Source organism: Vicugna pacos, chromosome 21 (assembly GCF_048564905.1).
Source record: "Vicugna pacos chromosome 21, VicPac4, whole genome shotgun sequence".
Lineage (NCBI taxonomy): Eukaryota > Metazoa > Chordata > Mammalia > Artiodactyla > Camelidae > Vicugna > Vicugna pacos.
The window spans coordinates 21,656,814-21,717,761 of NC_133007.1; the positions used below are offsets into that span (position 1 = coordinate 21,656,814).

General features: G+C 42.9%; 2 protein-coding genes across 2 annotated transcripts in view; both read left to right on the forward strand.

Annotated features, from left to right (window-relative positions):
* The window catches only part of CD48 (CD48 molecule), an 11,659-nt gene extending 6,104 nt beyond the window's left edge, over positions 1 to 5,555 (forward strand). The window contains exons 2-4 of the mRNA XM_015249005.3: positions 1 to 136; positions 3,001 to 3,264; positions 5,220 to 5,555. The exon at positions 1 to 136 is cut by the window's left edge and continues 158 nt beyond it. Coding sequence (XP_015104491.1) covers positions 1 to 136; positions 3,001 to 3,264; positions 5,220 to 5,299 — 480 coding nt within the window. The 3' untranslated portion in view covers positions 5,300 to 5,555. The remainder of the gene's footprint in view (positions 137 to 3,000; positions 3,265 to 5,219) is intronic.
* A 22,714-nt stretch (positions 5,556 to 28,269) lies between these two features.
* Positions 28,270 to 60,702, forward strand: SLAMF1 (signaling lymphocytic activation molecule family member 1). The gene is made up of 7 exons (XM_015249006.3): positions 28,270 to 28,395; positions 36,446 to 36,784; positions 38,707 to 38,991; positions 49,071 to 49,169; positions 53,395 to 53,468; positions 58,484 to 58,606; positions 60,051 to 60,702. Exons 1-7 carry the CDS (start codon positions 28,320 to 28,322, stop codon positions 60,099 to 60,101), a joined length of 1,047 nt encoding a protein of 348 aa, XP_015104492.2. The 5' UTR covers positions 28,270 to 28,319; the 3' UTR covers positions 60,102 to 60,702.
* The last annotated feature ends 246 nt before the right edge of the window (positions 60,703 to 60,948 follow it).

The following is a 60,948-nucleotide window of genomic DNA, read 5'->3' on the forward strand; positions in this document are numbered from 1 at the left end:
AGGGCCACCCTTGATATTCAAACTGGTGCACTGAATATCTACAAGGTCCAGAAAGATGACAGCAGCACCTACCTCCTGAAGATACTGTACAACGCTGGGAATGAGAATGAGTGGATGGTCACACTGATGGTGTATGGTGAGTTAGGGGAGCCAAAGGTCCAGCCCCCACTCCAGGGCTCTGGATGGACCACGGGGAGGCTTTCCGGGAATCATGAGGACTCTCCCTGGGAAGAGGACAGAGAAACCTCAAGATAGGCTTAATTCATATCTCCACTTGAGAATGAGCCTGGGCCAGCAGACCCCAAAGTTATATACTTTATATACATTTAAAACCTCTTCTGACATTAGTGAATCTAAAATTTGAAGAGAAAGAAAACAATAGAGATTATTTCCTCTCTAGTCTTCATGCTGTCCTATGATCAACCCAAATCAGTTCTGAGCTCATCTGAATAACATATCTGAACAAAGATGTCATCAAATGTAAAGGAAGAGATAGAAGAGATAAAGGATTGGGCGAATTCAGTGGTTCAGGAGGGTTTTTTACCTTTCAGAATGGGTGGGACAAAAACTTCCACTCATAGTGCTCGCCTAACCGGTATGTATGAAATACAGACCAGAACATTACACTTGGAGTCAGACAGATTTGATTCAAGTTCAAAACCTGAATCAGTCACTTACTAACTGTATGACCTTAGAGAAAGATCTTAACACCTCTGCCCATATGAGGTAAAGTTCTGTTGACAGCAGGTAATAGAAAACACTTTGTTATACCTTTAACCAAAAAAGGAGAATTTGTTTTTTAGAAACTAGGACTAGTTAAAGCAATTTAAGGAGTTCAAAAGAGTCAAGAAGGGCTGAAAGGGAGGAAGAATGAGAACCAGGGCCAGTCCAGAGTCGCCAGCCTCTGGAATCTGTGGATTATGCCAGTGGATTCCTGCCACTTACATGATCTATCTCTCAAAGCCTATCTCCTGGTTGAAATTCTCCAGGGAGAGAAACTGATTAACCCAACTTGGTTCAGGTATGTGATTTAAACTGTTACGGCCTAAAGATTCAGGTTATAAAGCAGAAATATGGTTCTTGGAGAGGCCTCCCTGGGGCTGAGGTGGGCAATTATTAGAGAAGAGGGGCTTGGCAAACATCCAGGAGAGCTGTGCAGCTCAGAGCCTTGGGTTCCTCATCATATCATGAGGATAATTATATCCTTTTCGGATGTCATGAGAATCAAAGTAGACGATGAAAGTGAAAACACTTTTAAAATGCTTAAACAGTGCAAATGAAGAATATTGTAATATATTCACATCCCACCAGCCAGACGATCCCTGGAGTCTAAGTGGCTAGAATTCCCTCTCACTCACTTCCTCCATGTCATATGACCTGCAAATTCAGGTAGTCCTGGGAACAGAAAAGATGCAAAGGCTCTTCAGTGGTTTTCAAAAAAAATCCAAAATTTGTATCGTTTACCAATTTTTGTGGTAAATACTCCCACCACAGCCAACTCCAAGCTACTAATGATTTCACAACCAGCTTACAAAATTTCTGAATATTTTAAAATCCACAAACTGGCTTGACTTTGGTACACCTGCCCAAGGATAAGACCCTCAAGATGCAATTAGCAGAAGAATCATCCTTCAATCTGCCCAGCAATTTCTAACAGCTCAAAGGGGCATCTTGGAGTCAGACTACCCAAGCTGGCTCAGTCCACAAAGTGCCCAGTGCTGTGTTTCTCACCTTGAGAAATGCGGAAGGTTTAAGACTTGAGGCTAGACTACAGGAAGTACGAAAAACAGTATGAAATTCTTTCGTGTGACACAAGAGGAGTTCAGCAATCTGAGAAAGTTTTAAGGAGGAGATGGACCCAGAGGTTCAGGAAGCCAGGTGACAGTGTTTCCATTGCCACCCACAGACATAGAACCCAGAGGCCAGCTCTGATCTGGTTAATTCTCTGCCACATTTTAATCCTATGCCATCTAAGCTGTGTTGATTCTGCAGGTGTTTTACCCTTGACCAGAAGGGAAAGACCCCAGGGGATTTCATAAAACAGTCTCAGCCAAGGAAGGGGCAGGTGCTGGGATTACCTCTCATCCCAGCTGGCATTACAGCGACAGCCGTGAAGGTGCTGTGACCTCCAACGAGCACATAATCCTAACACACTGCAAAAAGCACTTCCCCCTGGACAAGGCCATTTTTATCTTACTAACCTTGTGCTAGGTGGTAGAGTCATTTTACCTGCGAGAAGGAAGTTAAAGGCGTTAATTAGTTTGCCCAATGTCACTCCACCAGAGCCCAGTCTAGGCTCAGACTGGTCTCACTGCAAGGCTAGTGTTTGAACACTCTATTCTCATAACTGCTCCTTCCATCCACCCACCTATCCTTTTCATCACATACTTACAGAATACCTGCTCTGTGTCAGGCACTGAAATACCAAAGTTAACAGACACAATGCTGTGCATGCCAACTGGCATGTGCTGGGAGTTCCATGAGGTTCTTCTCTGCAGTTCTGCCAGAGTCCAGGAAATGCCTTTGCCATGTGTAGGGCGGTACCTCTTACCCTAGAACTCTTGCTGAATCTAAGCCCAAGAACTCTTGAAGGATCGTTGGGCCAAGGTGACAACTGTGGGCCATTGCTGGAGAAGGGGCCCTGAGCAACTCAGACAGTTGGGATATCAAGTTTGACTCCAGCTGAGCTCTTTATTAAAACTTTACGTTCTTTCTGGCCCGTGGATGGGCATAACCCAATTTTGTTTCTGGGTGTACGGCTCCCCCTTCTGGATTCAGCTTAGCTTTGCCCCAAGGAGTAGCTATTCTGTCTGAAGCCTCCAGAGGTCAATGCTGCTCACTGGCTCCCCCTGCAGGGAACTCTTCTCCATGACTCTGCTCCTGCTCCCTCCGGGGCCCCTCCCTAGCTCCCTTTGTACTTTGTTGGCTAAACTCTCATAGCATAAATGCCTCATGGATGCATGAATCCGTTGTCTCATCTTATCACATCTTCATCTTCAGATCCTGTACCGAAACCCGTCATAAAAATTGAGAAGGCACAGGAAATGAACAACTGTAACCTGACTCTGTCCTGTGTGATCCAGGACCAGCCTGTAAACTATACCTGGTATCGGGACTCAGGGCCTTTTCCAAAAGAACTCCAGAGGAGTGTGCTTGAAATCACTGTTACGCCACAAAACTACTCCCAGTCTTATACCTGCCAAGTCAGCAATCCTGTGAGCAGTCAAAACAACACGATCTACTTCACCTCACCCTGTAAACCCGGTAAGAAATACTCCCAAGGGAGCTGAGGGAGGCACAGCGTAACTTATGTTTTCTTGATTGAAGAAAGGTGAGGGGATCTTATTCAGCCTCCTGACACCAAGCTTGGTGGAGAATCCCAAGGCGTCTGTGAGACATGTGGGACTTGGGTTCTCCTGACAGCTCTACCACCACCTCTCAGCAGGCTCACCTCTTTGTGGAGTCCGGTGGTGTTATCTGCCAAGAGCGACAGGCACAGGGTCTCTGATGTCCCCTTCTGCCCTGCTCTGACAGTGCTCAGTCCTAGAATCTGAAGCCAGGGTCATTGCAGGGCAATCTGAGGGGCAAAAGGGCACATGGGGGCTCAGTCCAGACGCGGTCGGGCAGGAGCACAGAGAGGTTTCTGGCAGACAGCAAAGGGAAGAGGGACCAAGCGGATGAGCATGGGTGAGAGCAGGGGATGAACGGGCGTTAAGAGTCTGATCCTAAGGTAGAGACCTTCTGTTCTTCCCCAGGTGTATGCTCCTGGGTTTCATGTTTCTGATTTCTCTGTCTCCTGGAAGGGTCCACTCATTACAGCATCACTCCTAGCTCTCTCTCTCTCAGACCTGCCCAGGTCCCATAGTTGGGTAGCTACGATTGTAGGTTTGGGAGTCTGTTATAGCTGGTATTAATCCTGAGATTGTCCCTTACTAGCTAAACAAGTTATTTAGTTTCTTGAAGCCATGTTCTTCGGAACTAACAGACAAAATAATAGTTCTTATCTTGTACGGTTATGAGGATCAGATCAAACAACACAGATGACTATCTAGCACAGTACCCGGTAAGTCTTCAGTCAATGGCGGCTAAATTAGGCCCAACCCCTTCAATTCTAGAGACACTAGAGGTTTTGGGGACATTGTAATAAATTTGGATCACTATCTTCAGCATTCTGGATCCTGTACTGCCATACCCCTTAAATCACAGCCCTCCATGCCCTGGTATGCATATCCTTCCAGAATAACTCATACCCATGGCACCAACATTTACCTGAGATCCTTGTCATGCCCAGTCATCAGGGACCATGACCCCTGGGGACATTGCTCGTTCATGGTCTTCCTCCACCCAGTCTGCTCTTCCCACCTGTGCTGATTTCTTTACCTTTGCTCCCACACATGAGCTATGGGAAATGCAGACTCTTCTGTGTTCTTCCCAACTGTCTCTTCTAGTCTTTCTTGATAAGCTCTCCTTTTCTGACAAAACAGACCCAAATGACACTTGGTGTCTGACCACAAGACCACAAGTTGGCAGAGTAGTTCCAATCAACACCACAGCCTGAGATACAGAAAAAGGAAGAGACACAATCCTGGTCTTCTATAGAATGAAGGAACTGTTCATCCACAGAGAAGATGGAAGCAGTAACACATCTATTTTTTGGAAGGGCTAAACCCATCTTGTCACTTTAGAGTCACCCAAATTCTAGAAAAGCATTTCTAATCCCCTTCCTTAATTTATCGCTCTGCTCTCCTTCCCTCCCCGCGTCTCTCCTTCCCTATCTCTTCACTTTCCTTTCCATCGCTCTTTTCCTTTCCCTTTTTTCTTCTTAGTTGGCACAGGTGGTTAGTATTGGAAGAGAAGTAGTCCTTCCTTCCCTAAGGTTAGTCACACATAGTATTATATGGTCAGCTGTCTGCGCCTAACGCTCTGCCCTACTGCGTTGCTGTCCAGGGCAGGAGAGTGATTCTTTCCCAGGCCCGGTGCCAAGGGTGCCTTCAAGCACAGGACTCAGTGAAGCTAGTGCCACTTAAGGGATTTCTGCACTCTTTATACTTTACATCTGGGGAGGCAGCCTGGGCAGAGGATGTCCCAGGCACACTGGGACCAGATTCACAAAGGAAACACATTTTCTTGCTCTACAAGCTCCGGTGCCAATGTCCAATGTCCCTGCCCCTTCTCAACACATTGATAGACACCTGCTTGATGTTTTCTTGTTCTTTCAGCGCCATCCTCTGGAGCATATTGGACAGAAGCTTGGCTAGTGGTCATTGTAACCACCGTTCTTGGCCTCCTATGGACCTGAGATGAGCTCTTCTAACTCAGGTGTGAAACTTCAAGGATACAGGATGTCACCCTCATCAGGACAGAAGCTCTGGCTCCATGGGATGGGGAAAAGTGCATTGTTCAAGTATCGACAAAGATTAGCAAATCAACTTTTTAAAATCACAGTAATATTTTATTTTATATCCCTTAATTGTCTTCCAACACACCTGTCTAGATACCCCACACACATTCTTCCCAACCAAAAACAAAAAAAGCACAAAATGTATTATGCAGTATTTTTTTGTTTAAATAATTATTTTATATAATCGCCAAAGTGGTTTCCCAAAGTTATCCCAAACCTGTTGGACAAGGCCTGTTCCATTAGCCTGGACAAACTGGAGCACGGAGATACGTAGGGGAAAGCTGGGACCACAGGCTCCGGTGCGTCAGCACGGCAGAGGAGTTCACTTGTGCCGTCTCTGATTCTTTCTCCCGCATCAGCGCCAAACCTCCTAGGGTTCCAGCTGTCAAACTCCTCACCTCTTGAAAGTTCTGGTCTCCCACTTAGTGATTTGCCTCATCTGGCCTCTCTGAGGAACATACTTGCTAGATTTGTGGGAACGTGGGGTCAGGCTTACTCTCCCAGAACTGAGCATGCTGATTTACCACATAAAGAGGGCCCCTCTCCAGCCTTTCATGGGGAGCTCAGTTTCCCTTCCTCTTCTATTCTCCATTGTTGCCGTGAGGGCAGCTCTGCAAGTCCTAGACGTGTCACAGGATCCCAAACAAAACAAAACAAAACAAAACAAAACAAAACAAAACAAAATAAAAACCCCTTCAAATTAACTAATGCTCTCACCAGCTCCTTCCATTATAGGAAGGTAAAGGCCCCAGGCCCCCCGCTGACACAACACCTGGAGCATCTGCTAGATGCTCCCCTCCTTTAAGTCTCTTTAAGGGCCTTGAGCTGAGAAGGTCACTAAAGGATGTTCTCCCCTTTCAGCAAACTGCCCCACCACAGACCACTTCCTTTTTACACCAAACCGGCCTTCCTACCCCCTCTCCTCATCGCCTCCAGGGCAGAGACAGTGCTGTGTGTTCACCAAATCCTTTCATTTTCCTCCTGGACTTTGATGGCTCATTTTATGTGTCAACTTGACTGGGCCACAGGGGTGCCCAGTCATTAGTCAAACCTCATCCTGGGTGTGTCTCTGAGGATATTTCTGGGTGAGATTAACACTGGAATCAGTAGCCTAAGTAAAGCAGATTACCCTCTCCAGTGTGGGTGGGCTTCATCCAATCAACGAAGGATTGAAAAGAACAGAAAGCCCCACCCTCTCACAACTACAGGAAAACTCCTCCCACCTGACTGCCTTCAAGCTGGCACAGTTGGGTTTTCCTGCCTTGGATTTGGACTGGAACTACACCATCAGCTCTGCTGGGTCTCCAGCTTGCTGACTCAGCTCTTGGGACTTGTAAGCCTCCACAAGTGCACGGGCCAATTCCTTATAATAAATGTCTGTGTGTGTGTGTGTGTGTGCTTGTGTATCTCGTGTGAATGTGTGTGTCTGGTATGCTATTGGTTCTATTTCTCTGGAGAACCCTGACTAATACATCAGCCAATAGAAGAACTTTCCCCAGCTTCCTTTTCATCCAACTGGGACACTTTACCTGGTTTTAGCCAATAGAAAGTGGATGGAATTGATGTGGAAATGAGGGACTCAAAAAGTCGAACCGCATAATGCAAGGAGACTTGGATCCAAGATATTGCTTGAAAGGCATCTGTCTGGGTTGCATTGGGCGTGCATGATAAAAAAGATTGGGTCCTGTTTGTTACAACAAGATACCCTCAGCTCCCAAAGACACCCTCCCTCTCCCTCAGCCCAGCCTGCAGTCCTATCCCAAGCTCACCTCTGATCAACTTGTATTCTCCAGTCAGACCATCTAAGTCTCCTTTCTGTCCATAACATCCTTCCTTTATCCCTCACTTTTTTTGGCAGAGGAGGAGGGTTTGTGGGGGGAAACATAGACAAACAAACATGTACACACACACACAATAATGGAATAAAAGAGCATTTCTGGAGGAAGTAATAAGAGGCCAGAAATGTCATTTTATATCACAAATCAGCATATTCCTGGGCTTCTAAGGAATAGGCACACCTCTCTAGGCATCATGCTTCCACTGGTTTTAGTTGCTTGAAAACTTGCAGCAAATCCCACCTTAGACAGTCTGGGCCACTGGCAGCAATGATTCTCTGCTTCTCCCATCCCACAAGGCAATGCCAGATACATAATATGTGGGGCTCAGTGCAAAATGAAAATGTGGACCCTTTGTTCAAAAAGCAGGAAAAAAAGTGCCATTAAATGTACCATAATAAAGCTTTTTCCTTTCTTCTACAGCCTCTCTCTACTTGGGATGGTATTTTTAAATCTGTTAATTAATGTTCTAGCTAAAGGAAAATCAAAATTTTTAATTGTTCTTATGAATTTTACTGGTTATATTGTGTAATGTCAGTTTTGAATGAAATACCAGAACATTTAATTTGTAGGTAGTATCGCTGAAATTACTCAATTCATATTTCAGAGCTCATACGTGCAGAGACATTCTACCAATACTCTTTGGAAGCCAGTGGCTGCCATAACACAATTCTCTTGTACTCATTTTGAGTCCCACTGAACTCCCATCTATCATGGGTCCATGATTCTGTTCACATAAGGCACCATGAATGCTGTAAGTGAATGGGGCCACAAGGATCAGTGATTGACATGCATACTGCTCGTGTGCATGCTCCTTTACCCCAATGAACTTCACTTAAAACACAAGCTGAAAGATAAAATTATTAAGAATTTCAGGATGGTGACAGCAGAGTCTTAAACCCATGCAGCACCCTTCTGAGCATAGGACCCTGTTTGATTGCACGGGTCACGTGCCCATGGAGCTGGGTTTGCCTCAAAGACACTTGAGATCCTACAGCAAGACAATCTACTCTGAAAGCTCTAGGACAGGGATGAATTCTCATGTGTTCCCCAGCCCCTCCTATGTTTCCCTATACATCATACCTTAGTGAACTCAAGCCTTTTGTCTTTGTGCAAAGAAAGTATCCTAGCACGGGCCCCAGATTCTCACCATGAATAGCCTAATGTGAACTAAAGTCTCAGGACAAGTTGTTTCACGTCATCTCTCAGTTCCCTCTGGCAAACTCTGCAGCACTGCCCTCTGCTGACTCCACGGCAGCAAGTTTAAGTTTAAAAAGTCTGGGATTTGATCAGTGTTCCTCAAACTTTCACTTTCACTGTAGCAAATCACCTTGGGGTCTTGTCAAAATGCAAACTCTGAATCAGTAGGGCTGGGGTGGAGATGGAGATTCTGCAGGTCTAACAAGACCCCAGAGGATGCCAGTGCCTCTGTCCACTGACCACTTGCTGAGCAGCAAAGCACAAGATGTCTCTAAGTGTCCTTGTGGTTCTGAACTTTAGCTTCATGGTTCTAGTTCTGTCTGTGGGATTTGCTTCTTTCCTCCACTGCCTGCCTTGCTCTGCTCCTGGATAATCTTCCCTTCTCAAGTTAAAATTTCCATTGGCTCTTTTCAAGTTCCCATGGTCCCCAGGTGCACTGGCTATGCCACCAGGAACCAGCTTGTCCCAACAGACAGCACAAGGTGACATGGAAGGTCTGCAACAGCAAGAGGTCCTGTGAACTGAGAGAATGCAACCTTCACATCTGGCTCTGCACTGGATTGCGCCCTAGGGGTGGGACCGTGCAGGAGCATAAATAAATTAAACCTGGCCCTTTGGATCAATGAATTCATTCCCTGCCCATATTTAGCAAGTGCCTGGCCGTGCTGTGTGCTGAGGCCTGGAGCTGGGAGCTACTTAGTAGAGTAAACATTTACGGAGCCTGTCTATATGCCCAGCTCCATGTGGAGCACTTTTCCTGAACTCTCACCTTTAGGGAACAAGGCTGGGTGCTGGGAGAGGAAATTGTCCCCAAATTTTCATTAGGGGTTTGGATTTAAATGTTTTCCGTGACCACATGTATTTACATAACTCTTGCTGAGACCAAAACATTCTTAGAAGGTTTCATCCTTTATCCTCACTTCCTGTCCAGGAATAACAGGGTCGACCTCTTCCAGTGCCTCTGTGTTATGGTCAGGTGCATTTGTTAAAGCGGAAGCCCCTGCACCTGGAGAGGTGTGCTCTGCCCTCCCCACCAACCTCCTGTTACTCTCCCCTCCCTCCACCTCCCCAGAAGACTGCATGGTAGGGGAGGGGACAAATGTCACTCAGAGCCACCTGCACCAGCTGGAAAGTGGTAACCACGGGCCCTTATCCTCTTTCACCAGCTGCTCTGCCCGTCCCCCCACTCCCAGCTGGGCCCGGTCCCCTCCCCCTCCCCCCAAACTCTTAGTTTCCCTTCTATCTCCTCCACCATCTTCCCTCTTTCCAAACTTCTGTCGCCCTCACTTTCTGTTCCCACTATCTTCTCATCTTTTATTTTTTCATTATTCTATTCCACCTCATCCTACTGATTGTTTCTTTCATCACTCTTGTTTTTCATCCAGCCGTTTCTGCCCCTAATGTTCTGATGAAGGTCTGCACAGCTCCTGATAGGCAGTGCCTTGAAGGGTTTCTTTCCTCCTTTAGTAAAATTGGAAATGTGGTCCCCTTGACAAATGCCTCCAAGGACAGAGACCTCCATGCCTGGGAGCCCAGCTTGGGCAGGGCTCCCTATGGAGCAGACAGTACAACAAACACATTGGCTCATTCTCTCAACAGATATTTGTAATGGGGTTCCTGGTGGGACTTTTCTAAATTCCTCGAATTTAGAGCTAAGAGAAAGAGACCTCACATTCTAAAGAGAGCTACAAATAAGTCAGCGATAGTGCCACGTCCAAGTGGCTGAGACACATTTGCTACCCCAGCGACCGCCCCAGCACTCTTCACCCCACGTCTGTATAAACAGAAGACGAGGGAGTGAGGAGAGAGCCATCAGGACTAAAACTTGTTAGAGTTGGGAGACACTGTGGCTTTTCCCTCCCTTCCTCCTGAATGATGTCCCCTTTCCATAATGCCAAGTGAAGGGGGCTCTGAAAACACCACATGAGATATTTAAGATGTGCAAAGGAAGCGTAGACTCATGTCTTATTCTCTAGTTGGGCAGTGCATCTGTTGATTTTCCCCGAGGTAGAAACATGGCATTGGAGCTAGAAGAAGAAGCAGCCTGTATACTCACTGCTTGACATGTAAGAGTTTCCACAGTGGACTCTGCAGGTGTATCAGGTTTGAGTTGTCTTGCCATTTTGGCCACCAGGTAGGCAGATCCCGGCAGTAAGAGGTTGCCTGGTACATCACCAGTGGGAGCTGAATCAGGAGAGGACAGGAAGAGGCCAAGCCAGAGAACATCTCCCACATCAGCACTCTTCAGTGGAGAGCTCCCCAACCCCACCACGCTGAAGCACTCACACCCATGCAGCCATCAAAGAGCCAGTATTCAGATGTCTGTCAGAAAAGGCAGCTACAGTGGGTTAGTAGTAGCCACAGGCACAGAGATTACCACAGAAGCCAAGGAGCTAAGAAACAGCCTGGCCCTTTCCTTTCTGACTTAAACCACTTGAGAAGCTGGAAATGGGTGAGGTAAAATAGGAGGAGGGTGGGGGAGTTTAAATGATACTCACCTCCCTATTATAGACTTTTGGACCATGAGACTGGCCTGAGCTGGAGTGACAGGAAGAGGCTAAAGGGGAGTTTTACATTGAACTGTACTGTTAAATTACTAGAAGTGATAAAAATGAAACTGAGGGATTTTCCCAAAACATCCTGAAGTGATGGAAGACAGTTTGACACAGCCCTGATGTAAATGGGGGGAAAAGACATTCTTTGATCTTTAACTGTCAACCAACCAAGTTTAGACTATTAAAGTGGTCATATGAATTTATTAAGCAACTGCTATGATTCAAAAACCATTCTAGATATAGCACATAAAAGACAGACAGTGCTTGCCTTCATGTAGATGACATTCTACTCTGAAAGACAGCACTAAGGAAAATTAGTAATTTAATTTCAATTACGACAGTGTTACAGGTGTCAGATATGACAACTGCTAGACAGATGAGCTAGTGAAACCTGAGCAAATGTAAACTAGGAAGACTGGATCTAGTTTTGAGTCTCAAAGAGAACTTCCCCTTGGAAATAGCGGCTCAAAAATGAACAGGTGTTAGATCAGGGGAATGCATGCAGAGGAGCCTTCAAGAAAGAGGAAAGGAGCATGAGGCAGGGATGCTCTGGAAGGAAAAACCAATCTGGTCACTGGAGGGGTTTGAATAAAAAAGTATCTAAAGAAAGCTATTGCTGCGTTTCTAGGTGGAAAATAGCCATTGTGGGAGGTGGCTCTTGAAAAATAAACCAGTTCTCAAAGCATCAAATGTACCTTAGCACAGTAAGTGTGGGGTTTTAATTTCGCAAGAGTCAGGGTGAGATCAATGAGAAAAATCTTATTTTCCTAATAAGACTGTGGCCTTCTTATCCTTCTTATTTCTTAAGAACACCAGTGAGAAAAATCAGCCTCAAAAGTTCAACGGCAAGGAGACTCAATCAGAATGGAATGGACTCACATTTTCTCCCTCATCCTTTAGACTGGAGTTTACCTTTCGCCACTCCAAAAGCAACTTTGATTGAGCAAAGGAGAATTTCAAGCATCATCAAGTCAAAGCCAGGGCGTTTGTATCTGCAAAAGATGACAAAGCGTTGAAAGGGCAGAAACTGTATCTTCTGCATCAACTGATTGTATGCAAAATACCCGAACAAAAAAAAAAAAGTAGGGGAGAATCTTACTAAAGGGTTTTGGAGTAACTCGAAGAATCAAGAGAACAGCTAATTACTGACATCTAGGTAGCAAGATATAATGTGCAAATTTTTAGGGTTCCCCATCAAGATGAATCAGCTTCAATTGTTCGCAGACTTGTGACATTCCGCTTTATATGCAAATTCCTATGACCGCTGTTTCTTCTAAAGTTCCCTGGGCTTTCAAGATCCCATGGACAATTCAGTAAAAACTTCCTATGTATGTCCATAGTAGGCTGTGGTGTTCTTCTTATGAGAAAAACTGAAAAGGCAAGAGTTATTCTGAAAAGGGCCCATAATCCCTCGCCAGTCTCTTGTGAGGGCTCTGGAGACGGAAGGCCTGAGGAGAATCAGCCCCAACCTCTTTTGAATTTTCAAGTAGAATCAGAGATAGTTATTGGTACAGTTGGACAGATTCACAGACAAGCATCTATAGAGACACTGCCCTAACTTTCACCTCCCACCTCCTCTTGCACCAGCACCAAAGATAAAGAACTGAATTCAGAAAATCGTAATTCAGGAAAAATTTGCCACTCCTGAGATTCAGACTGAGAGAAGACCAGTGTGTCTGGGAAAGCTAGGGAAAGCAGGGCAGGAGACAAGCCTGGTTGGGGAGCAGGGACCATATCAGAGTCCTGAGACTTTTATCCTTAGGACATTGGCAAGCCATTGATGGGCTTTGAGCAGGGAAGTTGCATGACCAGATTTATGTTTTGAAAAAATGCTTTTACTGGTGTATGGGAACTCTGAAGGATGTTACTGGTATTGATGGAAGTGGTTCTATGTGAGATTTTTGCAGGATGAGGAGGCAAGCTAGAAAATTATGAAATTTGAAATATTTCACTGAAATGAGTATATGTATATGTGTGCATGACTGGGACATTATGCTGTACACCAGAAATCGACACATTGTAAATGACTGTACTTCAATAAAAAAAAAGGAAGAAATATTTCATTGAAAAATTCCAGATATTAACTTGATTTTATTTTATGATTTTTTTCTAGATATGAGGAAATTATGTAATGCAATACCAAGTCTTCATATGTAGATCCATGGGCTTCAGAAATGATCCTGGTAAATATATACATTTATAAAAATTTTATTGTGTATTAATATAATGATAATAGAATAATTATAAATATATTTATATATTAAATAATTGTATATTTCTATGTAAAGGGGAGAGAAAATAAGATCAAAGTGTTGTGACTCAAATGGATAAAACTAGGGAAGGAGTTGAAAACTAACCTTAAAAGTCAGTATTTTCTCCCAGTCATCTGTTCTCATTATCTTTCTTTATTGGAATATTACATATGTTCTGAAAAATGTGTGGTAAATTTCTACAAAGTAAACATGCCTGTGTAATTAGCACTCAGATCAAGAAATGTATGATTACCTTTCAATAAACATGAGAAATAAATTCTCTGGTGACAACTGTTCTCAGAGAAAAGATGAGCACATAATCCTGGTAGACGTCCTTCCTCTTCTCCTTGACTGCCAAGCATATGTTCATGCAAGCACGTAGGCATTCACCTTCCCACACGTCTGATGACAAAGATGTCCTCTCTTCCATGATTCTCTGTGTGGCAGAGATTCCTAATTGCTTGTTAAATAAATATTTATCTTCCTTTTTTTCTCAAACAAACCAACCCAGATATTTAGTGGGACATGTTGCCATTCATCTAAAGGTTGCATTTGCCAACTCCTTTACCTGTGGTTTTAGCCACTGCTATCTAAGCAGAAATTCTGTGGGACTTCTGGGAATGAATGGGAAGGTATTTTTCCATTTTTCCCTTCATTCTGTTACCTGGGACAAAAATGGATGGATGGAACTTCAATAGCCATTTTGGACTCGGAGGACAAAGGCCGCAACCTAAGGATGACAGAAACATGATATCCTAGAGATATCCCAGATATTCTAGAGATACATGAAAAATCACCATACCAAACTAAACTGCCTACGCCTCCTTTTAGTTTGAGAAAATGATAAACATATATCTTGTTTAAGGGACTCTTTTTCAGGTTTCTTGAGTGCGCATCTAATCCTAATCCTAACTGATTTATCTCAACAGATCTGTAGCCTCAAGTGGACTTACCTACTTCCCAAGAGAAACCAATTAAAGTTATAGCCAACTCTTGCACATAGAAGTCATGCCATGGATACAGTCTTCTCTGAGTTCAGTTGTCCAAATGATGGTTTTTCTTCTTTTAGTTCTCTGTGTTATAGACCAATCTCATTTGTAAATAGAAATTCTAAATAAAATATTAACAAATAAAATTTATTAACCTAATAAGATATACCATAGGTTTATCACAGGAATGCAAAAATGGTTTAACTATCTATTCAGGTAGTTAATCACATTGACTAATTAAAGGGGGAAAAGTATATAAGTACTTCAATAAATTAAGAAAAATTGTAAAAAAAAAAATTTATGACAAAGAATCAACTTAGTAGATGAGAATTCCCTTAACCTGATAAAGAGAATTTCATACCCTCCCTCCAAATAGTAGATGTTAGTAAAAACTGCCAAGTAGGGACCTCCAAAAATTCTCTCATCTATAAAAGCAATGAGAAAACTGGGGTGGGAGGGGATCATCAGAATCAACGTTTTCAGAATTCTAGAAATTAACCCAAACCTTACAATTCAGGGAATGTTTATTCAAGAAAAATGGCTGGATCCTAGTAAGAACAGTGACTTCTGCAGCATTTTAACTTACCCTGTTTCCATTCCATTCTCTCTAGCCTCTCTTTCAGCTTTAAAACCAAAAGCCCACAATTATGGTGAAACTAACAGCCTGGGGGCCACTAGAAGGGCAGAAAGGCTTAGAACTCCTTCAAAACCTCATTCTCAGAGAACTGTCATTATTTAATCTGTCTGGTGTTTCCTTAAAAGATCCCGCTTGCAAGGATGTCTTTATTGGACCTGATTGAGAAATCACACAATGTGAAGGTCTTTTCTCTGGGGGTTTTTGTCAAAAACAATTAGAGGCAATTAATTAACTTTGCAGCTCCCTGAAGTGGTGGATAACAGTTCTTTTCTTATTTTTCCGTCAAATCAGTTGAGAAGAGAGTTGTCATGAATGACAGATGGGTGAGGACTACAGTTTGGCTGTGGCTCTGTAGGGTCTGTCTCATAAACATCTTTCCATTTCAGCTTCCAGACAACAGGAGCAGCTCCTTTCTCTGTTGTGCTATTCTCTGGCAGAGGGCAGAAAAACAGAACAGAAGGGCCTTTTTTGTAACAGAAGTGTGATTGTGACATCTCCATGATTACAGTCTTCAAGGATAGTCTGTCTAGAGTGCCTCAAGGTTACTATTAATCCCTACACGACTTGGCTTCTGTGGATTTCTCCTATCTAATTTCTAGCCTGGCCCCTCCCTTGCACCAGTACTGCAATCTTCCTGAACTACTTGCAGTTCCCCAAACTCACCCAATGCCTTTGCTCAAGCTTTTGCATTTCCTAGAATCTCCCTTCCCTCCCCCTCTTTTGCTTAACAAACTCCTACTTATTTGTCAAGATTCAAACTAATTGTTGCTTCTCCAAAGCCCCCAAACCACTTTAGGGATAAGTCTTTGTCTCTCCCCATACATCACCTCTTTCTATCTCTTATGTGATGGAGATGATTATTACAGAGAAGACTTGGATATCATCTTCAGGGAAGCCCAGAAAATTTGCATTTCCCCATATTTTCTTCAACCTTGGAAGACCAAGAGAGGGAAGTGGTGTGCTCAAGGCCACGTAACAAGTTACCAGAAGAGCTGAGGCTGGAGTTCAAAAATACTTTCTTCTATCTTTGGGATTTGCTGATGCCCTCTTGGGGTTGGGGCACTCCCTCAGATTTGACCCATTACTTATCTTATGTTCATAAGAGTCTCTTGGATTCTCTCAAACCCCAGACCAGTGAATTTTGCAGGGTCTGCTAAGATGGCAACTTTGAAGGGATTGTTGGCACCTAGAAAAAGCAATGGAATGAACATCTTTGGTATCCACTTTTACACTTAAGACCTGGAACTGCACACCCTGGAAGCCACTGAAAGGCTGCATGGTATAAGGGGAAGAGCATAAACTTTGGAGCCAGACAGTCTTGGGTTTGAGTTCCAAATCCACCAGTTTTGGAACTTCAGGAAAAGTAAATTTTCTAGTCTCAGTTTCCTCATGTTAAAAAAGTGGACGATCTTTTCACCAAGATTAGATAAAATAACCTCAGTAAATCACCCAGAACAAGGTCTGGCATATAGTAAGTGCTCAGTAAGAATTAGTTGCCTCCTTCTAGTTCAGAATGCTCTGCTCCCTCTTCTCTCTCAGGCTCAGGACTTTAATTCAACTAAATAAAAACAAAATGTTTTTATCCTATGTTTCTCCAGATATAAAATAAGAAAGAATTGACTACCTGATCTCTGTGCCCCAAATAACACCTTTTTTTTTTCCTATTCTTCTTGCTCATATCAATTTTTCCATTCATGTCTGTGGACTTCACAAAAAACCTGCCCATGGGTGTAACCTGTATACAGAGATTTGGCTCTCAGAGGAAGTGAAGAAGTATTAGGAGGCACCTCAGGAAATGCAAATTTGGTGGCTAAATAGGACTTCCCTGAGTCTGATGATTTCCAAGATGCCACTGAAGCATGATTTCAGTGATGATGTGGAGAGGAGAGGCCAGCCCTACCTCAAAGAATGGTTGTAATTACTATGTTCACTCCACAAACACTTTTAACAGCTAGTGAATGGTAGGCATTGTTAGATTGAGGAAACTTCAATATAAATAGAGCAAAGTGAAACTTAAGGGATGGATATATTGACCCAAGAGACCTGATTTCTGGTCATGGCTTTGCAAAAACTGATTTGTGGCTTCTGGCAAGTCCCTCATAGGTGTTAACTTCTAAATCTTAGCTTTCTGAGGGTGAGATGTGGCAGTTAGGTGGATTCTAAGGTTTTTAGTTGTTGCTATTGTTTTTCTCCAAATTATACCTCTCCTCTGAAATTCAGCTCTATATATGCAAGTACTCCCTGGAAATCTCCATCCACATGAACCATAAATTGATGTATCCCAAGCCAACAAACTAAATTCTTTGCCCTTGCTCCCTATTTTGTCCGAAAGATATCTCCACCCCCTACACTTTCTATCTCAGAGAATGACATTGTTATATGCTTGGAAACTACGGCGTTAAGTCTGAAGGGCACTGTATATAGTCCTCCTCCTTTAAATCCCACATCTTATCAGTTGCCAAACCCTATCAAACCCACCTATAAACTAAGTCTCCAGTGGATGTCCTACTCCCCCATCTCACTGCCACTTCTTAGTGGAGGCCATTATTTTTTCTAATCATCTCCCAGCCTCTAGTTTTACCTGAATCTCTCCCACACTACAGCCAAAGTAATCTTTCTAAAAAGAAATATGTTTATTCACTCACCTACTTAAAACTTTTGGTGGCTCCCATCAAGAGGAGGAAAGACTTTCCAAGAATGTGTTTAACTATTTGTATGTGAAAAGAAGTTTTTTCTTGGGGGTGGGGAGGGAGGTAATTAGGTTTATTTATGTATTTATTTTAATTTTTTTTAATGGAAGTACTGGGGATTGAACCCACGACCTCCTGCATGCTAAGCACATACTCCACCACTGAGCTCTACCCTACCACCATGAAAAGAAGTTTTGATCAGGTGGGAGGAGGCACATTGCCTCCTGTGGGAAGCAATCCTAAGTCAAGTACCCTTAGGAATGAATGAAACAACAGAACAAGAGGAAGAAAAGGGAAGTAGCAAATATTGAGTGTCCATGCTATAACAAATACTGTACTTCATACTCTATGTTGTTTTGACACTAAAAAAATACATGAGATATCTTAGGTCAGGTGGCCCCCAGAATAGATTCTGAGATGGAAGTGTGTGTGCAGGAAGTCTACCGGAGGTGCTTGTGCAATTAACACTTGTGGAAAGTGAAGGGTGTAGGACTGAGCAGATGGAGGAGCTGAACTCTGGATGCAGTTACAACAAAGGCCTCAGCTGACTCCATGAGGACCTCTGGAGCTGGGGTGCTCTTGAAGGGCTGCTCCAAATTGGGGCAAGGGGACTGGACTTCCTCAGGGAAGGAATTGGCTGAGGGCAGTTTCCAAAGAGAGACTCAGATGAGAGCTGCCAACCACCAACACTTCCAGCAACTGGAAAATGATTGCTTTGGTTCTGGGGAGATCTGAGCAGCACATTACAGTATCCACCGTGCGAGGTATCTTATAGTGCACTATTTTATAGGTAGGAAAACAACATTTCACCAACAATCTGACTTACCTAGGTCACACAAGTAGTGGATGAAACCTCCATAGTTCAAATCCATTTTTCTTCTGATTCCATCCTCTTTTGACTACATATACTTTCGCAATTTGGAAAAAAAATTCATTAGCATAAGGTCAAACTTGAACTGTCAGGTATTTTGGGTGGAGTGTAAGCTGTCATACACATTAACCCTTTGGGGAAGAATCTGAGCAATAGTGAGGCCAAATACTGAAAGTCCTAGATAGACTTCTGAGAAAAGACAAAGTTTCAGAACCTGTGAGCCTCAATGTGAAATTCAGGGCAAGGCAGGTGGGACCGTGTTTATGGCAGGCCCAGCATGAGTCTTTGTAGAAGACTGGCAGCTGAAAAAGCCAGCAAGGCAACAATCACAGACCTGGGCCAGTGGCCAAAAATGGCCTGGGAGCTAGAGAGCTCAAAGGGCTGATGGGAGCAAGACAGAAGGAAAAGGAGTGAGACAGCCTAAAGTCAAGTGGAGGCAGTTCCTAAGAAGAGGACAGGAAATACTAAAGAAGTCAAGAGTCATAGACACTTAAGGCTATTTTAAATATCTGTGGATACAGGGTGTAGAGCTCAGGAAGAATGTGATAATGAGGGCATAGGGTCATAGCTGTTCTCTTCCCCTGGTCTCTCCTTGTGCAGCCTTCCTGCCCCTGGACAGTAAGGACTTCGATAATGGCTTTGCTAGGAAGCAGGTATCCTTGGCAGGAGGTGGTAGAGCTCATATTCAAGTGCTATACTTGGTATTTATGGGCTGTGTGACCTCAAGCACATTATCTAACTCTCCAAGCTTCTGTTCCCTGATCTGTGAATTGGGGATAATAATAGTCAGGTCTAGACCTGGTGCAGGGCTCATGGGAAAAATAAGCTGTTTCTATTCTAGAATTCTCAGATTCTTCCACACCCATGACCGAACACACCTGAGTGGGCAAGCCAAATTTAGAATCCAGGCTCTTCAAACAGATTCTTCTTTAAAGAGTTTAGTAAGAAACATAAGAAGCAACATGACTGTTCTTTCTCCCAGCCCTCTGTTCCAGTGTGGCAGTCCCTCCCAGGAGGAAGAGTGGACACTCTGGGATTCAGGGGGAACATCTATAGAAGCCCCTGCTGGAGATTCTGGCTGGTGGGAAATTTGAGAAGGGCAGCTGGGTCTCAGGTTGCCTTCTGAGCAAGCAGGATTTACTATCCCAGCCACTTGGGTCCTGGATGAAACCAAGGTTCAGGATTTTAATGTCCTTTATCCTGGCTTTGCCATCAGAACAGGGAGCTATGAGCCATCCCTCTTGAAAATAAGAAAACAGAAATAGAGGCCTCCTCTTAACTGACCAGAAAAATGTCTTGGGATGGGAACTGCTCCTTACTATTTTAACTGTTATCCTGCTTAACAGAACAAAGCTTAGAAATAGCAAAACTAAAGATGGAAGCCTCTGTCTCTGGGTATGGTCTATACTTCTTTTATCCCGTAGAATGGCTTCAGAAACTTAATAATGTAAACAATCTCATGATCTTCGTTTGCTCTCTTTTCAAGGCAAGATAATTAACACAATATTCTTTAAGAAGTCCTGGTTCATAACCTAAGCAATGCATATGATAACGCATCTTTATATGTTATGTTAAACAAAAACCCCACAAAAGTGTGTGCACACCAGTCATTTTACTTATTTATATGTTCATGGAAGAGTAGCCCACTGAGGTCAGAAAAGACTTCATTTAAGCCACTACTCAGTAAGCAGTACTGCTTCCACAGTCTCCACCCTGAGTATCCACATATTGACTATAATTTTTTGGAATTAGCCCAACTATCAGATGTGAACTTATGATAATATCAAGAGGCATTTTTTTACTTGAAAATTCATAATACTTCAAAAAGAATACATTGAGGTGACCAAACCCACACTACAAAATGAGAATCCTGTGGGTATTTTACAAAGTTAGTTAAAATAAACAATAAATGCAATTACTATACCGTGTGATTTTGACATTGACTTCAAATCCTTCTACACATGGATTTTGCAAAACTGAATCAGGTGTGGCTGAGGAGTCAGTTCATATTTTTATTCTGTTTTCAATTTTCAGTTCTGAGCCATATTTTATTTTATTGTTCCTGATATTTTTCTTTATAAAATGTGACAGTCTGTGCTGAGAATTTTCAATTCCATTATAACAGGGTTTTTAAATACTTACTGCAGAAATTCTACCTTTCTGTCCTCAATTGATGAAAGTCCTTAATGGCGCACAATGTGCTTCACCTCTAATTTATGCTGCAAAGTTACTGTGGCTTCTTATAAAGAAGTCCAGGAATGACATCTCTTTCCAGGGTGCTTCAAGCATTCTGTCCCAGGTCTCTGAGTATTGTCCTTGATCTTGACCACAGGTAGTACTTCCTGTGCTTTCATCACCAGCTGCAGCAACATGAGGTGTGTCATTTAATCACTCATGCCCATCTTTAGAAAGTAATGAAAATGACAGACACCAAGTGCAAAGCGGCCACCATACACCAGACACTGCACTGAACACCTTATTTGCACTGATGTCATTTAGTTCTCCCAAAAACCTTATGAGATGTTTCATCTTAACTATGTTACTGATGAGGAAAGAAAGTCTTAGAGAGATTAAATAACTTGCCCAAGGTCACATGATTTATAAATAACAGACTGAGGACTTAAACTCAGGTCTCTTTGACCAGAGAGCTGGAGTTCTGAACCAGTCTACTCTAGCGTCTTATAAACAAAGATGTGGAGGAGATTTGCAAACTTGAAAGCAGTTGAGACAAGGTTGGAAAACTATGGAAGATTTTATTTTCTTTCTTTTAAAATTTTCTTCAATGCTATATTACATTTGTAAAGCCTAAAAAAGGAGGTAGAACCCCAATATTTAAAAATCCCATTTCCTAAATATCCTGCTCTTAACAAGATATGTTATCTGAGAAATTCATCCAAGTGGTTGGTAATTAAATGTGTTAGTCCTTGTATGATTACATCATTAAAGGATGGTTGGAGTCATTATATCTTAACCCAGTGGAATGGCTTTCTCACAGTTAGTGTTGGGAAAGGCACATGGATGGAGAAGAGGAAGCTATTTGACCTCCTCTGTCAAGCTTTATTTGGGGCTATCCCCACAATTTATCCCTCTCTCCAGTGCTCCCAGCTAGAGTTCTTCACTGAAGCGTTCTAGTCTATAGTTCGGTTTTCCAAATTGCTCAAGTATCCAAGCTTCTGTCTCCTCCCTGGAGACTCTCTGAGTCGCTCTCAAGCATCCCTGTTCTGGGCTGCATATATGACCCATGAGCATCTCAGAGGATCACTGAATGACCTCATGGAGCATGCAGTGTTCATTCCCCAACTGCCTCTATCTTAGGGAAGCCACTGTTGGCTAGGGATGGGAATTATCCAGAGGGAAAGGAGAATTCTGCTCCTCACCAGGTTTTGGAGGAAGAATGTTCAGTGGAAATGCCAAAGAGCCTTCTAGAACTACCGAAGAGGTGGCCTTAGTTTGAGCTTTGTATGGTGGGAAGAACAAGGCTGACAGTGGTTATTCAGGGTTTCTAGGGTACTTTGCAAATTACTGTCAAGTTGACCACTCTTGCCTAAGAAGGTGGATCAGAGTTATGGGAGGAGTTTTGGGTGCAGAGAAAAGGTCTGAGGCTGGTGACTCAACAGTCACTGTTACTGGTTCCTAAAGCCTGTTCTTTCCTGGAAGGAGTGGAATGGCGCAGGCATTTCCCTCTCTCTAGCAGCTTATGCCAGTAGAAAGCAGGCTGGCAAACTACGTGGCTGCCACGCAGGGTAATTTGGGGATATTATAAAATACCCCCAGCCGTACCAAGAATGCTTCTCAAGGAGCTGCGGGGTCTTCGGGGACATAAGAAGTTCAGGAAGGTCCCAGAGAAGGAGAGATCCCCACACAGTGGCTGTGGGGTCTGGCAGGAGCATCAGTGGAAGTGACAAGGGTTTGGGGAGGAAATCCTCAGATTACCGATGCCCGTGCATCTCTCTCCTCAACTTCCAGACTCCAGTGCTCTGAACCGATCTGAACCTGGAAGAGACAATGAAGTCGGACACCTGGTAAAGTCCTTGGAGTGGGCAATCTGAGTACCACAGATCTGTTAAGAGCCAGAAGGCACTGCCAGTGGGCACCATCGCAGGCCGTTCTGGGCCATGTCCCCAGCTCCCCGCCTTGAGCCTGGCATGTGTATTTGCTCAGGAAGGTAACTTCCTGAACATTCAGGGTAAAGATGTTGGATAAAATCTGGGTCTGGGTCTGAGCTAGAGCCACCTCATAGTCTCGTTTTCTCCCCTGCCTCCCATCAACCCTTACAATCCTGACCCACAGCAGGGCTGTTTGGTACACCGGTCAGCTCAGCCTCCGTATCAGACACCTGTCTCCGTGGGCTTCCTCATCTTACCCAGCAGGGCTGACCCCAGGGTGTTTTTCCCAGTGCTTTCCCCAGGCCAGTTTTAGACTCTGCAGTCAGGTCTCCTAGGAGACGTTTCAGAGTTTGGGGGAATTTTGTACTTTCATTTTGTTTTCATGGGGTTTTTGTTTTTTGGGCTTTTTTTTTTTTAACTTATCCAAATAAATGTACTCATCATGGGCTCCAAGTGACCAGGTGGTTTGGACTGCTTTTCAGAGACCCTTCCTTGTGGGGCTGGCTTGTCTTGTAGGGACCTCTGATCAGAGGCCAGGATGAGAAAGGTCGTTGACTGGGAGGCCCAGATGCTCAGGGGCAGCCCAGATCCATTTCACTTTGCCACCTCTAGCCTTAAAGTGTCAGAATTGAGAGTAACTTGTCTCAGGGGGATATTGCACGCTCCTGTTTAGGACTAGGGATGGCCTCATTGTGCAGGCCACCTGAGACTATTCGGGTTGTTTTCCACAGACAGACGGTCCTCCTCACTCTCAGGGTGGGGCTGCACGTAGCCAAAGGGAAGGAAGTGGTGCTTTGTCACAGGTGATGGAGGTATGAGGCAGGGAATACTGCTTGCCCAGGATGCTCCTGTTGCCTCTGCCCTGCTCTGTGCCTGATGGAATGTTTCACGGATAATGGGCTATTGACCAACACAAGCTTGAAGGCCGGTTCAGGTTCTTGCTCAGTGTGATGAAAGTGCCGTGGTGAGTGGATAGAACACAGACTCTGGAGTCAGACTAGGATTGAAGCCAATCCTTCCATTGTTTCAGTCTGAGCCATTGGACAAGTTATTTAGCAGCTCTGTACCTCAATCTGTAAAATAGTGATAATTATGCCTGCTTTTTACTGTCACAAAAATTAATGGAATGATGTATGTGGAGGCCCCAAGCATCTAGGGAGTTCAGCTAGGGGAATTTCCCTCCTCCTACCCTCTCGAATATTCATGGGAATAATGAGTACACTCAGGGAAAAAGAAAGAGTTTTGACCCAGAGACAAGGTTCCCACGTTTGGTCCAGGCGCTGCCTTACACCACCACCAGCATTGCCTCCTTCATAGGGCTGTTGTAAAAATCAAATAAGATGGTGAATGCAAAGGCTTTTGAAAACGGCTTTGTAAATACAAGGCATTGTCACTAGTGTATCTTTGCTGTCTGTTGGTCAAAGTCTGCTCTGTATAGCTGACAAAGCAGCTTGGTGTGCCAGGCACAATAATCTCAAGCCTCAGGTTAGTCTCCTTGCCCTTCAGGTCCTGCATTACTTTCCTGCGGCTGCTGTAACAAATTACCACAAACCGGATGGCTTCACTGTAGAGTTTTGTGGATATTCTTTATCGAGTTGAGGAGATCCCCTGTATTTCTGGTTGGTTAAGAGTTTTTATCATGAAAGGCCGTTCAGTTTTGTCAAATGTTTTTTTCTGCGACTATTAAAATGATCGTGTGATTCTTCCTTAGCCTGTCGGTATGAAGAATTAATTGATTTTCGAATGTTAAACCAGCCTTACTCATCTGGGATAAATCCCACTTGGTTGTAGTGTATAATTCTTTTTGTACGTTGTTGGATTTGGTTTGCTAATGTTTTGTTGAGGATTTCTGCATCTATGTTCACGAGAGTTACTGGTCTATGGGGTTTTCTTTCTTTTCCTCGTAATGTCTTTGTCTGTTTTTGGTATTAAAGTGAGTTAGAAGATGGAAAAGAGTGGGATAGAAAGAGTTCCCTCTACAGAAGTATCTTCTTTCCTTTCAGAAGAATCTTCTGAAAGAGATTGTAGAGAATTAGTATGATTTCTTCCTTAAATGTTTAGTAGAATTCACCAGTAAGCCCATCTGGAACTGATGCTTCTGCTTTGGAAGGTTATTAATTATTAACTCAATTTAAGAGATGTAGCCCTGTTCCAATTGTCTGTTTTATTTTGTATGAGTTTTGGCAGATTGTGTCTATCAAGGAATTGGTCCATTTCATCTAGGTTATTAAATTTGTGGGCATAGAGATGTTCATAGTATTTCTTTATTAGCCTTTTAATGTTTCTGGAGTTGGTAGTGATATTCCCTCTTTCATTTCTAACACTAGTAATTTATGTCCTTTTTTTCTTATTTAGCATGGCTAGAGGGTCATCAATTTTGCTGATCTTTTCAAAGAACCAGTTTTGGTTTCATTGATTTTTCTCTATTGATTTCCTGTTTTCGGTTTCTTTCTTTCGGCTCTAATTTCGTTCTGTCTTTTCCTCTGCTTAGTTTGGACTTAATTAGCTCTTCTTTTTCTAGTTTTATAAAGTAGAAGCTTAGATTATTGATTTTAGTTCTTTCTTTTCTAATATATGCATTTAATGCTATAAATTTCCCTCTAAGCCCTACTTTTACTGTATTCCACACATTTTGATAAGTAATGTTATCAAAGAGGGGTGATGAAGTCTCCAACTAAGACAGTGGATTCATCTATTTCTCTTTGCAGTTCTAACAGTTTTTGCCTCTCATATTTGAAGTTCTGTTGTTAAGCCCGTACATGTTAAGGATTGTTAAGTCTTCGTGGAGAATTGACTCCTTTGTCATTAGGTAACACCCCTCTTTGTCTCTGATAATTTTCCTTACTTTGATGTCTGCTCTGTCTGAAATTAATGTAGCGACTTCTGCCTTCTATTCACTAGTGTAAGCATGTTTTCTCTTTCTCCACCCATTTACTTTTAATCTATATATGTCTTTATTTTTAAAGTGGGCTTCTTGTAGACAACGTATAGTTAGGTCTGGTTTTTTTTTGATCCACTGTGATAATCTCTGTCTTGTGATTAGTTCATTTAGACCATTGACATTCGAAATGATTATTGATATTATTGGATTAATATCTACCCTATTTGTTACTATTTTCTATTTGTTGCCCTTGTTCTTTGTTGCTCTTACTGCCTTCCACTCTTTTTCTGCTTTTTGTGGTTTTAACTGAGCATTTTAAATGACTCCATTTTCTCTCCTTTCTTAGTAAATCAGTCACAATTCTTTTTTTTTTTAAACTATTTATAGTGGTTGCCTAGATTCTGCAATATACATTTACAACTAGCCCAAGCATACTTTTAAACAGCAGTATACTGCTTCATGCGTAGTAATAACAAAATAGTCCAATTCCTCCCTCCTCTCCCTTGTATCATTGCTGCCACTCTTTTCACTTATATATAAGCATATATATATATACACAATACATATGCATAGGCACACATAATTTAATAAATTGTTGCCATTATTATTTTGAACAATGTGTTATCTGTTAGATTAAGAGAAATAACAGTTTATATTTTACCTTCACTTATTCCTTCTCTGATGCTCTTCCTATATCGATCTGAGTTTCTGACCTCTATGATTTTCCTTTTCTCTAAAGAACTTCTTTTAACATTTCTTGCAAGTCACAACTACTGACAACAAATTTCTTCCATGTTTGCTTGCCTGAGAAAGTTTTTATTTCTCCTTCAATTTTGAATGATAATTTCACAGGATTCAGAATCATAGGTTAGTTTTTTTTTCCTGAACACTTTAAATATGTTACTCCATTCCCTTCTTGTGGTCAATTTTTTTTAAAGTTAAATAAATGTGAAACATCAAAGATGTATATTACAACCTCACTTTCTCATCAGTGACACTAGTGAATTTTTGCTGAATAAGATGATAGTTTTTGAGTACTGGAAATGTATTTCCTCATTTTTTAAAGTAAACTTTGTGATGTAAAGCCTACAGTTATGACACATTTTTAAGTTTAATATGCATCACCACCATTTTCTCTATCACTTTCTCTTTTTTTAACTTTTTTTTATTGATTTATAATCATTTTACAATGTTGTGTCAAATTCCAGTGTAGAGCACAATTTTTCAGTTATACATGAACATGTATGTATTCATTGTCACATTTTTTTCCCTGTGAGCTACCATAAGACCTTGTATATATTTCCCTGTGCTATACAGTATAATCTTGTTTATCTATTCTTCTCTATCACTTTCTAGACAATCAGTAAAACAATAAATCAGAACTCTGATTTTTATTATTTTCCAACTTTCATGATCTATGTACTTCCACCCTGGCTGATTTCAAGCTACCAACATGACACTGAATGCAGAGCTGGGAAGAGAAGTGTAGCAGCACATATGACCTGGTATTTTATTTCCACCACAGAGATGCAACAGATATAAATGTCTTCAAGAGCAGAGATAATAGTAAAGTGTAAAGTAATTAAGAAGTAATGAGTTTTAAGGTTTTATTCCCCTAACTTTAATATAATTCATTTAATTGTAAGTTTATATAATTCACTTTTTAATAATGGCAATGTTTATCAACCAACCAGCTCACAAGATTCCTGAAACTTTTACAATTGCCTCTCATGAGTTGGCATTTGCTGGCTCCAGCACACCACTGGGTAGTGTTGTGCGGAGGATGGTTGAGTGTTAGGTGTGTATGTATGGGGCTGAGGGCAGGGAACCATAAGATTAAAAAGCAAATCCATGGAGTAGGGGGTGTATAGCTCAAGTGGTAGAGTGCATACCTGGCTTGCGTGAGGTCCTGGGTTCGATTCCCAGTACCTGCCCTAAAAATAAATAAACCTCATTACCCTCCCCTCAAAACAAAACAAAAGCAAATTCACATACATCACCAACTCTTATTACCCTTATCCTCTTAGGGAGGCCATTGGAGAGTACCTTTGACTCGCTGAAATGGACTTTAAAAACGCTAGCCTGGTCTTCCAAAGTTTCCTTGTGAGCCAGTAATAGCATCTTTCCTGTGTTTCATTCTTACAGCTTAACTTACGGAAAAGCGCGGGATCTTCCTTCTGTCAATTCTGGTTCCTTCTCCTCAACAAAAATTAGTTACAAGCTCGAAAATAAAGGCAGCCCCTCCAGACACAGTACAGGGCTCACCAAATTCTACCACATTGTACCCATCAGGGAAATTGGGTTTCTGCCAACTGACCCACCCTTGCCCACTCCATCTCTCTGTGACTTTGGCACCAGGACCTGACTGCATGTAGAGGTGTTCTCTGAAATTATGGAACAGATCAGAAGTAAGAGGTCCATCAGCTCATCACAGTTCAGTCATCCAGGTTTAGCTTTGAACTAACCTACCCATATTTGGGGTGGCCAGACAAAACTGCATCTTTTCTTTGTACTCCAAGAAGAGTTACCAGACAGAATTGCTCAGAGAAGCTTGACATCCCTTTCCGGGAGACAGCTAAGAAAGGGAGGAGGGGAGCACGTTTCTTCCCAAAACTGAGGTTTGGCCGAGGTGACTACACAGCTCTCTTCCCGGCTCTAGTGGTCTAAGCACCTGACCCTGACTTCTTGGGAACAGCAGAGTGATTTAAGACCTGAAAGGAGATGAGCAATCCTGGAGGCATAGGCAGAAAAAGTCCCGGTGAGACAGGAAGCCTGCCGGTTCCTGATGCATAAACTAGACAGTAGAGGCAGCACTTGACTGACGCGGAGCTCACTCTGCTGCGGCGTCTGCGAGCAGCTGCCGGGTTCCTCACCAGGCTCCCCTCCCTCTCTTCACTGGCTGATGGATCCCAAGGGACTCCTCTCCTTGAACGTCCTGCTGTTTCTCTCCCTGGCTTTTGAGCTGAGCTGCGGAACAAGTGAGTGTTCATCTGTTTGAGGGCTTGGGTCCCACTATTCTCTGCCAGGAATCAGCTAGCCCCACGGATGGGGAGAGGATGCAGGGGCAGGGGGCTGTGATTCTGCTGCCTCCTTCTTACAGACTTGCTCTGAGTTCCGCCTGCCTCTTTCAAAGAGGAAGAAACATCATGAGTTGCTGGGCCCCTTGGCTCCAAAGCTCAGCCCCACAAATTTTAGTTTCCTAGGAAACCAAGAGCTCTAAGCCAAAGGCACCAGTCACATTCTAGACTAGCCACTCCGGGTGAGGGGCTCCAGTCAAAGTCCTGGCTGAGAGGCTGGTTTTTCATGGGTATCATTTTGGCAAAGACCCAGGCTAAGGGAGGGACAAGCTCTGGGAAAAGATTACTCCTGTACCCCTGTCCTGAATGGGGATTCTCACACACACACACACAGGCAGACAAACCACAAACATGGTCCGGCAACAAGAAGTAGCTCTAGTGGGAAGAGGGTCGAAGTGAAAACCCCAGGCATTGGTCAAGAGCAGATAGTGGCCACAGTGTGGTCATACTGGTGGCTACTTTCCTGGAAAAAAAGGTCCAAGGCAGCAAGAGGGGGAGAGGCCCAGATTTTTGTAGCCCAGGGCTGGTTACAGTAAGTGAAATATGAAAATTGGGAACCCTCGGGGTCAGGGCAGCTCCACGAGAGGGCCAAACATACCACAAGGCGTTTGGAGCTAGGCTCTGTTCCTGTCTTTCTGGCTTGTCTTCCTCCAAAGGCACTTGGTATTCTCTCTTTAGTAGTATCTGAGCTATGAGGAAAGGTGTCTCAGAAAGAAAAAACCAAGCAAGAAGTGGAATTTGGCCTCCCCGTGGAGTGGGTGAGAATCTCCTTTCTTTTTAAATGCCTCGGGACTTTAGACTGTGGGAGGCAGCCTGGAGTGGAGGCAGCATTAGGGAAGGGAGGGGGGAAATCCCGAGGCTCCAGAAGCTTTGTTCTTGGGGTTTTCAAGACCGCAAATCCATTATGGACTTTTCCAGGAAGAGTCCAGAGATAATGCCGGAGTTGTAAGAGGGGCTGCACTTGGGATATATTTTTTGCCAGACTCCCAGATGAAGAGCCCTTCCTTAAGTTCACTTTTCTTGGAATCAGGCAGATCCATGGCTCTTGCTTCCCGAGGTCTAAGAGAGGAATAATTGAGCTCAGGGCTCAGAAACCCAAACAGAAACACCTTAAGCCATCACAGGGAGAGTATACCTTCCTGGGCGTCCCCTATGTGTGACTCCACCATTTTTGGAATTCTTCTGAGTGACTGTCAGGAGCTGTGGGGTTGAACAGTGAGCTGGACTTCTCCATCTCTGTGCTTGCTTGCCTCCTGGCCAGCCTGGCCCACGGCATCTCAGGTTCTGCTGATAGCTTCTCCCCTGAAGGCTATGGAGGTCACTGGTTAGTGAGATACAGCCCAGCCCCATAAGGCATGTCTATCCAATTGGCAATGGCTCCCTTCTTTGCATTCATCTTCTCTGAAATATGTACAAAAATTTTAGTGTTTTTATTTTTATATACGTACCCTTTTGTGAAACCCCAATAAAACCCAGACGGAACTCCTTTGCAAGTGGGACAGGTCAACCATGACAGATTTACCCAACCAAAAAGCCCAATTCTTGTAAAATCAGTACCCACACCTTTCCCCATGTCTACTCAGCTCACCTTCCAATAACCAGTCAGAATTACAAAAATCAAAATCCGCACGTCCCTTCCCTAGTAAAGTGAATTTTCCAATTCCCCCAATGATACATATATTTTTAATAGACTTCATTTTTAGAGCAATTTGGGGTTCACAGCAAAACTGAGTGGAACGTACAGAGATTTCCCACTCCCCCAACATATGCGTAGCCTTCTCAATTATCAACACCCCCCAGCAGAGTAGTATGTCTGTTACAACTGAAGAATCTGCCCCAGTGGGATTTTTTATTCCTCCATGCAGGTCCTCTCCACCTCTTTCACACATGTAGGGGGAGAGGTGAGGGACCAGTGCGGGGGCTCTAGACTTGGCCCATCCTTGTGTGTTCACTGGTTTATTCTATCCCAAGATGTAGATCTAGGCACTTTTATTTTTCAAAAGCTTTAATATTATGATACAATGTCATTACCTTCACTGTCTCCAGTGCTGGACTAGAAATCAGAACCTCAGGACTATTTGGTATTAGCCATAGGTTGACTTTAAAATAAACAGCCACGGCCCCTGCCCAGCACCTGACAGTGTCTGCTACATGAGAGCCCTTCCACAAATGTTTGTTGAGTGAATAATACTAGTATGCACAGTATCTTTGCAATATATCAGACACTGCTGTAAGTACTTTATGTGTATTATTCATTTAATTCTCATACCAACCCTATGAGATATGCGTTGTTATCGTTACCATTACAATTTTACAAAAAGGAAGAGGCACAGAGTAGTTTAGTACTTTCTCTGCAGTCACACAGCTTGATTCCAGAGGCCTCAATGAATGAAACTGGATAAGCTTATGTTTAGGGAGGAGGAGAATGCTAAAATTAGTATCCGCATCTATGAATATATAATATGCTATTGATTATCGAAACATATGAGTTGGTTTTAATTGAATTGAAAGGACGTATAAGAATTTTCAAAAGGTGAGAGAAGTTGATAAAATTATAGGAGGAAATAGAAGGCATAATGGAAGTACTCGATCTAGAATTTGGAAAGTGAATAGAAACGTCTTTCATCATGTAATATTTTCATTGAATTTTTTAAAACTAATTTGTTTATTGACAGAGTTTTACGTGTATGTCTATAAAATTTCAACAATTTATAAAACGATATAGAATGGAGACCGATCTCCCTTTCATACCTCTCCCTACTGTTACCAGTTTTTTGCATGTCCTTCCAAATATATATGCCTGGTAGGTTAAATTTTTATAGGACTTGAAAAGAGTATTCTAGATGAAGGCCCAGATGCAGAGGTAAAGTGTTGTGAGTGTTCAGGGGGAATGGTAAGCAGCCTGCTGTATCTGAAACCTAGGGTTCCGAACTAAGGACTTCCATCTCCAGACTGGCAAGTGGGGAGAAGAGTCCTCATCATTTCCCTACATAAATACCTCTTAGGGATGTTATAAAAACAACAGAGTACACTTTGATTTTAGAGAGAGGAGAAATTAGGCTCTGTGTTGTCTTTTGTTCATTCATTCATTCATTCATCTCCTTCAGTTTTTTCATTCTCCTGGGCAAGGATTTACTGAGTTTCTACCATATCCTATGTGGGTGTTAGGATTACAGCAGTGAATGAAACAGACACAATCCCCACTCTTGGAAGCTTATAATCAAGTAAGGATGACAAGCACTGAGCCAGAGTGAAAAGTGTGATGAGTGATATGAAGGAGAGAAGCAAATTACACTGGAAACACATGGCAGGGAAACAGAATCTAAGCCAAGGGTCGGAGACCCGAAGGGCGGAAGGGCAGTAACAGGATTTCAGGCTGGAGGATGGTGAGTGCAAATATTCTAAGATAGGAAGACGCAGCAGTGTCAAGGAATGGGAACAGGAGGACAGCTGGTGGGACTTCAGTTTAAAAAAGAGACTTAGACACGTTACTTTTTCTTTGTAGGCCTAGGTTTGCCATAAGAACTGTGAGGTCTCTAAGTCCTACCTGGAAGAAATGCTGTAGCAAGGTGCTACAAGCACATGTGAAAGCATTAGGGCTGGACCAAAGAAAAAAAAGAAAAAAAAGTTATCATTAGGTAAAATCCCATCTTGTGAAAACGTTGGCTAAATGCTACTGATTTCAGGAAAATATCCATGCGCGCATGTGAATCACTCTACTTTCTAAGCAGCATTACTGTGGAAGGAAAGTGAGTTGGTGTTAACAGCTACAAATGTTTCCTCCAGACTCTTTTAGTAAACAGGGGCTGACTGAATCACAGACCCACTGGAAAACACTCATCAGGCAGTAGAGTGTTTCAGGAGCTGGGACTCCACTTGAAGGGTTTTATGAACCACTTTAATTTTCCACTCTTGCTTGGGTGACGATGATTTCATGAACCCCCTGCAGACCTGGCCACTCACACATGTTCAGCTGTTACCTCACCATTCTTCATGTGGGTTTTGGGGTGTGAGGGTCTCTTCCTGGTGAAGTTTTGATTCCATTCCGCATGACTGAATCTACCTAAACCACTCGGCCTGTTTTCCTCATCTGCCCTCTCTTTCTTTCCCTCTTTCCACTCCTCTTTTTTTTTTAATTTTTCTTTTTCTGGGGGAGGGGGGTTACTCCCTGCCCCATTCCATTTCCCCTCTTCCCCCAGCTACCCACCAATTCCAAGTTCTGAAAATCACCACGGTGTAATGAGTCTATTGGTTTAGATGGATGGAAGGGGCACACAGAAGACATAGGGGGAGGGGGAGGGTTATGGTCTGAGAATGGTCCATTTCTCCTCCATATCAAAATTGGTCTAAAAAATCACCAGGATGATGGTGATTCTCAACCTTGATTTGAAGCCCAGACTCCTTTGAAAGATGATATTTATGGACATGCTACCAGAAAAACGTATATATGCTGATCTACAGAACTTCTGTACACAATTTCAGGGGGCCCACTTACTGCATGCATGGATTGTTCTAATTTTCTGTGATCCCTTTATAAGTAGAAGTTTAAGTTCAGGATTCAAGAGCTTACTCTTTTGGGTACTGTACCTATCAAGTTGTCTGGATAGTCAGGCATCCATAAGTGTGGCTGGAACAAATTCCAACATGCTGTCCAATTTATCTTTGTAAAAACAGCAACACGAACACCAACAACAGCATTTCTTGTCTAATCAATTAGGCAACAAGGGAGAGGACTCTTAAGTGTTGATGTATCAGCAACATGTAAAAGAACAAATGCCTAATTGTCTTTCTCTCTTTTCCTTAATAATTGTGCCAATCGAATCCCTCGAATCCCATTTTTTCTTTTTTCCCAACCTCTGAATCTCTAGTCTGAAGTCAGCTGGGCCCTTTATAGGACAGCATTGGATCTTAGAGCATTTTGGTATCGAGGACATCTTAATCAGTTTGCCCAAATTTCCAACAACCCATCTTAACCTCAAGTTAACTGTGCCTTTTCTGGGTCGCTGCATTACTTAGACAGCTTTATCGTACTCTTCTGACTTCCTTATCAACTAGAACAATCTGTGCTCTCTCTGAGTCATGGGCTCTTTCTTTTATAAACTTTAGCTTATGGTTAAGTTCAGTTATTAAGTTCTGACACATACTGGGCAAAGCAAAATAAGGGAGTTTTAGGTAACACGGCTTTCAGCATTCCATAAATTGAATAGATATTTATTTAAAGCCAACTATGTACCAACCATTGTTCTAGGTCATAGGGACCAAAGAGTGAACAAATTCTTCCTCTTGAGGAGTTGGCATTCTAGTGGAGGAGATAAAAATAAACGAATATACAGTATAACATCCGATAGTGATAAGTGCAGTAAGAAGGGAGATGCCACTTTAGACAGGATGGCCAGAGCAGGTCTCTCAGAGAAGATAATTTTTTGAGCAGAAATCTGAAATAAAATGAGGGAATGAGCTCTTTAGCTATGTAAGGGGAGAGATTTCCGGAGAGGGAGAGAACAGCAAATGCAAAGGCTGTGAGATGGGAAGATTCTGGGTGAATTAAGGAATAGCAGAGCCCGTGAGGCCATAGCGCAGTGAATGGAGACAGGGCAGGAGATGGAGCTGGACAGGAGCCAGGGACTGGGTTATTCAGAGTCTTTGAAGCCATAATAAGGACTACGGATTTTTATTCTATGGGTGCTTAGAAGGCCCTGGAATATTAAAAAAAAAAAAAGACAAATTTAATTACAAAATAGAAACACTCACAGACATAGGAAACAAACTTACAGTTACCAGGGGGAGAAGGGGTGGTAAGGGATAAATTGGGGGTTCAAGATTTGCAGATACTGACTACTGTATATAAAATAGATAAACAAAAAGTTCATACTATATACCATGGGGGACTATATTCAATTTCTTGTGGTAACTTATGATCAAAAAGAATATGAAAATGAATATATATATGTTTATGTGTGACTGAACTATTATGCTGTATGCCAGAAATTGACACAACATTGTAAACTGACTATACTTCAATTTAAAAAAAGCAGGAGAGAGACAAAATCTGACATAGTTTTTAAAGATCACTCTCTCCATTGTATGGATGCAGGGAGATTTGTTGGAAGACAGTGGCAGGGCCCAGGCCTGGGATGATGGTGGTAGAAATGAAGGAGGTCAGAAGTGCTCAGTTGCCAGGTATATTCTGAAGGCAGAGCCAACAAGGTTTGCTGACAGACTGAGTGTGGAGTATGAGAGAAAGAAAGGAGTCAAAGATGATTCCAGTGTTTTGGCTGAGAATTTGGGGGAATTTAATGTTGTTTGCAGAAGGAGCTATGGAATCAAGAGTTCATTTGCTAAGTTTGAGATGCCCTTTAGACTCCCAAATACCTATTATGTGTGGGCAGTTTTGAGTACAGGGAAGGGTTTGGGTAGGAGATGTAGCTCTATAAGGATTCCAAAAACATGTCAAACTGCAACTGGATGAGTGTGGCTGGTAGACCTGGGAGCATGGCTGTGAATGGTTCTGAGTACTGAGTCCTGGGATGCTCCAGTATTTAGAAGTCTTTTAGAGCAGAAAGTTCCAGTCAAATAGACTGAGAAGGGGCGGCTAATGAAATAGAAAGAAAACCAGGAGGGTTTAGTGAAGACGCTATTTCAAAGGAGGGATCTGAACTATGCCAAGTGCTCCTGAGAAAGCAAGATGAAGATAGAGAATTGATTTGGTACCATGGAGATACAGTGACCTTGACAAGAGTGGTTCTAGTGAGTAGTAGGGAAGAATGCCTGTTTGGAGTGGGTACCAGGAAAAATGGATCAGGAAATGGGGACAGAAAGCACACAGTATAAACTATACCACACATTAAAGGAAACTTGTGATAAAGGAAAACGGTGAAATGGGGAGGTGGCTGGGGGTGGACCTTGGGTCAGGGGAGCAGTCTTCAAGATGAGGGAAATTACATGTTGGAATGTTTTGTGTTGGTGGAAATAACCCACAACATCCCATACCAATAACGAAGGTGATGATGCAAGGGGTGGGGGGGGCAATTACAGGAGCAAAGCCTTGAAGCAGGTGACTGCTCCATGAACAAAGATGCTACCCTTCGCTGGGAGCATAGAGCATCCATCCAAGTAGGTAAATTGACTTGGTGGTGGAAACAAATGGAAGTTCTCTTTTGTTTCTTCTTCTTTTTCAGTCATCAACTGAGGCTGTGGGTTTAAAGAGAGAAAAGGTGTTAGATAGTCAGCAGTAGGATCCCTTACAGTGGTTTGAAAGGTTTGGGTGGGTTTTTTTTTTTTTTTGACTGTTGTTGTTGGCTCAGCTTTTTTGAAAAAGAGAATAATTTCTCACCCTCAACCATACTAAGTATCTTAATGATTTTTTTTTTTTTTTGGAGAGCTAGAATTCCACGGTTTGAACAACGGGCCCACCCCCTCCCAGACTCCACATCCCTCAGACTTTCCTCTTTCCTCCTCATCTGAAATGATGCTTCTGTGACCGTGGTCTCCTGGACTCACAAGCTCAGAATCACTTTCATTTACTCTCCAACCTTCATGCTGTATATACAATGGTGATGAGATGTCTGGTCGAGGAATTAACAGACCTGGAGTCTAGTCCAGTTACTAGCTATATGACTTTAGGGAAGTCACTTAACGTCTCTGTGCCTTGAGTGCCTCACCTACAAATCTGAGTTGATAAAATTCCCTCCTAGATCAAAGAAACCCAGTGTCCTAGTTAGTCTGTACAGCTCTCTCATAAGTCATTTTTAGGTTTCCACTGGGGTTTCTGAAATACTGAGACGATAGTGGGATTCTCATGACAGTCCTTATAAAGTGCTAAGGGCCTAGCAACCCCAGGGGTAGCCCAAGAGGAAGAGGGAGATCCTCCAGTTTGTTACTCCTGATGACTAGGCTGTGTGGTTCTCAAAGGCTTCCATGATAAAGGACTTCCTCTGCCTTCCTCCTGCAGGTGAGGACTTGATGAACTGCCCAGAGATCCCTGGCCGGCTGGGAAGCAGCGTGCTGCTGCCCCTGGCCTCTGAGTGGATGATTAAGAGCATGAACAAGAGCATCCACATCCTCATCACAAAGGCAGAGTCACCCGGAAGCAAGGTCAAGAAGAAAATAGTGTCTCTTGATCTGCCGGAAGGGGGATCTCCAGGATATCTGGAGGATGGCTACACATTTCACCTGGAAAACCTGAGCCTGAGGATCCTGGAGAGCAGGAATAAAGATGAGGGCTGGTACTTTATGAGCGTGGAGGAAAACGTTTCAGTCCAACACTTTTGCCTGCAGCTGAAGCTCTATGGTAATAATAGTGGCTTCCCCGGTCCACGCTGGAGGGCCAAGAGAGTTCTTTGCCCAAGTATTTAGGCCTCTCTCAGAAGCAAAGGGTATTTAGAATTGGAAGCGACTTGATAGATCATTTAAGTCAAGGGGGAAACTGTGCTTCAGGAAGAAGTTTCAGCAGTTCACAAATCTTTTTTTTTTTTTGTCCAAATTGCGCATTAGTGATAGCTTTACTCCCATTTTCCAAAGAAAAGTAGACCAGCTGCCGATAGGTTGGAGGCCCTGGAGCCCCAAGAGTCTCGCTTTGCAAATGAGATTTTCTTTGGAAAAAAAGGTTTTGGGTTTTTTTTTTTTTTCTGATTTTTAGGAAGTTTGAATATCACTGATTGAGTCCAACCTCTCACAGAGGAGGACACGGACATCTGGAGATAAGTGGTTTGCACATGCCTACTCGCATCTGTGTAGGTGGCTCACTACACTAGGGGTCCTGGGAGAGGGAGAGCTGAAACTCATCCCACACACCACTCGCCAAGCCCTATGTCCTGGCATAGGATTGCATCTGCCTGGTGGAAGAGGCGCCTCCTTCTTATTTAAACAAAGGCTTTGGTTATAAAGTTTCTTAGTTGCAGAACTTAACTGGAACCTATGTCCATCTGACTCTAAGGTTGGAGATTTTTTTGAGCCTCTTTAACTGTCAACTCTTTTGAATGTACCCAGAGTTTGTGTCTCTTAAGTCCAGAGGCTCCCTTGAGTTCCCAGGGGTCCTGGCAGCCACTTGGGCTGTCCTGCTTCTTCACGATCACTTCCTTATCTCTGAGGATGGAACAGGAGCCCCATACACCCAGCATTACTTTGAAATCCTCAGGTACCTACAGGAGAGACAGCAATGCCCTCCCACCTTTCCGCTCGCCCCAACATTCCCTTTCCTCCAAACAATGTAATGCAGAATTTCCACAGCCCTCCACCAGGTACCAGGGAGTCCTGTTCACTCCCACAGTGTCCCGGGAGCAAGGCTGCCATTAGCATGAAGACTACATATGCATTTTTCTAGCACAGTTCACTGCATTTGTCAAATCTAATCATATTTTATGATCAAATTCTTACCTTGGAAAATATGGTCTCTGCAGCCTTGCTATTTTTCTCAAGTCAAAGAAAGAGGCTGGATTTTGGAGTCAGACAGATGCAGGTTCAGATCTCAGTTTGGCTGCTGAGAGGCTGTGTGACATTATATAAGACAGTCTACCACTCTGGGACTCAGTTTCCTCATCTATAAAATGGGTATAATTATAAATAGGATCAAAATGGCTGAAAAGATTTAAGAATATGATGAATGTGAAATTCTGGCATTATGCCTGTCCTATAGTAGTTACTAAATAAATACAGCTTTCCCTTTTACCTTGCCTATTTCACAGAATTAGAGTGGGATTAGCTGACGAGACCTATGGCTATCCCTATTCCAGACACCCTAAAGCTCTTGCTATTCACACACACACACACCACCCCTCACAGAGTATAGATGAAATCCCACCACCAAAAAGTAATTCTTTTAGGTCTAGAAGGTAATACTCTAGCAAAGGACACTTAAAACCCACGGGGGATTTAACCAACAGCAAACACCACAGTTAGAATACAGGAGAGCAACCTAGATCAGGAACAACAGGAAAGGGCGGGGGGAGCCCTTACAGTATTGGTAGGAGGGGACTAAGAGACAATTTTTTCTTCTCTATTTTATTCCAAGTGGTCCTGGAAAGGAGTATGGGTTTGGGGCATAGGGAGACAGATGGTGCAAAGCAGTAGGTCCCCACTAGGAATAAATTACACTGCAGACCCACTGAGAGGGAAAAAGTGCCATTAGACTGCATTTTCTTCTGACAAAGAAGGTGAGTCAGAATTCCAGAGGGTTCCTTTCAGTGATGGCTCCCTTCCTCCCCCTCCTGACAGAGCAGGTCTCCACTCCGGAAATTAAGGTGTTGAACTCAACCCAGGAGCATGGGAACTGCAGCCTGACGCTGGACTGCACAGCAGAGAAGGGGGACCAGGTGGCTTACAGCTGGAGCGAGGAGGTGGGCACCCACTCGCTGAGACCTGCCAACGGCTCCAGCCTCCTGTATCTTACCCTTGGCCCCCAGCATGCCAACAATGTCTACATCTGCACTGTGAGCAACCCCATCAGCAACCGCTCTCAGACCTTCGTCCCGTGGTCCACATGCTGGCCTGATTCCTCAGGTGAGTGCCCTGGTGGTGGGCAGTGCGCCACATTAATGATGTAGGCTCAGTCCCCACCTGCACCAATTGCTCTGCTTCCATAGCTGTGGTCTTCACCTTGGTAACAACAGTTTACTTTTTCTCTACAATTCATGAAAGTCTCCCATGTCCATTCAGTGTGTGCCCTCTGCTCATAATGACCAGGGCGCCGTTATGCTCAGTTCACAGCTGAGGTAACCAGTGAAAAATGATGGAGCCAGACCCACGGCCTGGGTCTCAAGTTGAGATCCTTCCTCTCCCCTCTGGCCTTGGCTCTAACCTGCAGTGGTGGCCGGGTAAGAGAGTGCAGGGGGGCAGGTCCTGCCTCTCAGGTCCATGCTCCACTAATGGTGGGATGGTTCTACACCATCAGTAAGTATTTATCAGTTACCTATGGGATAGGAAATAGGGAAAAGATATGATACATGACCTCTGCTCTCCAGCAACCTGTCATAAAGCTAAGACATGAAACATTTGCTCAATAATGAAAAGCAGGATATAATAAAGGGTCACATTTCAGGAAATGGACTGTGAATCCCAGAGCTGGTCAGAGGGCCAGGAGAGTCGGCTCTCTGATTAAGACTTGGACTATAAAGTTTGGGGATAATGATAAGTCATACAGCGCTTTATTGTTGGCAAAGCACTTTCAAATGTATAATCTTTGTGATCCTCACAATAGCCTTATCTGATAACTGTTGTCATCATCCTTATTTTACAAATGAGGAACTTGAAGTTAGTAGCACTTAAGTATCCGCCTCAAGTTTCTTCAGCTTATAAATAGAGGGGTCACCACCTAAACCTAGTTCTTCTGACCGCTCTTTCTCTGGAAAGATAAAGCATCATTATTCTGTTATCAAAAGGAAGGAAGGGCTGATTATGTAAGCCCATCTAACCACTTGAGATTGGACCCTTTTCACTGATAGATCTTGTGTCCATGCCTCAAGTAGGTTCAGGAACAGAAGAACCAAGGTGCTGGTCCTGCAAGGCATTACTATGCCCTGACATTCTTCTTTCTGCATCCACTGAGGAAACAACAGGAGTCATTCCAAGAAGACTCCTGTCTGTGATGACCTGGTGTATGTATGGAGGGCTTTCCCAGATGACCGGGGATGGGGGACAGGGGAATCTAGCCAGGTCATGCCCTTCGGCATAGCATGTCCAGTCCCCTGACTGAGGTTCCCTCAGGATAGAGACCACCCCCACCCCGAAGATTTCCCAGATGGACTTCTGGGAAAATCCATCTGACCTCTGAATCTGAGCATCCTTTGGTGGGTGTGGCCCACTGCATGTTGCCTCCCCCAGCCATTCATGGCAGAGTTGGCCACCTGTCCACTTGCTCCGTGTGTCTGGTTGCTTGCCCATCTTGCACAAAAACCACATTCAGAGGCTACTCCCCAGTTCAGACCTCTCTCCCTGCCCACAGTCATTCAAAACCTGTTGGTGGGATCAAGAAAGCTGTCTTGCATAATTTCAAGTTTACAGAATGTGGCCCCTGAGGTGCTAGATCCAGTGTTACCCTTTTTACTTACAAGGGTAAGCCACTTACCTGTCTAAGATTTAGATTCTTTATCTAAAATAATAACCACTGAAAAGTCTTGTTTAGTACATGCCAGCTGTGTGGTGTCTCATCTAATCTTCACACCAATCAAATAGTATGAGTATCCTTACATCCCAGACGAGGAAACAAGGATATGAAAAGGCCACACAGAGAGCAAGTGGCAGAGCTGAGCTGTCTGATCCTGAAATCCTCACAGGTGTTAGTGGAAGGGATAGTACCCTTTACAGGCCTTATAAAGCCTAATAAAAAAATGTGGAGTTTCTCCTTGGGGCCGAGGAAGTGATAGCCCTTACCCCTGCTGTAACCTCTCTGGTTATAGCAACTCTCTTAGAGTAAAACAGTACCAAATGTTTTACCCTGACTTATCTCAAAAAAGAGAGAGAATTCTCCTCGTGCTCCTCAGTGTCATTTAACAGGACTTTAATTAGCACATTCCAAAGTCATGACCATAAAACTTCTGCTAGGGGCACTTGGGTCAGGACATCTTAAAGAAATGTGTGAAGATGCTCTTATCCATCTAAGCCTTTTTGGAGACCAAGTATGCACTAGGGGGACCAGATCTACTGGGTGTGGAGCAGGCTCTTGTGGGGTGTCTCCACAGCAGAAGCAGCAGAAACACGATGTCACAGGAAAGCTCCGTCAGGATCTCAGCTCAGTCAGTGAGACAACTACCCAGCAGCCAGTTCACTTTCTTGAGCCTCTGTTTCATCATCTGTGAAATAAAAAGGGTGAACTAGTGAAGTTCTTTCCAGAATAAATATTCTATGATTCAGTTTGGATGTACATTAATAAGAAATGTTAATAAAGGGTTGTCAAGGTACATTAGTTTGCTAGGGATGTTGTAAGAAGCTGCCATGCGCTGAGTGGCTTCCACAACCAAAATTTATTGGCTCATAGTTCTGGAGGCTAGAAGTCCAAAATCAAGTTATTGGCAGGGTTTGTTCCCATTGAAGGCTGTGAGGGAAGGATCTGTTCCAGGCCTCTCTCCTCAGCTTATAGGTGCTGTCTTCTCCTTAAGTCTCTTCACGTTGTCTTCCCTCTATGCATATCTCTGTTCAAATGTCCCCTTATTGTAAGGACACCAGTCATGTTGGATTAGAGTCCATGTGTAAGTAGGGATGCAATAACAAAATACCAAAGACTGGGTGACTTAATTAATGGAAATTTATTGTCTTACAGTTCTGGGGGTTGGAAGTCCAAGGTCAAAGTGTTTCTAAGGCCTCTCTCTCTTTTCTAGATGGCCACCTTCTTGCTGTGTCTTCACATGTCCTTTCTCCTGTGCATGCCTATCCTAGGTATCTCTTTGTGTGTCCAGATTTCCTCTTTTTATAAGGACACCAGTAAGATTAGATTCAGGCCCCCCATCCTAATGACTTCGTTTTAACGTAATCATCTCTTTAAAACCCTTATCTCCACATCAGCCACATTCTGACGTGCTGGGGGTTAGGGCTTCAACATATACATTTGGGAGGGGATGTAACTCAGCCCATAACTCCACCCTAATGACCTCATTTTAACCTGATTACCTCTGTAAAGATTCAGTCTCCAAATAAGGTCACATTCTAAGGATTTCAACATATGAAATTTTGGGGAAACACATTCAACCCATAACACAAGTAGAGATCCCCTCTCCTGCCTCCAGAGATGGGGAACCACAGCACGTCAGAACCAAATCACACAGCTAATTTATGGCATGCCATTCGCAGTACAACAGGTTGCCTAAATACAGAAAACAGTTTTATTAGTTCATTGATTCGTGTTTGCAAATGAATGTTACGAATTTTTAAGATACTGTGTTTAGTTCAATAAAAGATTTATTAGGGTTCTGCTATGTTCCAATATTGTGCTAGGTGCTGAGTATACAAAGACCAAATGACAGGTCCTTGCCCTTAAGGAAGGAGATAGTTTTATAAATAACTAATTATCCTAAGTCACATAGTGTAATAGGTGCAAAGCAGAAGTATGTGCAAGGTATCCAAAAGGAGGGAATGGTTGACACTGTCTCAGGGAATCAGAAAGAGCGTTACAGAGAATGTGGCAAACTAGGTTTTGAGGAATAAATAGAAATTAACCAAACGGATAAAAGACAGATGTTCTAGGCAGAGGAAAAGGCAGATATAGCTGGTCTTATTCTGTATTATCCTGTAGGTGAAAAGAACTAATAAAGGGTTCTAGCTAGAGGAGTGATCAGCTTTGCATTTCAGAGAGGAAATTCAGTGGTGTAGAGAATAGACTGGGGCAGGGAAAAGGCAGAAGAAAGAGAAACTAGTTTTTGAGGGAGGGGTCATTGTTACAGTAACTCTTCAAGAGATGAGCCAAAACAGTGGCTGTTCCTTTAACAAAGATTCCATTCAAGGGAAACCCCAGCCTTGGGATGAAGTGGTGGGGTGTGAGGGTTTATTAGAAGTCACTTTGCCATCTATAATGAGGACAGTGATTTTAAGACATTTTTCACTTTCATCAATGAAAACTCGAGTGGCAATGATGTGATGAGACCAAATGCAACATGATGTCAACATTGTCTCTTGTCAGGACTCCCTGAAACTAAACTGCACAAAAACATATTAGTCCCTCAAAATCTTTTTTTTAAGCAATTGTCCAGGCTCTCCATCATATACTCATCTTTATTCCAATTGCTATCTCAGTGTTTTGCTGTAAGTAACACTTTCATGTCTATTGTCATTAAATATCTTTACTGTAAAGTCCAGATCCAAGGGTGCTACAAAGCATTTTCTCTGGGTCATGCAGAACATGTTGATGTGGGTCAACACTGGACAGTATGTGACAGTGTGACTTGCTGCCATCCTCCATGACCGTGTTATGAAATTGTTATGTCTATGCAGAATGAGTAATACTGAACTTTAAATCACTCAACTACAGAGGAATGCCCCTGGAAGCTCATCTTGAAAAGAGGACCCCTTTCAGTACATTAGCAAAAGGTTGGCTCAGCAAGTCTGGGTTAACTCAGTGGAAGGAAAAACTGACACCTGCCAGCAAGTTCCGGGGGCTCCCCCTTTCTTACACGGTCATTTCATCAAAAGGGAGCTCCCAGTATTACAGTCACCTAGCTGTTCCACGCACAGGGGCAGGTCCTTCTGCATGGTGTTCCCAATCCAGCAAACAAGACAACAATGATGGGAGGATGGAACCTGGGCACCTGCCATGGACCAGAGCCTTGTCACATGGCCACAGGAAGCCAAGAAATGTAGTCCTTAGCTTGGCAGCTGTGTGACTGGACAAGACTTGCTTCGCCATGGAAGAATGAAAATGACACTGGGGGGTCCACCTAGGAACCTCTGCAGCACAATGCTGGATGGGGTAGGCAAGTGTAAGGGATGTTTCTGGAAGCTGTGAACCCTGTAATAATTTTTACTTGGATGGTCCCAGATCTCAAATTAGTATATGGTTTAGGAGCACCCTTCCCCCACACCCAATTCAGAGTGAAAACCGCCCACCAACAAGAAGAAATCTCTTGAAGATGGTTGATTTCTTCAAGTAGATGTGCTCCATGCAGGCAGCTTTGCTGACAGAACCACATGAAAGGCAGGAAAGAGATCTGGCACCCTTAGACCGTTACATTAGCATCTCAGTATCTCCTGGGGTGAACTACATTTGTTTCTCAGATTCTTTTCATTTTCTTCTTTATCTCCCTTAAAGAATAAAGGTTCAAGGACTTGAGGAGAAAGAGAAGCTCTTGTGTTTCTGTGGCAGCAGACTTTCAGAGACAAAACAGGCCCTTCAGCATTACTCTTGGAGGCGTGGCTACAGGCCAAGTTATCATATTTAAACCACAGCCAACTGAGCAGACGACCAAAAGGTGAAAGATCATGTAAAACACTCTTTATAAATGGCGCTGGAGTTCTCAACCAGCCTGCTCAGCTACTTCTAAGAGGCTCCAGTGGGGAGAACCTCCTAAACCCCCTGTTTAAGAATGTTAAGATAGGGTTTCTTTGTGGACGAAGAATGGGACCTGTGGACCACAGAACAATGTTGGCCTGATTTCTGAGCATCACCGTCCTGAGGGTCCTCACTATATGACTGAGCAAAAAGAGGGAGAGCTGGAGTTTCTGCCACAGGAAATGGTGGTTTTAAAATGGGAACACAGATGGTGCTGAGAGCACAGATGCACACCTCCTTCCTGGTTTGATTTTGTTATTACAAAGCACATGCCAAGTAGGTCATTGCTCATTCTCTTCTACTCTTGCCTTGGGCCAAAACAGAAGGTGTCCCTGCATTCCTTCTGAGACCTTTATATTAAATACTCTGATAATTAACAAAAGGGTACATGACATTCTTCTCCCAGCTTCTTTCTATGGCCTCTGATTTAACTTACTCCAGCACTTGCATATTGAGTGCCCCCTGCCGTACATTGCACCAGGTGGACAGAGGGATACATATGAAGCCGAAGGCACAGGATCTACCTTTAAGGAGCTTACAATCTAAATAAGACTCCTAGACCTTACTAGGTGGAAAAATATCATAAAATGAAACCACTACTAGAATTCCTCTTTAGAAGGGAACAGAGTTTGTTTAGGATGGGGCTTTAACAAATGCTAGAGGGCAGAAGGTGAGACTCCCTGCCCCCGCCCCTAAAGAATCCAGCTGTAAGTCAGATGGTTCTGTGTAATAATGGGAGAAGATGTTGCTTTTGCAGATATAGGAAGGAGAAGAGAGGATCTGAGTCTGTCAGATGGTGGAAAGCTGCCTGATTCATGTTGGAATCTGCTCCCTGGTGACCTTTCAAATCTACAGAAGTGGATTCAAACTCACAAAATTCTTCGTCTAGGGTTTTGTTTGTTTTGAAATGTGTGTGGAAACTGATGAGGGCAGTGAAATTTGCATGCCAGGACAGCCCAGACTAGAGCAAGTAGAGATGTAGGAGCGAAGACTTCAAGGACCACAAGCAAGTTATGCCCAGAAATGACAGAAATCATGGGCAGCCTAACCCCAACAAGCTGTAAAAGTATTATTTTGTCCATATTTACCCCCAATTCCAGAGGGCATAGAGACCCTGACATTTTGTTTCCATATATATATATTTCATAATTGGATAATAGCACCAAAAAAAATGAGTACCAAGTGTAGAAATACTTAGACCTGCTAGAGAGATAGGGAAAGTAAGTCATAAACAAATGTCAGGATGGGGCTGAAGCATCCCTGAGCATCAGTGAAGGGGCTGCTTTGGACTTGAGATCAAACCTATCGCCTTGTCCTTCCAATCAATCAGCAAGAATTTACTGGAGACCTATTATGTTCCAAGTTCTAAGAGAGCTGCAAAAAAGTAAAGAGGTGGTCTCTGGCCTCCAAGAACCTAGCAGCTAGTTGGGGAATTAAGTGGAAATTTACTTGCCACATGCAGGATTCCAGGCATTGCTCTGAGTGCTTTCCCTGCATTACCTCACTGGTTCATCAGAACAACTCTGTGAACTAAATATTTTTATGCTCAGTTTGCAGATGAGGAAACTGGAGCCCCAGTGGGTATGAGCGGCCTATCTGAGGTCACAGAGCTATCACGTGGTAGGCCCAGAATTTGAATCCATCTGTCTGGCTCCAAATGCCCTCAATGAAAAAATAGTCTCCAGAGCAAAGATAATTCTAAGATGCAAGACATAAAGCAAGTGCTTCAGAGTCCAAGGGAGAGGGAAGAATGGGAGCTGGGAAGGTCAGGAAAACCTGCACAGAGGAAGCAAGATTGGCTTGGGAGTTAGGGCCTGGCAGACAGATGATGGTGCAGCAGAGGGGAGAGCAGAGGACAGAGCATATGGGCAGGTGTTGGATGAAGGACAGTGGAGGGAGGAGTTGGCACTTAGAGAGCTTTTGATTCACAAGGTCTCCCAGGCGCCCCTGCCTTCCGCTGCTTTCCTTGTGGGGACCCCGCCTCTATAGGATGAAACACAAACTGTAAAGTCTGAAGATCTTATCTCATTCCACTTGGCTATCCCCTTCTTCTGTGACTTTACGTACACTTATCAGAGTCTCAGTTGCCTCAACGTAAAATTAGCAAGTTGGGTGAGAAAAGTACTATAGTTCCTTTAAGGTTAAAAAAAGGCCTGTAACTTAAATCCTCCAATAAGATTCATATTACTCTGTATCCAAAGACTAAAAGAAAAATCAGGGCTTATGAAATACATTTCAGGACCACGGCCATGTTGCCTCTCAGATCTGGCCGGGCTGGCAGAAGCTGGTTATTTATGTCATAGGACAAGGGGAGCAGGTAGCTTTCATCCTCCTGAGACCCTGAAAAGAGAGAGCTGGTGTCATTATGTCCTCTGGGCCTCAGTAAAATGCCCCCGTCATTTTTAGTTTACGTGAGTGGGTGAGCAGCTGAGCTGTCAGCAACAGGAGAAAGTCTCATTTGGCCGGTGTTACTGATGCATTTATGTCATCTGCTATTTTCTAGCTTTGTTTGCTTGTTGTTTGTTTAGCTATTTAGCTATTTTCTAGCTTTAGGTGCACCGCCTTGTTGATTTTACTTTCATCTCAAATGAAATTTGAGAGAACTATTACCTTTAAAAATGACTTAAATGGTTGCAGTGTTTGTTCTTAAATTAACCGTTGTTTTAGAAGATCTCAAAATATATGAAGGAAGAAAAAAAGAGGAAACACTAAGTGCTACTATAACAATTTGCTGGGTCAGTTCATTAGCTGGGCTGATGAACATGTGCTTAGGCTGCTGGCTCTGCTTCTTTATTTTAGGATTTGAAATGTTTCTCCATGGGTTTCTGGTGTTGGCATCATAAACCCTGAATAATCAGATAATCAGTGTCTCTCTCACTGTCTCTCAGACACACACACACACACATACACACCTGTGTAGACGGTTCTCAGTGACCATAAGCCATCAGGAGTGGTCATTCAGAGTAGTGCTGCTCAGAGGGCAACTCCAGTCTTCAGTCTTGGGATTTCATGCTCACATTTCAAGCTTAATATCAATTCAGGAATCTTATTACAACCCTCTGCTTGCCCCCTCGCTTTTTGATCAGGTGGTATGACTGTCTGCTGAAGTTGGCATCTGACAAGGTTAAAACACGTTTGTTTTGAGGAAGAGAATCAATAATCAGGATGTTCACAAAGCCAGTTCAGTGAGGTTCCTTGGGATGACTTGATGTGTGAAAGACCTAGAAAGAAAAAGCAAGTCTTTCCAAACCCAAGAGGCGACTTCTGGTTATCTATCAGGCTGAGGGCCCACATGGATCATGGTGGGATGCCTTTTATCAATTTGTTGAGACTTCAGTCTGTATCTTTGGTCGACTCTGTAAACATCTGAATTGTGTCTGTAAGCCCTCTGCTCCTTTGTAAGCCACCTATTCCTTCCTTTCAACTTCTTCCGAACAAACCCATCACAGGTTCAACAACAAGCAGGCTGATTCCACAACCATCCTTATAAGTTACCCTTACACATTAAGGTAAACTCCTGGTATTATACTGTTTAAAATGTGAATGCTATTACTTTACTTAGAACCCTAGTGCTTCAGGTTGGCCCCCACTGTTCATTACCCTGATGTAACTTACCCCAAGCCCAGAAGTCTCCTTGACTTTCCAGGAAGTCTGTCTTCAGCATTGTTTCTACTCCTAGACCAAACTCAAGTTCTTGAGGATCTCTGCATCTGCTTCCTTATCCACAAAATCAGAGTATTAAGAGCACTCACCTCATAGGATTGTTGTGAGGATTAAGTACATTAATAAACAGGATGCAGTAAAAATTGCCGGGACCATTGTGAGTGCTCTGTGGTTATCTTTTACTGTCTTGTTGAGTTAAATGTCTCACTTACTGGGGCAATAGGTCTCATCACTGTTTTCCAAAGTGCTGCTTCTGGTTCAGAAGGATTCAGTGAAGGGGGTAAAGGAAAAAAAGCAATAAAAATTGGGCTCTCTGAGCTTTAGCTTGGGTGATTGGTACACTAGTGCTAATACTGAACATGGGAATGATTCAGAGGAAAACGATATGCTTTTCTGTCAGCTTAGGTCTAGTGCGTTCAACACAGTTATTTGCATGGAAGGACGAAAATAGCACCGCTATGTTTATTTTAACAAAAGGCAAAAGTAGATTCTTCCTCCTCCCAGGGTCTCATGAGAATGGTGTGGGAGTATGGGGAACATGAAGCCACCATGTTCTTTCTGCCCAAATGGATACAGGACAAACTGGACTTAAAAACAGAGACACTGGGCAGAGAGTTTGGACTTAGGAAAAACAAAGTTAAGTTTAATTTTAGTCGTGTAGGAAAATGTCTAAAGTGAAGTGAAAATGAAGCATTTGAATAGAAGAATCTTGAGAGAAATTGGGAGTATGAGAGTCAAACATAGTGAGAAAAAGTAGGATAAGAAAACAGATCTGGCAGTCTTCAGTAGTCTACAGCTGATCTCTAAAACCATGAGAATGAGCGTCTCCCTTGAGAAAGAATGTGGACAGAAAATGTGGGGCTGTGTCTCCTCACTTCTGCATAGGATGTTTCTAAACTCACAGCACTATTGAGGTTGCCCTTTGACTTTTTTTTTTTTTCAGAATCAAGACAATGGGGACTGTATGCTGGGCTGTTCTTAGGGGGCATTGTTGGTGTCATCATGATTCTCGAAATGGTAATACTCCTACTGAGAAGAAGAGGTAGGTGTCTGACAATAAAGAGGTATTTATCAGACTCTGCGGTTAACAGGGGACCTCTCCCTACAAGTGCTTGCTCTCACCACTTTGGCTTTTTGCAGGAAGCGCCTTTGCAAAAACACTCAATAAACATATCCTGTGACCTTGCTCAATCCAGTCTAATTCTTCATGTCTTGCTTGGTCCCCCATAGTAGGCTATGGGTATAAAAAGCAAGATGAACCACAGGTATCCAACATGGGAGAAAATACACAGATAGATTCAATATGCTAGCACTGCAGTAGAGGCATGTGAAGGATGCTGAGGGGGTCTGGACAATAGGCCTAAAATATTCACTAGGAGCAGAATTCAGAGGACTCTTGGATCTTGTTCAAGAAAAGTTATAATTATCAACTAAAAAAAAGACATTATAATAAGGTGTTTTAACCCAAGGGTTGGAACCTTTCTATAACTTATTTTTATCCTTATGATATTCCTCTGAGAGAGGTAGGGTATAGTTGTTCCTATGTGACTTAGCAATGGGGTAACAGAGGCACAGAGAGGTTAAGTGACTCCTGCAAGGTCACACAGCTGGCTGGTAAGGGTATCAAAGCTGTAACTATGTCTTCCAACTACAAGGCTGTGATCCTCTGGGAAGGCCCACAGGTCATCAGAAGATAGCAAAGAAAAGACGATTTCCTAAGATTTTAGCACAAATTCTGACTCACCCTGGGGAAAGTGTGCAATCCATAAGGTTACCTAAAGCTAAACTAAACCATTATAGAAATCACCCAGGGTAGACTAAAACCATTAAGGCTCAATTACTCCCTTGACATGTAAATGCCTAGGTTTAGTATCTCCTGTCCTCTCCTCCAAGTTGTCCTATGATTCAACATATCAGGGCAGCGTGCTCCCCTTGGCCACACCATCCACCACCTACCCACGCTAGAGTCAGGGAAGATCCCTGGGCTGGGGTTCCCATGGGGAGGCTAGAACTTGATTCTCACATTGATTTCATTCTCAAGTAGATCAGTGTTCTCCACATGTAGTCTTCTTGAAAAAGCCCTTACCTCAGCGCTCTGATGTTGGTTTTGCTTGTATAAGAAAATCTAGATCATAGCAAGCCGCCTACCTTGTCTCGTTTCCTTCATCTAAGAGGCACCTGGGGAGGAGTTGGTGGGTTGGCACAAATCCTGTTGAGACCCTACCGGGATGGGGCAGGGCAACCACATTTGGCTTGGACAGTAAGGAAGCAGTGAAATACAGTGATGAGAAGGCTGAGAAGACCATACCCCCGTTAACATAGCTAGTGAAGGTCCTGGGATCCTGACCCACACTCTTTCCTCAGCTACATTCTGCTCAACACGTGTTTGTGCTCTGAAGAGAGTAGTCTCCCCTCCACCATAATTCCCCACCACTTTTCCCAGCACACATACCCATCCTTCTTCCTAATCACTGTGTATTCCCTGTAAGCCAGGAACACACAAAAACCCTGCCCCAAATCTGTGGAAACACCCCTATGCTTCATTGCTGTACCCTCCATAAGCCTTTGCTCAAGAGATTCTATTAACAGCTTGTAAGGGTGTCATCTGTTGCCTGACTCAAAGGCTTTCAGGTGGACCCTCTGGCAATTTCATGTCTAGAGATACACTGATTAAGAACATTGACTTTAGCATCAGACAAATTTACTTTCAAATGCAGACTTGGCCACTGACAAGCTGTGTAGCCAAACTATCTAACCTCTCCTCTGCAAAGTGGGGATAATATTATGTACTTCATGGTTTTCTTGTGGGGATTCATGGGTCAATACACAGGAAGCACTGGACATGGTGGCTTATATGGGTATATGATGGATGACAGATAGATAAATAGGTGGATACATAGATATATAGACACGTACATACATATATACATATGTACACACATACATGCGCAGAAAGACATCTCTTAATATGGACATCAGTATTTAAGTCCTAGTGCCAGCAGAGGGCAGCACTGGAAGGATCCGGGGACAGCACCTTGAGCAGATTTACAGGACTCAAAGTTAGAGTACTAGACAACTTTATGCCTCAGGTGAGCACTGAAAAGAACATTAGACAGTCTACATCTTCACTGGACAGTTATGTTAAAGAAAGAGACCCTTGAGATGGCCTGTGTTGTCTAATGCCACACAGCTAATAAGGGCTAGAATGTAGCGGCCCCAATTCTAAGGCTAAGACCTTTTTCATTAGATCCTAAGGGCTTGCTGACTTTGAGTCAAGTTGAACTGGCTCCTGGAAACCTGTTCTTGCCCCAGAGGAAAAAATATAAGTGAATTATCTTGATTCAGTCTTTTTGAGACACAAAATTCAGCCTTATTTTTTCATCTGTCTGACCATGTACAGCTGTCCCCACAATTGTAATTTCCAGCTTGAGCTGACCTGAAAGACAGAAGGTCTTTAACGACTGAGATCCGTTCTCTGTGCTGCTTGTTCCCTGATGACACCTAGGACGGTGCTGGGCGGGCATGGCTAACTGCACACTCACTCACGGATCTGAACTGAAAGGTTGTAATTCTCAGAACTAACTTGCAACCCCATCCTCCATTCTATACACACACACACACACACACACACACACACACACACACACACACACACATTCCTCAGCCAGCATCAACCCTGACCGAAAAAAATGAAGTTGGAACCACTAGGCAGGCACAGGAAAATCATACATCAGCTTCTTTGAATTCTTCATGCTTCCCATCCGCTGCCCATCAATTCTTCCCCAAGGATCACTCATGCAGCATAAAACCACCTTCTCTACATACATACACCTTCCCCTTCCAAGCAAAAATATGCCTCTCCTAAGTGCTATTCCCTCAGAGACATGCTCCTAGATTTTTAAGAGGATAACTTCATTGGTGTTAAAATAAGTCTATCCTAAAGACTTCGTGTGATTGCTCCTGGGTCAAGCCTCCATTACCTCTGCCTGGACTGCAATAGTCCCAAAATAGACTTCCATGCTTCCATCTGTTCCTTTCCCTCCATCCTTCTCACTGCTACCTGATGCATGCAAAGAATACCTTGAAACATTAGAAAGAATGAGATAGATCTACTGCACTAGCATGGAAAATATCCTCAACACATTGTAAGTAAAAAGGTCAAGTTACAGAGATAGTGTATGCAAATGACCCAATTTGCATAAAAAATCTGTGTAAGTATAGCAAATGTTGGGAACTGCACTGTCTTATATGGTAGTCACCAGCCACATGCGGCTGTTTACATTTAAATTAATTAGAATTAAGTATAATTTAAAATTCAGTTTCTCAGTTGCTTCAGCCATAGTTCGGTGCTCAATAGCCACTTGTGGCTTGCAGCTACCATATTACACTGCAGATATGGAACATTTCCAACATCAAAGAATGTTCTATTGTCCAGAGCTGGTCTGGAAGGGTATATACATCAAACTGTTCAAAGCAATTACTTCTGAGAATGAAATTGTTCTGATTAATGGGGGAGGGAGGACATACTTTTCAATGTATATTATTTTAAATTTTGTAAAAAAAATAATTATTTTTATAATTTAAAATGAAAAACTTCAGAAACTGATTAAAAATTTAAATGTTTTACAACGTATTAATTTCCTGAGACCCTGGACCCCGAGCAAAACTTCCAGATCATAGGCATCAGAATGTCACTGTAGCTTTATTTGCCAAACAGTCCCGGGCAGATCGTGCCTCTTAGACCCCTTTCCCCCTACACACACCCCAAAGCCCCCCCAAAACTGGGAGGTGAGAAAGCTATGAGTGAAACAACATACTACAAGCTGAAGAATTCAAAAGAGGTGTAAATAACTTGCCCTGCCCCTAAAGAACTTAGAATCCTATCAGGAGGCCAGATATGCACATCAAACAATGGAGATCAAAACAATTGAATGGCACATCAATTACACCTAACACATTTAGGGAATTTACCATGTGCCAGGCACTGTTCTAAACACTTTACAAATAATATCTCATCATAATAACCCTATGAGGCAAGTATTTCTATCCCGTTTTACAGGTAGGGAAATAAGCCTAGAGAAATCAAGTATCTAACCTAATGTCATACGAAAATATGCAGGGGGCTTGGGGCTCAGTGCTTTGTTCCTATGGTCCCCCTGGGGAAGGTGGGTATTCAGTGGGGGGCGGGGAGGGGGAAGATCACATGGGTCTGAGTAGAGAGTTCATGCTGGGGACCAGAGATAATCACTATGATTTCTTTTCCCCAGGTAAAACAGACAACTGCCAGCCAGCAGTGGAAGCAAAAAGCCTTACTATCTATGCCCAAGTCCAGAAATCAGGTGTAAGTCCTATACTTTCTTCGTCTGGGGTAAACCTGTCATGTTTCCCATGGGATCTGTATATGTCTGATCTTCATGGGTCTATGTGGGCAGAGAAAATTAGGGAAGCAGAAGTCAGTAACAAAAGCTCTCTAAAAGGGCATTAAACTTCAGGATCAAATGGGACTATTTATTACTCAAAATAATGGGAAATACTGGGTAATTTTCTGGTCATCTGTTCCTTCATAGGAAAAAAATGAGGAAGCTAGAAACATGTGACGTATGACTCCTTCCAGCTCTGCCATTCTAGAAGTCTGTGATTCTGTTGTCAAACTCTCTCCTTCTCTAGGGAAGAGGGTGCAAACTTTTTTTTCTTTTTTTGAGTAAATGTAGATTTATTTAGAGAGATACATACTGCATAGAGTGTAAGGCAAGAGATAAGCAAGGAAAGAGGTGTGGGAACTGGGTGCTCAGGTTAAAGTAAAAGTTGGTACACACTCCATAGAAAGAGTGCAGGCCGTCTCCAAAGAGGGAGTGAAAAAGGCCAGAAGAGGGTGCCAGCTTGAAGAGAGAAGGAAAAGCTGAAGAAGGCTATTGTGTGACATGTTGGTCTCATCCAAGTTTAGGAGTTTGCAAAATACCAAAGAGACAGGGAAGGATCTTGAGGAGTCTGCCTAGAGAGTGGCTGGAGAGATGGAAGATGATATGTAAGCTGGGGATGAAAGAAAGCAAAACTGTGATGGAGTGATGGTTGAACTATGACAGAATAGATGGACTAAAAAAAAAAAACTGGAGTCATGATGAAGTTGAGGAGCAGATATGTTAGAAGTAAGAGGGAAGCTAAAAGGATTATGGTCAGATATGTTTCAGACATGAAGGCAATTCTAGATGATGAATAGGCCAGAATCTGGCCATTCAGGGTGTAGGGAAAGACGAATTCTTGAGTAAAGCATGTGAAGGTAGAGACAGCTTTGATTAATTTCTTGGAAAATTGCATCAGATGATGGTAAATGCATTTCTGATAACCAGAGATCAACTCTTGGACAAAGCTCTTCTTTCTGCTGTCCCCCTAGTGGACTGGAGGGTTTATTACACAGGCCATGACCACAGCTGAGAGCTGAAAACCAAACTCCATTTAAATACATGAGAGTACCAAGAGCAACCTCCACCTTTGTACTTAAACATTTTGGTAATCAGGTTCAACCATGGTGCCTTTCCTGTCTATTCTATCCCATGCTGCTAGCATCCCTATTTTTATTGTAAATTATGGCATAACATACCAAAAAGTGCACAATATATAAATGTCAGCTCATTGAGTTACCCCATCTTGGTATCTGGTAAAGCAAGTCTTCCTACCTTATTTTTCTTCAAGAGTTTTTGGCTATTCTTGTCCCTCTGTAGTTTCATATGGATTTTAGAATCAGCTTCTCAAGTATCATGAAAAGGAAGAAAAAATCCTATTAGGATTGCACTGAATCCACAGATATAATTGAGGAGAAACTGTATCTTTCAGTATTGGGTCTTCTAGTACCATGAAACTACCACTCCGATCAAGGAACGGAACGTTGCTCACACCCCCAGAGGACCTCTTTGTGCCCCTCCCAATCACTATTTTCTCTCTCCTCCCTAAAGATTCCACTATTATGACTTCTGAAAATATAGTTTAGGGTTTTTTGAGGGGTTTTTTTGTTTGTTTTACTTTATGAAAATGGAATCCTACAGTATTTTTCCTTTTGTGTCTGATTTCTTTTGCTCAATATTACATTTATGAAATTCATGCATGCCTTTTTTTAATTATTATTATTTTGGGCTGGTGGGGGCAGTAATTAGGCTTATTTACTTTTAGAGGAGGTACTGGGGATGGAACCCAGGACTTCAAGCATGCTAAGCATGAGCTTTACTGCTTGAGCTATACTCTCCCTCATGCATGTCCTTGAGCTTAGATATAATGCATTCATTTTCATTGCTTTATAGAATATCAATGTACGCATATAGTAGAGTTTATCCAGTTGACCATGTGTTGGACATTTGGGGTTTTTTTTCAGTTTGAGACTATTATGAAAATTGCAGCTATGAACATTCATATGTATGCTTCTTAGTAGATATGTGCACATATTTTTGTTGGGTATATTCTTAGAAGTAGAATTGCTGAATCATAGAGTATGCATATCCTCAAATTGATTAGATAAGGTCAAACTGTTTTTCAAAGTGGATGCACCAATTTACTTTTCTGCAACTACATACAAGAGTTTCAGTTGCTAGACATTCTAATCAAAACTTGGTATTATTGGTATTTTAAATTTTAGTCATTCTGTTGAATGTATCTTTTCATAGTTTTATTTTGTATTCTTCTAATTATTAAAGATGTCGAACAACTTTCATATGCTTATTGACCATATTAATAGCTTCTTTCTTAAGGTGCCTCTTAAATCTCCTGCCCATTTTCCTTTGAATTTCAGGCCATTTTGGGGCAAGTGGATTGATTATTATAAGATCTTTAAATATTTTTAGCTTTTTGACAGTTATATGTTAGCACATACCTTCACCCATCCTGTGGTTTGCCTTTGCAATTTCTCAGAGATATATTTTGATAAAGAAAAGTTCTCAGTTTTAGTGCAGAACAATTTGGTAATCTTTTCCTTTGTAGACAGCACTTTTTATGTTCTGTTTGAGAAATCTTCCTCTACTCCCAGGTAATAGGATACTCTTTTGTCTTCTTCTAAAACTGATTTATCTTTTACACTTACATCTGTTATGTAGCTGAAAATGATTTTTGGAGTACCATGTGAGATGGGTCAAGGTTTGTTTTTTTTTTTTCTGAATGGATAACCTATTGAGTATTTATATTTAAAACATTGTTCCTGGCCTGCAGGGCCGTCTTTATCATAAATCAGGGGGCCATATATGTGTGAGTCTATTTTGAAGTTCTCTATTCTTCTCCACTGGTCTCTTTGTACATACTTGGACCAGTATCATACTGTTAAATCTGTGATTACAGATTTATTAAGAGCTTGATATCTGGTAAAATGAGTCTTCTCACTTGTTCTTGTCCTTCTTTGAGTTCTTGGCCATTTTTAGTCCTTTACATTCTCATATATACTTTAGATTCAGTTTGTCAATATCCCCCTTAAAACCCTGCTGGAATTTTAAATAGAACTGCATTGATCAATTTTGAGGAGATCATATATATTTATAGTACTGAGTCTTTCGATTCACACAATGATATGTCCATTCCTTTATTTAGATCTTCTTTCATTTCACTCAATTACTGCTTGAATTTTCTTCTACAACATTACTTCCAAAGTGCTGGCTAGCTCCTTTTTACTAAAATATGGTCTGTGAACAAGCAGCATCGACATTATCTTGGACCTAATTAGAAATGCAAATCTCAGGCTTCCCCTGCCCAGATCTTCTGAAATAGAACCAGCCTTCTAACAAGACCCCCATATAATTGGTATGCACATTAAAGTGTGAGAACCCCTGTTCTACCCCAAGCACCTCAGTAATGGGGAATTCACTGCCTCCCAAAGCAATTCACCTCACATTTGAGCACCTCTTTCTATTAGAAAGACCTTCATTATATTGAACCAAAATATTTCTCTAAAATTCTAACCTTGATTTAAAGCTGAAGGACTCTACAGAACAAATCTAATGCCTCTTCTACATGGCAGCCCATCAGATACTATTAAGAGGAAGATCATGTCCTATCTTGAATCTTCTTCCCTTCAGTAAACTTTTCCAGTTCTTTACCTCTCCCATCAGATGACAAAATTCCAAGTTCTCTCCCATTAAAATCCGTGTGCTTCTGCTTTAAGTCTCACTGTATTTCAAAGAAAAGTGGAGGGTAGCATTATCCTACCCAGTGCCCGCAGAGTATGTTAAAAGAATGACTTTCCTGGCATTAGTTATGCCATCTCCATCGTAGAGGATTGTGGTCTGAATTTACCCCCATACCGACTACCCTGGTATTGTGGGTTTTAATGCATTCTAAGTAATGTCAACAAACATCAACTGAGGTTTTCTTATGTGCCCATACTGTTTTGTAGGGAATGCAAAAAAATATATAGGCTATTTCTCAAGGAATTGATGGTCTGTTTGGAGAAGCAATGTGGAAATATATCAGAGTGTTTTAAATACAGTGTACAGTTAAGTGTTGTAATGTATGAATTAGACTTTAAATACCTGAGGAATTTAGGTAAAGAAGAGGTCATTACAAATTGGAGCAACCAAAGAAGAATAATTTTTTTGGAAAGAACATGCACTTTAAGTTTAAAAGACCATGGTGGGAATCCTGGCTTTGATACTTTTTCGCATGTGCACGTTAGGAAAGTACTAAATCATTCTGGGCTCCTTCACCTGTAAAGTGTGTGTAACAATAGTATTTAATATATAGAGTGGTTGTGAAACAAACGAGAAGATATATGTGAAGAACTTTGTAAACCTTAACACACTTGCACATGAGCAGTTATTTTTAAGCTCAGTATTAGGGCGGGAAAGAGAAGTAATGAGAAACCATGTTAGAGTGAAGAATGGCAGGACTTCCATATGTTGTGGGTGATATGAGTGAGACTTAAATGCTATGAAAATCCCATTCTCGTTCACTGTTTGCGTAAGAGCCACACCTATTCCAGTCCACTGTGAGGAAGACTTTTCAAACATCTGGGAAGAGGAGGGGTGTATAGCTCAAGCAGTAGGTTCAATCCCCAGTACCTCTCTCAAACTAAATAAACAAATAGACCTAATTACCTTCCCCTGTCAAATAAATAAATAAATAAATCTGGGAAGCAGTAATAATGAATGAGGCTGTCTCACAAGGCTGTGAGCTCCAAGTTGTCACTTGGGGAGTCCAAACAAAGCCTGGAGAATTGAGTTCTAAGGAACTGGGAGGAGAATTTCCACCTGGAAAGGAGGCTGGACCGAATGACTCCAAGGAACTTCCTAACTCAAGGCTTCTTGGTTCTGCGCTTCTCCATGGGGACCTGGATGGGAAATAACTCTCTCCACAGCTAATCTCCTGCTTTCTTTGTTTCCCTTGTAGTCTGTTCAGGAGAAATCTGATCCTCTGTCGGCTCAGGACCCCTGCACCACCATTTACGTTGCTGCCACAGAGCCTGTCCCAGAGCCTGTCTCAGAGCCTCTCCCAGAGCCCGTCCAGGTCCAGGTGAGGCTCTCTGTGTCTCCTCTCTGTAGAGAGGGAGTAGGTGGAGGAGGCGGAAGGGTGGGACCTGAGGAGAGCTCAAATGGAACAGAGTCCTGAAGTGGAGAAGGTGGGCCCTAGCAAGCAGGCAGCAAGGAGCCTCTGCAGCATCAATTGCAGGGCTTCCAGGAGACCCCTCACGGCTGCTCACCTGGGGTCCCTGCTCATCAGTGTTTCTGTCAGAGGTGTCCAAGGACCACATCAGAATCAGCTGGCATATCTGTTAAAAAACAAAGATTCCTGAGGCCTTTCACCTAGGGTTCTGTTCAATCAGGGTGTCTACCTAGAGGAACCAGGAATCTGCACATTAAAACACAGCATCCTCCAGGTGATCCCAGTGCACATTTAAGTTTGGGAACCGCATCTTGAGTCCAGGAGTTCTCAAGTCCAGCTGCGTAGCAGAATTGCCAGGGAAGCTTTGTAAAAGTGCTCATGCCTAGTCTCCATCCAGCCCTATTTAATCAGAGCATTTAGGAGTGGAGCTCAGCTTCAGTGGCAAGCCTGGAAGAGGGTATGACGTGCGGCCCTGAAGGAGCCTCACCTATTCTGCCCCAGTGCAAGATTGGCGTGGACTAAGTTTACTTGACAGGAATCTTTCCTCTTACTAAATGAACAGAAACAAATTCTGGGCTGAAATCTCAGCTCCAGTTGGGCTCTATTAAATAAAGCATTTGAGGAGACAATGGAGGATTAAAAAGCCACAGAAATGCCTACATTTACCCATCCTCTTCAAAGCTCCTACTATGCACATACCCAGCAATGCCTGGGAGGGTGCCTTGTCTTCATCTTGAGGTCTATTCACAGACCACTGTCCTATCTAAAACAAAGTGAAAACATAAAACTGACTTTAAAAGCTTTAAGAAATAATGTAGATTTTTAATGATGTTTTCTTGGGGAAGAAACACAGCACTTGGTATATTTCATATTTTTCAGCACAACCCCCTAAGTTCCCCCATTCCTGTCTCTTTCTCTGACCCTTGAATCTCCTCTCCCTATGAAAGGTCTTTGCCCACAGTCATCATCTACTCCCTGTCCCTCTCTTCTCCCTGAATCACTTCTCCCTCCTCCTTTTGGGTCTCACTAACCCTTTCATTAAAGCTCAATAACTTAGAACTCTCTTGGCTTCTCCAAACTGAGTGCAGGTCCTCAGATGACTATGACAGGCCTCCCAGTCTCCCTGATGGCATGCGTATGCTTGAAGGGAGCTGAAGTCCACCTTGCGGGTGGGCAGGCAGTCTGGGGACCTCAGTGCTGCCTGCATTAATACTCAGCTGTGACAGACCCCGAGCAAGTTGCTATGCTACGTGATTCTTGAGATCTTTTCCTTTTCCTAAGCATCATTATTTCCCTTACAGCCTGTGAACCGAGCGCTGGTCCCTCCACTCACAGACTTCTGTTTTGTGCCTAGGAGTCAAGCTCCATCACAGTCTATGCCAGCGTGACACTTCCAGAGAGCTGACACCACAGACCCAGTAAAGGGAATTTTGGAAGTAACACGGAGGAGCCAAAAAAACCACTGAACTTGGTCCCAGGTTCCAAGTTAAATGTGACATCTTCCACATCTGTGCTCTTCTTGGATCGACTCCCTGGTGACATTTCTTCCATACCTACCTGTGCAATGGACAAGGAAGTGAGGCTATCCAAGCACTTAGCCTGCTCTGCAGAGGGCACAAGCCCAGAACAGAAAGCTACCGAGTATAGCTTTCCATCTCTGCAGTGTAGCAGGCAAAATGGATAATGCCAGTCCGTGGAGTCCAGACCTTCAGGTGTCTTGCTCTTTGCTGGGATTGGACAATGAAAGCCAAAGGCAGAAAGCCAGAACAAGACATCCAGCACCTGTCTCAGACAGATGACCACCAGCTGCAAAGTCTGGAACAGCTTACACTCTGGCTGCCTATACTCAGTCCGGGAGCTGCTCTCACTCACCGTGCAGACTTGATCAAGGCTCTGAGCCTCAGTTTCTCTCTGGGTGGGCAGTGCAGGGTAAATTCCTCATTGTATGTAAAACACTCTGAGATTATTCTATGAAAGAAGCTAATAGAATATTTTATTTGTAAATACTGGAAGCTAAAGAATTAATAAACTGAAAAGACACTGAAGTATCTGAGCTTTAAATAATGGAATGAAAAAATTCTAAGATTCTTAAAAGTGTAGTTCTGTGCAGTGGCGTTCAGATTTAAAGAAAAGGTGCGAGTGTTTGGTGATGCTGTTACAAAAGAAATTGGAATAAGCAGAACTTGTCCCAGGGTGAATTTTCACTTCCCAAAATGATTTTTAAATCTTAGTTTTCTGTTTGCTCCATTGAA

What these genes read in the sequence shown, in the direction of transcription:
- SLAMF1 (XM_015249006.3), top strand. Translation starts at nt 28,320, where the DNA reads ATGGATCCCAAGGGACTCCTCTCCTTGAACGTCCTGCTGTTTCTCTCC. An exon ending in CCCAAGTCCAGAAATCAGGT is followed by an intron (nt 53,469 to 58,483) that starts GTAAGTCCTATA and finishes TTTCCCTTGTAG; the next exon opens with TCTGTTCAGGAGAAATCTGA. An exon ending in CAGAGCCCGTCCAGGTCCAG is followed by an intron (nt 58,607 to 60,050) that starts GTGAGGCTCTCT and finishes TTTTGTGCCTAG; the next exon opens with GAGTCAAGCTCCATCACAGT.